Raw genomic sequence first — 72,089 nt, 5'->3', positions numbered from 1 at the left:
CCTTCAGGATGAGAAGGACGCCCTCTAGCTTGAAAAGAGCGTCTGGCAGACTGAGCGTGAATCAATTAGAGAAGAAAAGGCAGAACTCCAGCGCCTTCTGGCTGACGAACAGTCTGCTCGGATGGCTTTCGAGAAAAGAGCTCTGGATGAGCGTACCGCTCTGATCGATGCGATCAGCAGAGTGAGCGGTGGGATGCTGGCTCTTCACGCTCGGTTCTCAAGGGTCGGTGCTCTTAGGTATGCTCAAGGATTCCGGGAAGGTTTCGCCGACCGAGTTCCGGATGAGGGACAAACCAGTTCCACTCCAGATGAGGTCGACAAAGATCTAGGGATCGAACCTCTGGGGGTCTATGTCGACCCAGAGCCCACCGAAGCGGAGCGCATATTCGACGAGTGCCAGGACATTGCTTCCTCCAGGATCATCACAGCTCCTCCTACCGCTCTGCCTCTGACCGCTCCTCAATCGTCAACCGTGGTACCTTCCACAGCCACTGCTGACGCTGAGCCCTAGCCGAACGATTCAGTCATTCATCTTGATTCCCCACCTCGTGAAGGTGAGACGGCTGATGGGGCCGAGGAGGCGGGTCGGCACGACCAGGATGCTGTTGGTACTGAGGCGTCTAGCTAGGGCTCCTTTGGACTCTTCCATTCCATATCTTTTTGTAACGATGGACATCTCACTTTTGTAAACTCAATGCTCAATATCAATGAAATGACAGAACTCTTTTTCCTTATGTGTTGTGCTCTATTCAACTTATTTTCAATACATACATATCTTTTCTCTCTTTTCTTTTATATTAGCTTTGCCGTGTGTTTGTTTATGGCAAGTGCCTGGCGCTCGGCTAGAATGCCACTTGCCATTTGGCTTTAAATTTTTAGCAAGTGTCTAGCGTTCGGCTTATGGTGCCAGCCGCCACTTCTCTTGCTTAAGTGCCTGGCGCTCGGCTAGAATGCCACTTGCCACTTGGCTTCAAATTTTCAGCAAGTGTCTGGCGTTCGGCTTATAGTGCCAGCTGCCACTTATCTTGCTTAAGTGCTTGGCGCTCGGCTAGAATGCCACTTGCCACTTGGCTTTAAATTTTTAGCAAGTGTCTGGCGTTCGGCTTATAGTGCCAGCTGCCACTTATCTTGCTTAAGTGCCTGGCGCTCGGCTAGAATGCCACTTGCCACTTGGCTTTAAATTTTTAGCAAGTGTCTGGCGTTCGGCTTATAGTGCCAGCTGCCACTTATCTTGCTTAAGTGCCTGGTGCTCGGCTAGAATGCCACTTGCCACTTGGCTTTAAATTTTTAGCAAGTGTCTGGCGTTCGGCTTATAGTGCCAGCTGCCACTTATCTTGCTTAAGTGCCTGGCGCTCGGCTAGAATGCCACTTGCCACTTGGCTTTAAATTTTTAGCAAGTGTCTGGCGTTCGGCTTATAGTGCCAGCTGCCACTTATCTTGCTTAAGTGCCTGGCGCTCGGCTAGAATGCCACTTGCCACTTGGCTTTAAATTTTTAGCAAGTGTCTGGCGTTCGGCTTATAGTGCCATCTGCCACTTATCTTGCTTAAGTGCCTGGCGCTCGGCTAGAATGCCACTTGCCACTTGGCTTTAAATTTTTAGCAGGCCGTTGGAAAAAAAGGTTATTATTTATTATTATTATTTTTTTTATAAATTTCAGTAACTTGCTCATTCATACGTATTTGATTGACAACAAACAACATCCAATTAAAGCCGAAACTTAGCTTTTATTGGTAGTACCTCTTCAGAGACGTGGCGTTCCAGGGCTTGCTGACCAACCTTCCCGCCATGGTTTCCAACGTATATGCCCCCTTGCCTATGACTTCTGCAATTCTGTATGGGCCTTCCCAGGGTGGCATCATTTTTTTGACCATCCCCACCTTTCTTTTCAGAACCAGATCGCCAGGGGCAAAATCCCTGTGTTTTACTCTTTTGTTGTGACTATTCGCCAATACTTGCTGATACGAAGCTAACCTTATAGCCGCTGTGTCCCTCCTTTCGTCTATCATATCGAGGTTCAATCTTAACATCTTGTCGTTCTGATCTCGACTCCATGCTAAGCTTCTGATAGTGGGGACCAAATGCTCAACCGGTATAACTGCATCGGTACCATACGCCATTGCAAACGGGCTCTCCCCAGTCGGCCGCCTTGGGGTGGTTCTGTAAGCCCATAGAACGTTCGGGAGTTCATCCAACCACTTCCCTTTATGATCTTCCAGCTTCTTCTTGATGCAGGCGAAAATGGTTCTGTTTGTGATTTCTGCTTGTCCGTTGGCCTGAGGATGACTTACTGCAGCCAACTTCTGGTTGATTCCATACTCCTCCAGCAGCTTTCTTACTTGCCTGCTGTCGAGGTTTATGCCATTGTCCATGACTATTGATCTGGGAACACCGAAACGGCAGATAATATTGTTCCAAATAAATCGTCTCACATGAGTCGAGTCACGCTAGGATATGGTTCTGCTTCCACCCATTTAGTGAAGTAATCCGTGGCCAGTAACACATACTTGTTCTGAGCTCTCGCAGTTGGCAGAGGACCGACCACATCCATCCCCCATTGCGCGAAAGGCCATGGCCAGGCCATTACGTGCAATTCCTCAGGTGGTTGGTGGATCAATGGTCCATATCGTTGGCATTTATCGCACCTTCGAGAGAACTCCTCCGCATCTCTTGACATGTTTGGCCAGAAATACCCTTGTGTCATTGCTTTATGCGCTAACGATCGCCCCCCAGAATGATTTCCACACACACCCTCATGAATAGCTCGCAATACCTGCTGCGCCTCCGCGGGGGTGACACACTTCAAGTATGGGCCAGAGTAGGACCTTCTGTACAGCTGGCTATGCACGATGGCGTACTTTGCAGCATTCTTTTTGAGTCTCCTAGCTTCATCCTTCTGCATAGGCAAAACGCCATCTCGAATATAGGTGATGATGGGGTCAATCCAACTCGGTTCATACGGTATGACGTTGACTTGCCAAGGGTCAGAGTCCAAGGGTCCTTCGAGAATAGATGGCTGGGTCAGTATTCCTACTGGAATCACCCTCGCCAATGTTTCACCGCAACTCGAAGCACTACATGCTAACCGGTCCGCGTCTGCATTCTGTTCCCTCGGCAGCTGTATGAGTTCAATCTTTGCAAAGTCCTTGGCTTTATGCAGAACGGCAGAACGATATGCCCCCATCGTGTCATCCTTGGTCGCGTACTCACCATTTACCTGCCGAACAATCAGCTGCGAGTCACTATACACAGTCAAACTTTTGATCTGTAGCTCTCTGGCCAACTTTAATCCATTTAGCAACGCCTCGTATTCCGCTTCATTATTGGTGGCTCGGAACTCAAGTCTGAGTGCTTGGCTCAAGGAAGTACCCTCTGGGGTTTGCAGTTTGATCCCAATTCCAGCCCCCGTCTGGTTAGAGGAGCCATCCACAAAAAGTTTCCAAGAGCCGGATTTAAGGTCCTCTTCCGTATCTTCGGCATCACATTCTAGCAGGAAATCGGCCACCACTTGCCCTTTAACAGCTGTTCGCGGCTCATACGTTATGTCAAATGAACTCAACTCTATGGCCCACTTTGTCATTCTGCCCGAAAGCTCTGGCTTGTGCATAAGTGTTCTGATTGGGAAAGTTGTTAGAACAGCTATGGGGTGGGATTCGAAATAATGCCTCAACTTTCTTTTTGCATTTACAAGTGCAAGTACCACCCGTTCGGCCTTTGAGTATCTTTTTTCTGCCTCTGTCAGTGTTTTGCTTACATAAAATACCGGGTATTGCACCCCTTCCTTGCAACGAATCAGAACGGTACTCGTCGCGACACCAGATACTCCAAGATATAGAAATAACTTTTCTTCCGGATCTGGGGCTGACAGGACTGGTGGATTCTGCATATATTCCTTCAAATGAGTCAATGCTTGTCGTTGCTCATCCCCCCAGACCTGCCTTCCATGGCTCCGAATCGTGTCAAAGAACGGTTTGCAGTGATCTGACAATTTTGAAATAAATCGACTTAATGCAGCTATTCGTCCTGTGAGGGCTTGCACCTCTTTGATCGTCTTTGGCTCGGCATTCTTAATCAAAGCCTCTGCTTGAGCGGGGCTAACTTCGATGCCTCTGCGGTTGACCACGTGTCCCAGAAACTATCCGGAACTCACACCGAACGAGCACTTGGTTGGATTGAGCCTCATCCCATATCGCTTCAGTACATCAAATACGTCTTGCAGATGCTTCAGATGATCATCCTTCTTCCTACTCTTTACCACCATATCATCAATATAGGCTTCCACAATCTTACCCATTTGATTCTTAAAAATTTTGCTAACAAGTCTTTGATAAGTTGCTCCCGCATTCTTTAGTCCGAAAGGCATAACTTTGTAGCAGTATGTTCCTCGCTCGGTAACAAAAGAAGTTTTTTCTTCATCTGCGGGGTCCATAGGGATCTGATTATAACCTGAATAAGCGTCCAAAAAGGTTAAACGCTCATACCCGGTGGTGGCATCCACCATTTGATCAATCTTAGGCAGCGGGAAGCTGTCCTTCGGACAGGCTTTGTTCAAATTGGTGAAATCAATGCATACTCGCCATTTCCCATTCTTCTTCTGCACGACAACGACGTTGGACTACCAATCAGGGTAGTGCACTTCTCTGATAAATCCCGCATCAAGCAGCCTATCGACCTCTTCCGCTATGATTTGATTACGTTCTGGAGCAAATCTTCGCTGCTTCTGTTTCACCGGTTTGAAATTGGGATTGACATTCAGGGAATGACAGGATACGGAGGGACTAATTCCAGGCATGTCTAGGTGACTCCATGCAAATACGTCGGTATTGTGGGACAAGAAATCCACTAGCTCTTGCTGCTCTTCTCTGGTCAATCTTATACCTACTCTGGTAGTTCGTTCTGGCCTGGACTGATCGATCTGCACATCTAGAAGGGGCTCCTCGGTCAAGTCGACTGACTCCTCCACCCTGTTCTGCTCGGGCGGAGGTTCCTGTAATTGCTATCTGGGGCTTGCCGAACGGACGGGCGCCTTCCCTTTCCCAGCATGCTTTAGTGTGACGGAATAACACTCTTTGGCTGCAACCTGATCCCCCCGAATGTCTATCACTTTATCTCCCTCGGGTCCGAGGCCCCTCATGACCTGATGCAGAGTTGAGGGTACACCTTGGACTCTGTGAATCCATCCTCTTCCCATCAGGAGATTATACGAGGGGTGAATTTCTACAACCACAAAAGTTTCCATAAGAGCTCGTTCTGCAGCTTGAACTTCCACTTCCACCATCCCGACGGGCTCCACCCTCTTCCCATCGAACCCTAACAAGGGATTTCCGGTGGGCTTGAGCCTCTCTGGTTGAATCTCGAGCCTATCAAATGTGTCCCTCGGCATGACATTCGCACTGCTCCCAGGATCGATCAGAACTCTGCGCACCAAGCAGTCTGCCACTGTCAAACTGACTACCAACGGGTCTTCATGCGGCAGTTGAACACGCTGCAGGTCTGTCCAGTCGAATTTTATCTGCATCGACGGGCTCTGCTGGTGTAGAGTATTCACACTGCTGACCCTTTTCTTCATCTGCGCTTGCCGCAGGTGCGCCCGGAGTAGCTCATCCGACTCTTCACTAGGCTCGGGTCGACCATGGATAGCATTGATTATACGAACTGGTTGTGAATTGTGGGAGCTTTGTTTATGACTCCTTTTTATTTGTTCCACCGGTCGATTCTGTTCTATCGCCGAACCTTGAACATAACTCGCGAACTCCCCTCTAGCTATCAACATCTCCACTTGCCTCCTCAGGTTCCTGCATTCGTTAGTCTGATGACCGAAGTCAGAATGGAAAGCACAATGTTTAGTTTGATCCCTCTGTTCGAGGGGTTGCCTAATTGGCAGTGGTGGATGAAACTTATCTTTGTTCTCCTGATACAACCTCGCCAGAGTGACCTTCAGCGGAGTAATCAGCTCTTCCTCCCTGGACCTTTTTTCTGCCTTCCAAGAGGTCTGACGTTGCGGCTGAGCCTGCTTCTACCTAATCTTTGCCTTGGACTTTTCCTCGGTCGACACGAGCGACGCTGTCCGAGCATTAGCTGCCTCCTCTTCTTCTAGGCGCACAAAGCCATCGGCTCTTTCATTGAGTTCATCCATAGTAGTTGGCGTGTTCACTACCAGACTGGTGTGAAACGGAGTTCCACGTGTCATGGCTAACTTGAAGGCTTGAACTGCTGTAGAAGGGTGGCATTCGATCACCATACTCTTAGTGAGATTAAACCTGGTAAGAAAAGCCTGGAGACGTTCATCCTTGTGCTGCCTCATCGTGAATAGGCTCGAGATGTCTTTCGGCGGGCGCTTGTTCCCATAGTACTGGCTTATGAACCGATCGCACAGGTTTCTGAAGCTACCAATGGAGCTCCTAGGCAAATTTTTGAACCAGCTGAGCGCCGGTCCGGCTAGGCTTGTAGGGAAACATTTGCACATTAAAGAGTCGTTTTCCGTATTCAGGGCCATTTTCAACTGGATATGATACACATGATCGATCGGATCGGTCGTTCCGTCGAACAGAATAAAGACTGGCATAGCAAACTTCCTTGGATGCGGGGCATTCAAGATCTCGTCGGTGAATGGTGAATCCACCGTCCAAGCTGCGGATCGGAGAGCTTCATTCTCTCTCTGGAGTCCAGCGGTAGCTCTGTGAGTTACGGTTCTACCCTCCGAACCGCGGTGAATGATAGTAACCATGGAGGGCCGGTAAGACGGATCGAACGACCGTTCCTCTTTGGACTCTCTTTGCCAAGGCGACGCTACTCGACGGCGATCAACCTCTATCACTTCCTCTCGGTCGAACCTTTCCCGATGCGGATCAACGTGAGTCGATCCTTCATGATCTTCAACTCGACGAACATTTGGCGGCAAATTGTCCATCATCCTTTCATCACGGTGGTGAGCTGACTGATTGTTCTCATCCTGTTCGCCTTGACGCGCGATATTAGATTGAACACCTCCTTCTCCGACCGGAAGTGGATGCGAAACCGCAGGTATTTGCCGATGTTGCATTCCAGCTTTCAATTATGCATTCTCTTTTTTGAGAGCTTCAATCAAGTTCATCAACTCCTCAAGCTTTGTTTGCTGGACAGCCTCCATCGGATTGGAGCTTTCACCTATCATTATTCCTGAACGGAGTAAAGACATTAATCTCAAGTTCGCGAGTAGATCCGAGCTTCGTGAGTAGGAATTTTTAGATCTGGCTTCTAATTCTCCGAATTATGCTCACTGTTTACGAGATCTGAATTGTCTGAACTCTAAATCCGTCAGATCCTGCCACAATCGAACAACTCGTTGTTGCGTAGATCTGAAGCCACTCCTGCCAAAGCTTCAAGAATTGTAATTCCTCCAGAGTAGGTCACAATCGCTCAGATCTGGATCCAAATCTCAAAGATCGAGTCTCGATCAACCGAATTGGTTTGAATCCACTCGATATTCCTCATTGATCAACCAAACTTCCATGCGTTTCCCACAGACGGCGCCAATTGAAGATGCAAGAAATTCGTTCCCTCTTTCTCTCTCTAGAATTCTTACACTTCAACCCCAAAAAGATCCCCTCTCCTTTCCATTCCTTATCCTATTTATAGATATTTACAAGATATTTACAAGATATTTACAAGATATTGACTGATTGCTGGATCTGGGCCTATTCCTCCATAAGTCCTGGTCACCTTTGATGGGCTTACTCGCGTTCGGCCCATATGGCAGTGTCTTTATATGGGCCGACCCAGCTGTACGGACCGAATGTAGTGCTTGCAAGTCGGATCCGGCCCATGTCGTCCGGGGCCTCCTCAACCCAAAAAGATCCCCTCTCCTTTCCATTCCTTATCCTATTTATAGATATTTACAAGATATTTACAAGATATTGACTGATTGCTGGATCTGGGCCTATTCCTCCATAAGTCCTGGTCACCTTTGATGGGCTTACTCGCGTTCGGCCCATATGGCAGTGTCTTTATATGGGCCGACCCAGCTGTACGGACCGAATGTAGTGCTTGCAAGTCGGATCCGGCCCATGTCGTCCGGGGCCTTCTCAGTTCTCTACTTGAAAAAACATATATTTTTTTGCGTATGGTTTCTTTTTGTTGTTGGGCTATCCCAAAGCACACAATAAAATGGTTTTTGAAAATGAAATATGGACTCCATTCAGGCAACATTGAAATCTTTTTTTTGGTGCTTGGTGGCTCATGTTCGGCGGACAATAAGGTAGTTTATCTTGCATCCTTGTTGAATGGTGCTTTCGTTACAGATAAGATCATTTCTCCTCTCTCACCTAAGATTTTGCGGCTGATGGAATGGACCTTGACCGAAATGTTTCTTTTGTGCCAGGGAAGGAAAAAAAAAAAAAAAAAAAAAAAAACCGAGCTCAAACATGGAAGATATAATTCGTTGAACTAAGAATAGTGAAGCATTGGTCACCGCGGTGGTCAATCCGCAAGGTGAAAGTAGGGCAGTTTCATTAATGGGTGGTTAAACCGCGTGAAAGGTGAAGAATGACCTTTCAATTAAAGGAGAAACAACCGTTTGAGTCAAATTAATGATTGACCTCAAAGTTGATCAATGTAGAAATTATATTTTAATATTTTCTCTGATTTATAAATTTTATTTTAATATTTTGTTGAAAAGGATGTCACCATGACATAAATAGAGTTAAATTTTAAATTCTTAAACATTTGTGTAGACATGGAAGATTTTAAATTCTTTAACATTTGTGTAGATATAGTAAGAGTCTCTAATATTGAAGAACGGGTAGTAAAATGGTAAAGAATTTTGTGTATTTAAAAATATCTAGATATTTATGCGTAGAGTTTCTTGTATATAAGGTGATGAGTAATGTAGCTGTTATTTACTCATATGAGTAATGCAGTAACGCGTAGCATCGGTCTTGGTAGCCAATAGGAAGTGCTGAGATAAAAATCCAATCTTTGGATCAATTGATAATTGTGTACAAGTAATTGATTAACAACTCTATATATAGATTTATTAATTATATATGAGTTAATACACGTGAAAGTTGACGATTAATTTTGTGATTTCATAATCAATGACTGGAAAAAATACAGAGAAGAAAGATTCTATTCTTTTTAAATACTGATAAAAGTTCTTCTTAAACTCTATCAAAGACTAGAAATGTTCATTTTCGGGGAGAAATTTTCAAACATGAGTATGGTTCTGTTTTGAGATTCCTCATACAATAAATCGCGGCCTCTTAGAATTGCCAATAATTTCAATGAAAATACACACTCTCTCTTCGTCGTCTCAGAGAATGAAAAATATCAAATACTTATTTATTTATGTAAATAAGAAAATATCAATACTAAGTTCATATATGATGGTCGAAAAAGAAAGGAATCCTCCAATTTTATTCATTTCCCTCTATAAGATTCTTGGAGGAGCCATTGCCAAGAACAAATAGCGGGGGATTGAGAATATTTCTCTCTTTGTACTTTCTATTTTCTACTTTACCTTAACAGTCTATTTTATTTAAAGCTTCATTTTTCTCAATTCAGGGTGCAATGGCTAGTTTGCATGCTTGGTTACCTTTTTGCATGGACCATGATGGGAGGCCCAATAAATATTTGGTGTGACACGTAAAATTAGACATTATAAGGCACAAAATTACTCGTATTTAAATGATATGTGTGGTAGGTCCTTGATATATTATTATTTCTCTCTCAACTCTTTGTAATGAGAATTTTTATATGGTGGGCATAGACATTGTTCACCTGCGATTCGGGAGGAAACTAGCTCTACTAATAATCTAAAAGTATTGCTCGAGAATCACTAGGCTTGACTATCCTCTTTGTTTTAAACATTGAATCTTGCATCTTTGGAGAATAACTAGGCTTGACTATCCTCTTTGTTTGATTAGTTGATAGGAATTTCCAAAATCTTATTCCAGTCCTTTTGATAAAAACAGTTTTAATTTTTTGCTTCAGCCTATCTTGCCTCTTACAAATTAATAAGATCACAAACTCTGCAAATAGGAAAGAAGAAGGGTTCCTTTGTAAAAAGCTTTGCAGCACCCTTCACTTTCGGTTCATTTTTACTCGGTGGGTAACGTTTTTTGAGGCTTGCTCTCCATTGAGGGTGGGTGTGTGTTATACCCTTAATCTATTATTTCCTTGTGTTTTGTGAGCATGGGAGTGTGTGAAGCATGCTAGTGCGTGTATGTGTTAACCTAGGGGTATTTTGATGTATAAGTGATGATGTATGAGATTTTATGCTTTTAAATTGTATATTACATGTTTAAGATGTAGACCTAAGCTATTAGCATGAGTATGAGTAATAGGTATAAAGTATATGTATGTCTATGTATACCATTTTCATGCAAAACTTTCATTATATGTGGTTATGTATCGTTGTGGCTATTGTTGAGTTCATTATTGATTTTAAATTATTAGAAGCATGTGTAGACAATGATATTGGAATTGATGCCATTGCATTGAGAAACATGTCATGATAGTAGAGTTGATAATATGTGACATACGTGTGGTTTTGGGATAATATGTCAATGTTAATATATTTGATATATTATGACATACATGTGGTTTTAGGATATACTCGGGTTATAAAAGTAGACAGGGCATGGTCCTCAGGGTTGCTAATCCTCAAACTTGGCCAAGCGGATTGTCACTAGCGAGTTAGTATCCCGAGAAGAACTAATTAGTAGCACGAGACTTAGGCACGTGTTCTGGGCCGGGTGTGGTTGTGTATGAGGTATCCCGGTTCTTGAGTTTGATCATTTTGTTGTGTACGAGGTATTTCGGTTCTATGTAAATGTTGTATTTTGTGCCTTAGAAAACTGAAATTGTGTTCCTCTAAATGTTAATTGTGAGTAGTGTTGTTGGTGTTACAAGCTGAAATTTCCATGCTTAATGTACTTAAATTATAGGACTGTTATGTGCATGCCTTATGTGTTTACAAGTTGAGATTTTAACATCTACTCTAATGTATGTGCATGCCTTATGTGTTTACAAGTTAAGATTTTAACATCTACTTTAATGCTGTGTGCCTTACAAACTGAAATTGTGTTCCTTTAATTGTTGATAGTGTTTATTTGCATGAAATTGAAAATTTAGAAATTTTAATTGTTGTTGTAGTTTACCCGTTTATATAGGCACATTCCACTTGTTGGGAACTTGGGTATGTAATTCTCTTCTAAAACATACATTTAAAATATTCTATAAATTTCTACCACCTTTTCAAATCCTTCACATATGTCACAAGTATGGAACAGGTGTGGAAAGAATGGAATATTTTAGAACATACCACATATGCCAAATAGATGGCTTGTCAGGGAGATCGAGCTAGCCCTCTTCGCAGATTCCTAATATATTATATATATCAATTGTTCACTTATTCTAGGATGCATACAAAATGCATAATCAGATTTGTGAGAGGGCGTAATGCGTGCGCAAAGAACAAGAAAGACATTTGACTACTCAACAAAACCAATTACCTTTTGAAGAGCCAAGATATATAATCAATAGCCAATCTTAAACCTACTTATTTTTTACTCTCTAAAGGACCTCTAATCTAAATATACAAAAATAAATAAATATAATAAACAAAATATGTTTTTTAATAAGTAAAAATAAAATAAAATAAGGGAAAAAAACCATGTGATTCTCATATATTGGGTTCTTTGTTTTAATGAAAATTATATGATTATCCATGATTGTTCTAAAGCTGAATTGTGTGTGGTATAGTATTCCAAATTTGATGGAAAATAATCCCAAATGATACAAGTAGAAAGTGGGGAATGAATTTGGGAACCAAATGATAAAGTAGGAACATGTGCGTTGCAATCTCAGGTTCGATACCACAAACAGGATATAACATGTTATCCATAACCTTTCGTTTAACCTACTGCCATATAAAAGGTTTAAAATTCGGTTTTACTCTTAATTTCCAAACTCCCTTTCGTTGGAAAGACTTTTCTGTTATCTTGCTACATTCTTCTCAGCTTTTTAACATTGAATCTTGCATCTTTGGAGAATAACTAGGCTTGACTATCCTCTTTGTTTGATAAGTTGATAGGAATTTCCAAAATCCTATTCCAGTCCTTTCTTCATCCTACCTAGTCTCTTACGAATTAATAAGATCACAAACTCGATCTACAAATAGGAGAGAAGAATGGTTCCTTTGTAAAAAGCTTTACAGCACCCTTCACTTTTGGTGCATTTTCACTCGGTGAGTTTTTTTGGGGCTTGCTCTCCATTAAGATTGGGTTAATCTATGATTTCCTTGTGTTTTGTGAGCATGGGAGTGTGTAAAGCATGCTAATGTGTGTGTATGTGTTAACCTAGGGGTATTTTGATGTATAAGTGATGATGTATGAGATTTTATGCTTTTAAAGTATATTACATGTTTAAGATGTAGACTTGAGCTATTAGCATGAGTATGTGTAATAGGTATAAAGTATATGTATGTCTCTGTATACCATTTTCATGCAAAGCTTTCATTATATGTGGTTATATATCATTGTGGCTATTGTTGAGTTCATTGTTGATTTTAAATTGTTGGAAGCATGTGTAGACAATGCTAGTTGATTTAATGAATTCCATGTGTAAGCTCATGATATTGGAATTGATGCCATTGCATTGAGAAGCATGCCATGATAGTAGATTGAATAATAGGGCATGGATTGCGTTATATACCATTCAATTATATGTGCTTATGAAATACTTGAAAATGTCAATGTTAATATATTTGATATATTATGACATATGTGTGGTTTTGGGATATACTCGGGTTATGAAAGTAGAGAGGGCATGGCCCTCGGGGTTGCTAATCCTCAAACTTGGCCAAACAGGTTGTCACTAGCGAGTTAGTATCCCGAGAAGAACTAATTAGTAGCACGGGGCTTAGGCACATGTTCAGGGGTGTGGTTGCGTACAAGGTATCCTAGTTCTTGATTTTGATCATTTGGTTGTTAAATTGATTATTTAGTTTATAATTGCAACTTATGGCATTTTAGTATTTCATCATTTTATATACGTCTATATGTGATGAAACGAGTTATTCTCGTTGAAGCATGTTATTGCACGGATGTTGTTTATAGGAATTGTGGGGACTGGGGTTCCTTTTCATTTTTTCCCATTTTTTTATTTTCATTTTTCATGGTTCGGGTCATGTGGGCCCTGGTTTGGTCGGTGTTCGGGAATAATTCCCCGACACTTGACATTTATTTCATTTGGGGCACATTCATCATTATTAGGAGTGTCATTTATTTTACATTGGGGGCCTTAATGCATTTTACCTAATGTTGTGGATTCTGGTTTAACTTAATGGGTTGATATGGGTGGTGGAGAGTGAGTGTATGAGATATTTGTGTATATGTTTTGTGTGTGTAGTTGGTAGACAAGCCAAAACCCTCCTCATTCTCTCCTCCCGCCCCTCTTCTCTCTCTCCCATTCTCACCATTTTTCTTTTGCTTTAAGCCTTCCTCTTCATTTTACGCCTAGTTCCTTTGGGTATTTGAGGTTGCCATAGGAGAGAAAAACAACGGGGACAACGAGGGCTACGAAACCTTAGGTTTTCTTGTGGATTTGGAGCACATTTCACTTTGGAGATTCTCGGGTTTGGCTCCTAGATTGAGGTAGGGGCTGTATTATACCTATATACTATGGTTTCTTCGTGTTTTGTGAGCTTGGGAGGGTGTGTTGTGCATGCATAGTGTGAGTTGTGTGTGATACCCCCGGATTCCCGAATGCGGGTTGGCCAGGCCCACGCCCGAATACCCGAGGACATCAAAAACAAATCGGCAATAAACGAACACAGAGTACAAAAGAATAAAGAAGAATAAATAAAATACTAACAAAAAACTAAAATGATAATCTAATAATAAACCTCAGAATATATTTCCATTAATTACTAAACTCTTCTGATACAACTGATCCTTCAAAATACAACTCGGGAATCCATATTGTGTGGACCCCTAGAAAATCCAAACTAAACAAATGACAACAATAACTGTCTAAATCAGGAAACTGAATCATAAAGGAACTCCTATGTAGCATCGGAAGAATGAAGTAGATTGATCATCGCTCAGCACGAACAACCTCTACTCCTGACGAACACCTGAAAAAAATAATGGTAGGTCAGGCCCACAAACAAGTTCTACTCTACTACAGTCCAAGCAGAGATCCGATACACGTATACATCCTAGTTAATCCAACAGTAACTAGTAGTCCGTATATATATATACACACACTAAATGTAATACCCTTAATTTTCAAAAGGATAGTCTCGGTATTTTGTTTAATTATTTTTTGTTCATTAATTGTTTTATTAATGTTTTAATTGACTTATTTGTATTATTTGAATTAATTATTTGGTTTATTTGTTTTCTTTTATTTAATTAATTATTTGAATTATTTACATTAATTGTGATAATTGTGATTATTTAAGTTAATTATTTTAATTATTTATTTGGCTTTAATTTTTCTGTAAATTGTATTTTTATTTGCTGTTTTACGTTAACTTGGAATTTTATTGTTTCTTTAATTGAATTAATAATTAAATGTTTTAATTAATGACTAGGTATAAAATTGTGGTTAGGGTTTTAGTTCTGTTTAGGTTTAATTTAATGAGCCGACAGGTTTTATAAACTAGGTTGTGTTTATGGGCCGAGTTTCAGACTTTGGATATAATTGGACTTAGGTTTTGGTTGCCTATAAATATATAAGATAAGTCTGCTTAGGGTTTTAAAAAAAAAAAGTAAAACCAAAACACGTCTGTGGAAATAGAGACGAGGAACAGAGGAAGTTGTAGTAGGAATCGTCGGAGATCGTAGAAGACAACGTGAAGATTTTTAACAAAAATCTCAAAAGGCAAGTTCTATCCTTACTCTCTCCCTTAGGCTTCGTGTTCTTTGCATTCCTAAACTGTTCCAGGATTAATTGTATCTTAAAACGTTTCTCTGTTCGTGCTTAAGTTTGATACACACCAGTATGTGTTGCATGGTTATTAAACTGTTAAAACTTGATAGTTGTGTGCATAATTCTTGATTTAAGTTCATGATTAATAATGGTATAAGGACTTAAACATGGACTGGGAACACACTAGGGTTAGGTTACAGGTTTTGGAAGTCAGAACAGTGAGGCGTAGAGGCTGCAGAGTCCATCGGAAGAGGGAACGACGAAGCAGAGAGGGATGGAGCCGGCTCTCCTTTGGAGGGAGCCGGCTCCCCTTAGTGTGGAGGCGGCTCCAAGAAACTGGAGCCGGCTCCAATGTTTAAAGGAGGCGGCTCCAATGTTTAAAGAAGGCGACTCCAATTTTTGGAGACGTCTCCTTGCTCAGTTTTTCAGTTTTTCTTCGTTTCTAGTTGGTTTTTCATGCAGTGGATGATTCTGGAACTTTTCAGATGAGGTTAGAACTGAATATGTAATATTTATAAGAGCCTCATGTCTGGGTTAAGGTTCCAGAAAGAGTGTTAATTAATTTGTCCACTTGGAATAGCTTGGACAGTAAAGAACTTGAACAAATAATTATACTATGATTGGAGTTGATAGACTTGCAGTGGTTAGTTCTCTGTATTAGTTTTTTTCTGAGATGAACAATGGTTTTAGAACATGTTTCACCATATACCATGATCTTGTATTTGAATTATATATGGGTAGGATGCATTAGTGGTGAATGGAACTAAGTTTTAAATTTAGCATCAATTGGATTTTGTGAAACAACCAAACTAAGCATGTATATATACATACTGTAATTCTATCTTGATGCTTGCACTATTACTGCTAGTATCAACTGTTGGAGGAAATGAACTTGTTGATGGTTATATTAAATGTTTGTAATATCAACTGCTGAGTATTGAATGATAATTTGAAATAATCTCATCATTATATCTGTTTGAATGAAACAATCTAAACTGAGAAAGTTTGTATTTATACAGTAACTATAATTCTTGATACTTACATTATGTCTGTTAGTATCAGTGTTGGATATAAAAACTGAATCCGTTTATGTATATATCTGATTCTTTTTGTTGATGCTTACACCATGCCTGTTAGTATCAGTAATGGAAATATGGATTTAGCTGATGTTTACTTTAATGGTTGATGTTATCAACTGTTGGATGATTGGATAGTATACACCGGTATGGGACGGTGGTATGCTAGGGATGGTTTGGTTTCAAAATACCAAAACCTACCTACTCTGGATTAAGAATTGGATTAACTAAAAGTTAAGTCCTATTAATTGTAGTGTCATGGCAACGACTAGTTGAGCGGCACTACTAGGATTCGGGATGGATTTTAAATATATTGTTATGGTACCTCGATATGAGCTTGAGTCTCAGGATCGACGGTTAGGAAGCGTATATGCATTGGGATGCATAGCTGGATACGATGGTTAGAGGTGTACCCTGTTTAGGGATAGGTACATATGCCCACTTCATGTGCGTTTTAGCATGTTACCTCTATTCAGGTTGAGACCGGCCTGTAGTCCAGTGAGAGTCCTTTAGTGTGACTATATATATATTTACGGACTATTAGCTATTGTTGAATTGTTTAGGATGTACATGCGTATCGGGCCTCTGTTTGGACTGTAGTAGTATAGAACTTGCGTGTGGGCCTGACCCACTTCTATTTTTCAGGTACACGACATTTCCAGGCTTAGACGTGTTCGTGCTGAGCAGAGGTCTCTATTCACTCTTCCGACGATGTAGGGCTCTCTCTATAGTTTTATTTCTGGATGTTTATTACAGTTGTTTTATCTTCCGTTTGGATGTTTAATAGGGGTCCACTAGAGATGGATTCCCGAGTTGCAAATTGATGGAGTTTTGGAGTTTGGGGTTTGATGGATTTTAATAATTATAATATTTTGCGGATTCTATTTTTAGTTCCTTTCAGCTTTAATTTCATTTCTTAATTCATTTTGTATTCTGTGTTCATTATAAAATATTAATTGTTTGATATCCCTCGGGATTGGGACTGGGCCTGATCAACCCGTGTCTCGGATCCGAGGGGCATCACACTAAAGGAACCTCACTAGATTATAGGGTTGTCTCAACCTGAATAGTAGGCAACATGCAAAACGCACATATAGTGGGCATGAGTACCTAGACCTATCAGGGTACACAACTACACTATATATAGTTACACATCCCTGGCGATATACGCACCCTGACCACTGATCCTGAGACTCAAGCTCATATCATGGCGCCATACTTATATATATAAAATCTAGTAACCATCCTATCCAATATAAATTAATCCTCCATAAGTCATTCAACTTGTTCAGCTGACCTGACTTGAATATAAGTACGACTTAACATTTTAGTTAATCCATTCCCTTATATAATAAATTAATCCTCTATAAGTCATTCAACTTGTTCAGTTGACCTGACTTGAATATAAGTAGGACTTAACATTTTAGTTAATCCATTCCCTTATATAATAAATTAATCCTCCATAAATCATTCAACTTGTTCAGCTGACCTAACTTGAATATAAGTAGGACTTAACATTTTAGTTAATCCATTCCCTTATATAAAATAGGTAGGACTTAACTGATAAGTTAATCCGTCCCTAGAAGGCCACCATCCCATACCGGTGCATTAAACCACACAATCCAACAATTGATGTAACAATTAAAGAAATACATCAAACATTCCAGAAATAACTATGATAATATGATATCAAGTTATCACATAATATGAATGACTTATTATTTCTTTAAGCTTCTTATATCATATGTCCTACACAAACTGAATCTTATACATGATGATATTTTATTATATCGTCAAATAAGCATTCTCCATATCCAATTCATCTTACACATTTAATCTCAATTGCTAAAGCATTTTAAAAGATTAAATCCATTCGTTTGTTTAAAACATTCAAATAGCAAGCATCGTTTATGATTGAGTGTATTTAAATTTATTTAAACCCAAACCTAGTCCCTATTTAATGGTCAGGAATCCTAGGCATGTTTCTACGTTCCATCATTCCACAGATATGAAAAATACATAATTCAAACATGTAAAAATTCACACCAGAAATCAAATCAAAATCATGCATTTATCAATTCATAACACAAGAACAGATATGAACTAATTTTATAAAAACCTATGTTTTAATCCAATTAAACATGCATAATTATTTAATTTTATGTGTTTAATAAATCCTGAAATTTCCCAGGCATGTATAGAAACACGAATCAAAGGGAAAGAGATAGAAGAAGAACTTGCCTTAAACTTTCGGATCGAAAGTTCAACTTCTTCTTCCTAGATCCTCTTCTCTAAAAAGTTTTCTCCTCCTTTTTTCCTCTTCCTCCTTCCCTCTCTAACTCTCTCTCTAATATAAAATCACGTACTATATTTTTGAATCCTCCTACAGACTTATACTTATGTATATATAGGTTAAAGAAAATTAACCCTAATCCTAATTTCATTCCAAATCAACTTAATAAAGAAAAATTAAAATTAAAATATAAAAAAGGTAACGTAAAATATGTTACGTATATAATTTATATATATCCTTATTAAATAAATAAATTATATATATCCCATTATTTATTAACAGATTATCTAATAATATTTAAGTTACCATAATATTATAAGGTAACCTAAAACATGATACGAATATAATTTATGTATATCCTTATTAAATAAATAAATTATATACATCCCATTATTTATTAGTTATTATCTAATAATACTTAAGTTACTATAATATTATAAGGTAATCAAAAACATAACACGTGTCAAATCTATGTATATTTTTATTATTTAAATATAAAACATATACATCAGATTAAATATAACTGCCCAAGTTACCATAAAAGTAATTAATAAATTACTTTTCGTTTTATATATATTAAAAAGGTAAGTAAAATATGTTACGTATTTAATTTATGTGTATGTTTATTAAATAAATAAATTATACACATTTCCATTATTTATTAATGGATTATCCAATAATACTTAAGTTACCATAATATTATAAAGTAACTTAAAACATAACACGTATCAAATCTATGTATATTTTTATTATTTAAATATAAAACATATACATCAGATTAAATATTACTATCCAAGTTAACATAAAAGTAATTAATAAATTACTTTCCATTTTATATATGTATATAATATATATCTATATATATACATACACTATCCATGGGTAATAATCCATATACATCCAACCTCCTATCCAAGTAGTCCATGGGACCCAATTGGTTGGCCCATTACTACTAACCATAACCATAAAAGAAAAATAAAATAAAATAATAAAAGAAACGAAAACATTTAATTTACAATTAATCAAAACACAATTTAAGTACATAATCTAATTAAACAATTAATACATAGATAAATACAAATAATACATAGACGCATAATCAAATAATCAAGTAATATCTAATTCAATTAAACACATAAGCAATTAGTCAAATAATTAATTAAATAATTAAAAATACAATTAAAACAAATAAATAAATACCGAGACTATCCTTTTAAAATTAGGGGTATTATATTCTTCCCCCCTAACAAAAGGAATTCCGTCCTCGGAATTCGCCCTTACTTCTTCCATTATGCTTGAAAACTGTGAGTGAAAAACATCTTCCTATTCCCAAGTAGACGCAACCTCACTATAAAGGCTCCACTTAACTCCAATATACCAAATGGTATACAGGGTTCCTATATTTTAAGAAACACAATAATCATACGATGCGTAGGTTGTATCAAATAACAACGTAATCCTTCCATGTCAACAAGGGAATGATTTACATACCTCCAAGTGCCATAGAATATACGCACAAACTCCTATACACCCAGCGCTAATAATTTGGTAACGCTAATCCAGAGGCGACTGCCTCAATTGTGAAACACAATCCTCTAAAAGTCAATATAATAAGTAAAATTGACCTTTCTCCAAAATTCGTCTTTCTTCCTGCATGGAAGACATAACGAGTAAACTACTCCCTGATAGAAAAACTAGTATACGAGGTCGACTATTTACAACATCCCACTGCTGCCTCCAAATTGTGCGCAGTCCATTACAAAGGGAAATATCTCTTTCCGACATATTTTTAAATGAAGTCGAGGTCTGATTGTACAACCCTTACTTCCATTTCCAACCAACAAATGAGAGGTATGCATTGTGAAAGATACAAAACCTCCAAAGTTGTCACACTAACCTCCTTGTGCCAACAATATCACAAACAAAATTCCGACAAGTGAAGTAAACACTTCCAACTGTCCATGAAAATCTAGGATATACGCCTCAAACATATCCTTTATGGTCTAATTTAATCTCTCGATTAATTCCTCCGTCTATAGATATGAAGTAGAGCTGTTGCTCTAAAATCTTCATAAAGCTCCTTCGAAATAGCACTTTACATCCACTAATATGGACATCCACATGCTATAACACCACTATCACTGAACTATAAAACTACTATGGAGTTCTAAAATATGCATCACTCAAATTTATGTCCTCAAGCGATCTTTCTCAATCCACCACTCGGATTCCATATGGAAAATTGAAATTCCAAATCAATGTCGATCCTTCCCACCGACCGTCACTCCTGTTTAGTTCAACTTCCATATTTGGTATAGGAAGTGGCTAAAGATTCTTAAGATATCCGATAATCAACTTTCCACATTTGTAGCCAGTTTTACACTTAAGGCAATTATATATGCATCATTATCCGTATCTGTTCACCAAAATCGACATTTGATGTCATGATGTATCTTCTAACCGTCTGAGCACACCGAGAAAAATTATAGACTTTCCATTTCGGTCGCCCGACTATCATAACACTATTTACAGAAACTATTAAATCCTTCTCCAGTACCTTAAACTCCATCTGAGTAAGGTAACACCTTCTCCAGGGTCAGCTCCGATATTCAAAGTTAACCTCCTAAATTATCTTGGTAATAACAAGTGTTATTATTACACATGCTATAAATTCAACTGATAACTCATCAACTAACCGAAAGATTTAAATATCTTATCGGTTGTTGAGAGCATCCACTTCTATAATTGTTTTCACTAGACGGAACTTGATATAAAGTATGAATCACCACTTCTATCCATCTAAACTATCTCGTGATCCATTATATTCATATGAACTGAAGTCTTACCAGTTCGAAATATACAAAACTAAGCTGACCTAACTTATCAGTCAACCAATATCCCATCATGACCTTGTGCGAAGTCAGTAATCCCTCAACTAAATCCGTAGAAAATGCTCTCTCATTTCCACTTCAATATAGGGAATTGCTGCAAATAATCTAGTGATCTCTGATGGTCCATCTCGACTATCTAATAAATATTACATTGGGAAACAAAATAACTATGTCCCCTCTCCTGCCTGTCCTCCAAACGTCTGCTTCATAACATGAAGTATCATGTTTCCACTAGGATAAATAAAGAACTAAGAGTTGTGAAACTCAGTCCTTGCATCCTCTATCCAATTTACCTGCAGAAAATACCGTTAATCCGGTACCACCAGCTTTCGTCTGTACTCATTGTTTATATTGGAGCATCTTCAAAAACGAATTCTGCAACTAAATCTATCCACCACTGATCTGTGATAAACTTACTGATATTGAAAGTTAATCAGTAATTCCATTTATCAATAGTCAACTATGACTTTAACTCAACAAAAGTCAACAAACTACAACATTTCCATACATACCATGCACTTCATCTTTATATAGGTGTTTAGTCTCACCATCTCGTCTTTAACACACCCTGCTTCTTTAAGACAAGTTAGTGTCAATCCAATTTCTTTGTTTAACTTCAAAAGAATATGAAATCTTTCCATCCTCCACATAAGTCATCAATTTTCTAGCAAGAGCTAATTGTTGCAAATTGTGACTAAAAAAATAATTCCATATTATTTATGGAAATGAAGAGACTTAGTTTCCTCTTCCATGTACAACACCGGCAAATTCCTCCTAATGACACACCCTCGTGAATAAATTCTTGATTAAGAATTTACTGATGAATATTTATTCAGTCTCCTATCCTCACTCGGTGTCATTCCAATAAGTTATTAATCCAGTACTAAATCCTCTTTCCGACTTGATAACAACTTCTGAAATTTTCAAGAAGATGTTCAGCAAATCCAGCACATCTGATAAATCATCATGGTGTTACAGTGATATTTATTTACCACTGCCTCAAGCATACCAAAACATTAACAATCACCAATATCATGGCGTTGTAATATGATACGAATCCATACCTAACGTAAAGTATATCAAACTAATCGTTTTAGATTGTTTGACTCGTAGTGATGGTTTAATTATCCCATCCCAAAACACACCATAATGACACATGTCCAAGTCTAATAGATTGGCTAGATTTATGTGTATCTACCAAATCCTACGACCGCATGCTCACAACTCTAGCGTAAATAGCGTTAGTACTCCATGTTATTAAAACAATAGTTGGCTGATCACATACTTGTGTCTCCAACTAAACCATATACCAAATCCCGAGAAATTAACAAAAAAAAATAATAATAATAAAGCATGTATGATAAACACAATAAAACAAAATATACTCCTACTTAGGATATCGTTCTTTCTAGAAAAGAAAGTCTCCTTTGAAATCACCTTACTACATTGTTTCAAAATTTCCTTTTATAGTTTCATAAATAATCATCCAACCTTGAAACATATCCTTTAAAACATAGCTTAAAAACACAAATATTTGCCTAAGCAAATACCAAGGGCTTAACCCTCATCCTTCTTATATGCGGAATGTAAACTGTCTAACTTGGCTTTTTAAGGCGAATTAGAATATCACAACATAATACCAATGCTCTTTTAAAATCATGTACTTCGTTCTGATAAGAACTCATCCGATCCCCAAACTTCTGAAGACTACTTCTTATATATCTTTTTTAGAGATGAAAAGAAAGCTTAACTATTTATAGATTGATCAACCCCAATTCCACTAATATCATTCGCAATACTACTAGCAAATAACATCACCCTCGCACAATCACCCATCTTCAAGATTTAATACCCTTTCTCTTGGATACGGTAAAATCTCCTACATTAGGATCCTCTTCAGGCTCCTACTCCTCGCTTGTCTCCTTTTTAAGATTAACTGAAGTCGTGTTGGCCCCGATATACGATGACCTATCACGTACACTTAAATCCTTCCTTGGCTTATACTTTTAAAGTAACTCCAAACGAGCCTAAACCATCGATCCCTAACTCTGCCTTTGGCAACGAAATTGATAACGTACTCCTTTACTCCTTTGGGTCTTTATCGCTTTCACCTTGAACCCATCATTTTCCTAGTGCCAACCATTCTATGACTACAGAATATAATTGACATTAGCTCCTCCTAACAAACCGTAAATAGAGTACAACGAATCCTAATACTGGCTCTAAGTTTTAAGAGACGTAACGCGGAAGTCACATAACGAAAGACACTCCTAAAGACACTTGAACCTGGAGTGCTCTGATACCATTTGTGACGGCCCACTCCATCACATGGTATAATATTGTCCGCTTTGGGCCTGAGCCCGCACGATTTTGCTCTTGGGCTTCACCCCAAAAGGCCTCATACCAATTGGAGGTGACACACTTACATATAAGAACTTCACATTTCCTTTTCCTCTACCCAGGCGATGTGGGATTGTGCACCCGTAACTCGCCAGTGTGGTAGCCTGATAGTGTCTCTTGCACCCACTCACGGCACACCCGCCCACAAGGTCATCACAATCCACCCCTGTCACTTCCATAGCCTTTCCCGTCCTTATGGCCGAAGACATCTAGGCGAGTGGTGGACCTTGCAGCTTATAGTAGACGGCACCAAAAGAAAGAATAGTGGGCCTCCAACAGTTCAAGTACGGAAAGGAGTCAATCCAATGATCTTACAACGGACCCCCGAAGATCCTCCTGAAGAGAACCTTCTGCAGAAAGAAGTTAAGAATAAGAACATCGGCTTAGGAACTTGGTTCCCATTGTAATAAACATACTTCCAAGCTTCCTAAATATAAGAGCATTAAATATATGAAGATTCATAGTCACGTCGTCTGGTTGTGAGCCCTTACTCTTGTCTTCGTGGTGCCTGCTTCCTCTAATGAATATAATACCCCTAATTTTAAAAGGATAGTCTCGGTATTTATTTATTTGTTTTAATTGTATTTTTAATTATTTAATTAATTATTTGACTAATTGCTTATGTGTTTAATTGAATTAGGTATTACTTGATTATTTGATTATGTGTCTATGTATTATTTATATTTGTCTATGTATTAATTGTTTAATTAGATTATGTGCTTAAATGGTGTTTTGATTAATTGTAAATTAAATGTTTTCGTTTCTTTTATTATTTTATTTTATTTTATTTTTTTATGGTTATGGTTAGTAGTAATGAGCCAACCAATTGGGTCCCATGGACTACTTGGATAGGAGGTTGGATGTGTATGGATTATTACCCATGGATAGTGTATGTATATATATAGATATATATTATATACATATATAAAATGGAAAGTAATTTATTAATTACTTTTATGGTAACTTGGATAGTAATATTTAATCGGATGTATATGTTTTATATTTAAATAATAAAAATATACATAGATTTGATACGTGTTATGTTTTAAGTTACTTTATAATACTATGGTAACTTAAGTATTATTGGATAATCCATTAATAAATAATGGAAATGTGTATGATTTATTTATTTAATAAACATATACATAAATTAGATACGTAACATATTTTACTTACCTTTTTAATATATATAAAAGGGAAAGTAATTTATTAATTACTTTTATGGTAACTTGGGCAGTAATATTTAATCTGATGTATATGTTTTATATTTAAATAATAAAAATATACATAGATTTGATACGTGTTATGTTTTTTATTACCTTATAATATTATGGTAACTTAAGTATTATTAGATAATAACTAATAAATAATGGGATGTATATAATTTATTTATTTAATAAGGATATACATAAATTATATTCATATCATGTTTTAGGTTACCTTATAATAGTATGGTAACTTAAATATTATTAGATAATCTGTTAATAAATAATGGGATATATATAATTTATTTATTTAATAAGGATATATATAAATTATATAAGTAACATATTTTACGTTACCTTTTTTATATTTTAATTTTAATTTTTCTTTATTAAGTTGATTTGGAATGAAATTAGGATTAGGGTTAATTTTCTTTAGCCTATATATACATAAGTATAAATCTGTAGGAGGATTCAAAAATATAGTACGTGATTTTATATTAGAGAGAGAGTTAGAGAGAGAAGGAGGAAGAGGAAAAAAGGAGGAGAAAACTTTTTAGAGAAGAGGATCTAGGAAGAAGAAGTTGAACTTTCGATCCAAAAGTTTAAGGCAAGTTCTTCTTCTATCTCTTTTCCTTTGATTCGTGTTTCTATACATGCCTAGGAAATTCCAGGATTTATTAAACACATAAAATTAAATAATTATGCATGTTTAATTGGATTAAAATATAGGTTTTTATGAAATTAGTTCATATTTGTTCTTGTGTTATGAATTGATAAATGCATGATTTTGATTTGATTTCTGGTGTGAATTTTTACATGTTTGAATTATGTATTTTTCATATCTGTGGAATGATGGAACGTAGAAACATGCCTATGATTCCTGAACATTAAATAGGGACTAAGTTTGGGTTTAAATAAATTTAAATACACTCAATCATAACGATGCTTGCTATTTGAATGTTTTAAACAAACGAATGGATTTAATCTTTTAAAATGCTTTAGCAATTGAGATTAAATGTGTAGGATGAATTGGATATGGAGAATGCTTATTTAACGATATAATAATATATCATTATGTATAAGATTCAGTTTGTGTAGGACATATGATATAGCAAGCTTAAATAAATAATAAGTCATTCATATTATGTGATAACTTGATATCATATTATCATAGTTATTTTTGGAATGTTTGATGTATTTCTTTAATTGTTACATCAATTATTGGATTGTGTGGTTTAATGCACCGGTATGGGACGGTGGCCTTCTAGGGACGGATTAACTTATCAGTTAAGTCCTACCTATTTTATATAAGGGAATGGATTAACTAAAATGTTAAGTCCTACTTATATTCAAGTTAGGTCAGCTGAACAAATTGAATGATTTATGGAGGATTAATTTATTATATAAGGGAATGGATTAACTAAAATGTTAAGTCCTACTTATATTCAAGTCAGGTCAGTTGAACAAGTTGAATGACTTATAGAGGATTAATTTATTATATAAGGGAATGGATTAACTAAAATGTTAAGTCCTACTTATATTCAAGTCAGGTCAGCTGAACAAGTTGAATGACTTATGGAGGATTAATTTATATTGGATAGGATGGTTACTAGATTTTATATATATAAGTATGGCGCCATAATATGAGCTTGAGTCTCAGGATCAGTGGTTAGGGTGCGTATATCGACAGGGATGTGTAACTAGATATAATGTAGTTGTGTACCCTAGTAGGTCTAGGTACTCATGCCCACTATATGTGCGTTTTGCATGTTGCATACTACTCAGGTTGAGACAACCCTATAGTCTAGTGAGGTTCCTTTAGTGTGTGTATATATATATACGGACTACTAGTTACTGTTGGATTGACTAGGATGTATACGTGTATCGGATCTCTGCTTGGACTGTAGTAGAGTAGAACTTGTTTGTGGGCCTGATCCACCATTATTTTTTTCAGGTGTTCGTCAGGAGTAGAGGTTGTTCGTGCTGAGCGATGATCAGTCTACTTCATTCTTCCGATGCTACATAGGAGTTCCTTTATGATTTAGTTTCCTGATTTAGACAGTTATTGTTGTCATTTGTTTAGTTTGGATTTTCTAGGGGTCCACACAGTATGGATTCCCGAGTTGTATTTTGAAGGATCAGTTGTATCAGAAGAGTTTAGTAATTCATGGAAATATATTCTGAGGTTTATTATTAGATTATCATTTTAGTTTCTTGTCAGCATTTTATTTATTCTTCTTTATTCTTTTGTACTCTGTGTTCGTTTATTGCCGATTTATTTTTGATATCCTCGGGTATTCGGGCGTGGGCCTGGCCAACCCGCATTCGGGAATTCGGGGGTATTACAAATGGTATCAGAGCCTGACCTAGCCGGAAGTGTGCCGATGGGGATGTCGGGCCTCCAAAGGGGGTGGATTGTGATGGCCTTGTGGGCGGGTGTGCCGTGAGTGGGTGCAAGAGACACTATCAGGCTACCACACTGGCGAGTTACGGGTGCACAATCCCACATCGCCTGGGTAGAGGAAAAGGAAAGGTGAAGTTCTTATATGTAAGTGTGTCACCTCCAATTAGTATGAGGCCTTTGGGGTGAAGCCCAAGAGCAAAACCGTGTGGGCTCAGGCCCAAAGTGGACAATATTATACCATGTGGTGGAGTGGGCCATTACATTGTGTGTGATCTAATTCATGTATAATGAGGGGTACTCATGAGTAATGATGCTTATATGATTTATTTTGATGATATTCTTGGTTATTACGTTAAATAGTTTTCTTAATGCAAGTATGTGTAATTGTTACAATGTGTACTTATGAGCTAATTACTTTCCTTCATACAAGTATGTGTAATTGTTACAATGTGTACTTATGAGCTAATTACTTTTCTTCATGTTAAGCTTGTTTTTAACTCATGTGTAGCTCCTTGTATCTTTTGATTGAGTTCTTGATGACTTGCTATCATTGAAACCATAACTATTTGAGGCCAATTATAGTAATCCGCTCATGGTGGTTGTTATAATGCTTACATGATTCAAATTGATCAAACCATGCTTATCTTGATATTGCATTACTTAGCATGCCATCGTAGCATTTGAGACTATAGGGCATTGTTTGCATGATATCACTCAATTATGTGTGCTTGTGAAGTGGCAAGTGTGGCATTCATGGTTTGTGTATTACCTTGTGGAATTTGTTGTTGATTTTTGATAGATACTTAGGTGATTTGTTACTTTGATCGCAAGGGTTTGGCGCTTGCTGGTGAAACTTGGATTTTCCTAATTTTTAGTGGCCACTCGATTATTTTCCGGCTGGGTTAATAGCTCGAGAACGATTACTTTTTTTTTTAGCCGCATAGCTTAGCTATATGTGACCGAGAGTGTGGGTGTGTCCGAGTTATCTCATTTGATGATTTCGACTTTTATTTACAAGTTGGCTTTCATGTATTATTGCAACTTAGGATTTTATTTCTGATGAGCGTTGAAAAGTGTGCATTTAAACTCCTTAAGCGAGGGTATTTTAGTCCATTCATCTATTTTAATTTACCCGTTTTAGTACTTATTTGTGTTTTTGTCTATTTCAGGTCAATAATGTTAAAACGAGCTAAAAATGGTTTCTTAAGGCCTTTTTGGAGTCAAACTAAGTCTTAGTGAGAATTTGGAACAAAAGGAGACTGATTTGGAGCAAAAAGAGGTTGATGCTGAAAGCTAAAAAGTTCGATCGATCGAAGAAAAGTGAGATCAATCAAACTCTGATCGATCGAACTTTTCTCTGATCGATCGAACTTTCTCTGATCGATCGAACTTTTCTCAGATCGACCGAACTGTTTGCGAAAGTTATTAAAAAGCAAATCTAAATCTCATTTCGAACCAACTCGGGTAGAGTTTCAAAGGGACGATTCTAAGGCCAAGTTCTCACATATTTGGGCTCCCAAAGCCTTGTATATAAGAGGGAGTCAACCATTTTTGTTTGGAGATTCATATATTTTAGATTGTAATTTCTATATTCTCTTTAGTTTTTTCTCTCTAGAAAGTTAAAGATTAGGGTTGGAAGAAAAAAGAGAAGTGGAGGCACATCTCAAGATCCATCTCTAGATTCACTCTTTCTCTCTCTCTAGAGCTTCAAAGAAGAAGAAGAAGAAGATGGAGCCATATTTGGAGCTTACCCTTGAGGGCTTCATGACCACATTTACCTCCTCCATGATTGACTAGATATACACTTAGGGCTTGGATGAACCCCAAGTCTTGTGTAATCTAAACCCTTATATTTCTATTTTTGGGGATTTATATATATTGTTGTGATTAGTGTTCTAGCCTTGTGAATTTAATGAATCTTGGTATATTTCTGTGATTTCTATGGTTTAATTCTTCCTATTAATTCTCTAGTTTATTTACATGTCTATGTGTGATTAAATTAGGAATTATTTCTTACATGATTCATATAGATTACTTCTTTCTATTGATTATCTATTTGATTACATGTTGTATTATGTGTGATTATTTGGGGAATTGATATCTACACTAGATTCTCTATGTTAGTTGCATGTCTATGTGTGATTAATTAAGGATTTAGTGATGGCTAAGCATGTGTTTTCATTGAATGGGTTTGTAGATTAATTTGATGGATTATTCTTATGCTTGATGGGTTATTTTACAATTTAATTCATGCTTGTAGGTAGGTAGACAATCTATACTTAGTTTGATATTCCACGGCTTATTATTGCAAGTTCCATGATTCTCTAGATTGATGTGTGCTACAGTTGTGACTAGTTTGATGGGTCATGCTTAGATTTGATGGGTTGTTCTACACTTAGTTTATTTGTCAGTTAGGTAGACAATTCATACATGAATTTGATGGTCCATGCTTAATATTGCAATTGGTAGTCGCATTTTGTTCACAACAATGTATTCTTTATTAATGGAAAACAAGTGGTTAATTACACGAGCTTAGTGGTGATTCCAACACCCTAAGACCTCTCTTCATATCTTTTAAATCCCCATCTCTTACTAGTTTACTTTAATTGAATTTTAATTTAATTATTTTCCAGAGTAATTAACCAACAAACCCTTTTTTGCAATCTTGTGATACGCTAAAGTCGAAGTTAAATTCCAACACGTATAATCCCTTGGGACGACCCCTACTCATTCTGGCTACGTTAGTAGTAGTGGTGGTAGTGGTTTTTATAAATTTAAACTTGACCTAAAATACTTTTCTTGAACCGCACATTCACTACATTATTTTGGCTTATAGGAGCGGCCTCATTAATTTCCATCGTATATGTTTACTTGAAAAAATGGTAGTATATTGCTGTTTTGCTAGTTGTAGGATGATGCTTCCAGGCTTTCCCATTAACTAGACGGTAGGGAGCATGTCCCATATGGCATACGCTAGGTTCTTAAGGCCCAAGGGAACGTAGATTATTTGTATAATACGTACATCATTCTACGGAATATTATTTGCTCACCCCATTGAATTCATACCTTTTTCAGGTGAGGACATTACCCATGAGGAGCTTCCTCTTCCCTAGCTTTGGACAGGGCTTCCTTCTTGTTTTTGTACGCTATTAGAGTGCTTACGGGATCTGTAATGTGACTTAACATACACTTTTGTGCATGTATGAGGACATTGCAGATGAGGAGCTTCTTCTTCCCTAGCTTGGACAAGGCCGACTTCTTGTTTTTGTATGCTGTTAGGGTGTTTACGGGATCTGTAATGTGACTTGACATACACTTTTGTGCTTGTATGTTTTGAATGATGCAACTTTGATGGGTTGTAACTTCAATCTGAATAGGAATTGTAACTTTTTCTGGTCATGATGCAACATGCACATGTTTTAAACATTGCTTGTGAACTGAAACATGAATTGCTTGGGCTTGAATATAATAAGCAAAAATGGAGAAAAATCCTAAATTTAGGAAAGGCATAATCAAGGTATGGTAGCATTCAAATGCTAATTCAGATCAAATGCAAGTTGGTTTGTAGAGGAAAACGAAGCATGACAGTCAATAGGAAATTTACCTAAGTTGGTACGCTGTAGGTCTATCTAGACCAGTAGCTGACGAGTCCCCACAAAAAAGTTACGACCTCCAACTACAATTGCCACCTACATTTCATAAGCATCTTGCAATCATTAAAAAAAAAGAAAGGAAAATCAATGTTTTGGAAGGTAACGAAATGGGTAGCAAAGTGAGAAACAAAAGGGAATCTAGGAAATACCTCAACACCAACGTAGCAAGCTTGCGATATGTTAGTTGCTATTGATGTTTTTCTCCTCTTAGATCTTTTTTCTTTGGGCAAATTACATCTAACACCCACGTGGTTTACATATTATGCAGTTAAATAGAAGAATGGAAAATATAGCAGTAATGTCCAAATTGAATACTTGACTTTTGGATATGAAAATTAATTTACATATATAACTTTAAGGCACTTAACCATTATTCAAAAGAAAAATCTGGAAGGAAATTGATGAGGGTAACTTACGTTGTTACCCCTTCTTAATGGGCTCACCTTTATTTTTGATTATGTGGACAATACTTGCTAATTTAAACATGTTCTTTTTTGGCCTCACTAGTTTATGTGTATAGGCAGTAAACTTGTGTGTAAGTTATGTGGGTACCTTGTTTTGTAAATCAGTATGTATGGAACATGAATATGCTTGTTGGCATTGGTATTTGAGAACTTATATGATGTAATATTTATGACTTGTTGGTTTGTATATGTTGGTAAATTAGTAAGGATAATATAATATATTGTACCACACTTTCAAAAAATACCACACCACATGACCAATGTCCCTGTCACTAGGATACACAAGCATATAACATGATCATAACTGAAACACAAAAAATAAAGATGCTTCCAAAGACCATTGTCTTGGCTATTCCTAACATAGCGTAAGTTGTGCAGTTACATGCAAAACATGGGTTAGTGTAAGACATTGGTTTGATGAACCATTAATGTTCCATGCAAAACTTAATTCAAATGGTGGAGGAAAAAGTTTTGCATGGCTGACGTAGAGATAAACAGAGAGGGCACTTTTGTCTTTTTTGAATGATATAATTTTAATTCAATTAATGGACAATTTAGTCTTCTCACAATATCAAGGTTATTTATGTCCAAAAGTATAATTACCCTACATTGATTTGATGTATCACTCAAGAGTGAAACCACAAGGATGGTTGATGAATATATCGCGCATATTTTTATTTAGGTGTACAAAATGAAAATCTAGTAAGTGTTAAATGTAATTTGCCCTTTTTCTTTTTTCTTTTTCTTTTTCTTTTATAAGTTTTCTCTTCTTAGATATATGGTAAGGCCTATTTCTTGGCAAAGATGGTGCAACCTTACTTGGAATTGAGGTTGTTTGTTTCCACTTCAGAGTTAGATGTCATGCTCAACTTTATACATGGTCAATTATTTGAATAAAATCTTCTTGTTTCCTGTCGCATAAAGAAAAAAAATAAATTCCGAACTAAAAGAGAGTTTTCTATTAATATAGGAGCACAATCTGTCTGGATTTATGGCTAGTACTACTGAACTTTTCCTTCCAGATTTGAAGAGGGTTATTATATAGAACGTCCTTTTTATGTTGTCGTACATGAGCTGTCATATTGGTAACTATCTTTTTCAAAAAAAATAAATGAAAATAAAAAAAGTAAAAGTAAACACTATGAAGTTGTGTATTGTTTATAGTAAGTTCATGTAATACTAAGCAAAAATGAAGCTGACAAATATCACTACTGATATATTTTAGAAAAACCAGCTTCATGAGATCCTCAAATTCTTATATATCACGAGTTGGTAAAGTCACCAACCTAGCCTGGGTAGGGCCTTAAAAGATCCTTGAAATTTCAAGATCGCAACAGTTCGCTTCGATAATATTAACTGCCATGAATAAAAGAGCTAGGGATACAAGAACATATTTACATAGTCATGGAAGAACCGGAGTATTTCAGACAAATCTAGAAGCACATTTTTTCAAAGTAAATTTTCATTAGAGAACACCTCAAAGAGGAGTGCACCCAAGGAACGACTGTACAAAATACACCAATATATCCTAACACTGTCCAAAAAATAAGCAAATCCTCTTCAGTTTATACTTCTTATTTATTAACATTTTACCTTTCGAAAATAAAAATAAAAATAAAAATAGAGCTTTCATACCTCAAAGGATCTTCTATTTCATATATCTCAAAGCAAATTAACAACAACCTGATGAGGCTAAAAGGCTAGACGATAGAAGAAGCACCAACAAGTTAAATCATCGTCATGCACTGTCACATACCCTCTCATTACATTAAGGTTATGCCTAAAGGCCACACACAATTTTCACCTTCTACTTCCTTACATACTCATTGTTAGATTGTTCGCATACTATGGAAGCAATTCATTTTTTTTTTTTTTTTTTTTAAATAAAATTTAAATTGAAGCCAACAATACAGCTATACATGGGAGTATAAAACCAATTTCCCATAAAAAAAGGAAAAAAAAAAAAAAAACTCTACTTTTTATTTTTATTTTTATTTTTTATGAATGATAAAAAAAAAAAACTGAACTTACATTAAAATGGAACAGTTATTTTCTTGGCCATGGATCGACATCCCAGAGCCTCAGAAAATCATTCTGAATCTCCTAACAATAACATTGTTTAAAATTTAAAATATTAAGGCACCATCAATTTTCCCTAAAATGCCAATTAGACAATAGATTCAACCAGAGAAAGCAATGAATTATAGTTCAACCAGTCCCGGTTTCTCAATGTTGTGCCTCTTCTTCAAATTATCAATCTTGTTCTTACACTGTTACACACTCTTACCAGACTTCTGCGTATCGCACCTATCATTCACGATCTTAATTGGCCACCTCCTCCCAATCTCTCCCCCATAAAATACTCCAATTCAACTGCATATACTTCTCTGTATGTCAAGAAGACACGCTATCGTTGAGTAGCGATCCTTCCGGTGATCGACTCGCAACTCGGGGGAATCGGCTACACCGCCGTGCTTGAACTTCTTGTGGTAGTAGGAACCTCTCTTCACGTTCAGAATGGTTCTTTAAAGTCGATTCTGGTCGGAGGATTCGTCGTCGGAGTCGGCGAAGGAGTTAGCGTCGGCATTCTGAGAGTAGAACCCGGGAGAGTTACCGGCGCCGGTGAATTTATCGGCGGCGTCTTCGGCGATGACAGGGAAGTCCTGGTTGCATGAGGCCATGGGAGTGTCTTCGTAACGCTTCCGTCAAAATTGGATTTTACGTTAATTCTCCCAACACTTGTTCTCACCGTCGAAACTGGACACAGTCACAAGTTAGGAAAAAAATTTAAACAAAAAAAGAAAAAGAAAAAGTTTGATTATTGTTTTATTGGTTTTTCATGACTTTAAAAATTTAGTCATTATTATTTATTTATTTGAAAAAGAATCATAGATTTTAAATCTTTGCTTTCTTATAAGAAAAGGAAAGCCTTTTATTTCATACTAAAATCAAATTTTCATATTTTTAAAAACCTAAATTCATTTAATTACTTTATAATTGAGTTTATGATGTATCATGTGTTTTCCACCAATGCATATATATATTTTCTCATTATTTAAATATGTTTTGTTAATTGTTTAAATGTTGCCATGAATTATAATTGAGTATGTGTATATTTTTATTTTGTCCCAAAATAATATTTGTCTAATTTACTATAAATGTTATATTTTAATTATTTTGTATTATATTTATTTTATTTTAAATTTTGAATTGTGTGAAAAATTGAAAATGCATTATGTTAAAAATTTAATTAATCAAAGACTTACCTTGCGTTTTACTTGAAAAAAAAAAAACAAAAAAAACTTTTGTTTTATTATACTAGAATTCTTATTATTTTTTGGTTAGAGATAATTATTTTATTTTTACCTATTTATTTATCTTTCGTTTTTAATGAAGGTGCAAGAAACCGCCATTACATAAACCCTGTAAAATAACACTCCCCCTTCGAAGAAGTCATTTGCCCCTCTGCTGGCAAAGCCCTCTCTCTTCACACACACACATCTCTATAAACAATTCATTTCGTCCCCGTCACTGTATAGTGAGTAAAGACGCATCAAAGGCATCCGTACGGAGAAATCGAACATGGTTGCAGTTCCATTCAGGTTTTTCTTTTGTTTCTTTCTCTCAATTTCTTTTTTCATTTTTTTCAGATTGTTTGATTTTTTAAGAATTTGTAATGCTCTGTTTGGTTGGAAACAGAAAGAAATGTATATAAGATTTTGTGATTTCCGGGTTCTTGGTTAATTTTTTGGATCTTCTGTTCTTCGTATTGCCAACTGTGAGATACAGGTAAGGAGAAGGAATAACCCAGTTATAGAGACATACACATGAAAGATTATAATAGGAGTTGTTCTTGAAGACCACATACTTGGAAGAACCCATTTATACACACAGTCACATAAAAGATTACAATAGGAGTTGTTCTTGAATTTCGAACCAAACCCACATATTAGGAAGAACCCTGCTATACACAGACACGTAAAAGTTTATAATTGGAAAAGTTCTTGAAATTGAACCAAAACCACATACTAGGAAGTACCCAGTTATACACAGAGTCACTTGAAAGATTGTAATTAGAGAAGTTCTTGAAATTGAACCAAAACCACATACTTGGAAGAACCCAGTTATACACACAGTCCCAAAAGATTATAATAGGAGGAGTTATTGAGATTGAACCAAAACCACGTACTATAATCTATAAATAAACATAAACTTTTTCAAGTACTAAGAAAGGTAGAAAATAATGTTTGTTCAACTCCAGCTAATATAATCTGATTGATCCCTAAAATAGACTCTGGTAACTTGTTACTATTTATGCTATATGTTTATTCAAGAAATATTTGCCAATATACACACACACTTGCCCGGGCCACACACACAAGCACATCCTTATAATATATGTAATACAAGGACAAAGACTATTTCATTTCAGCATTTATTTTAGAGTTGTTGAATCACTTCCAATATTTTATTATTATATTTAATTAATTACATAACATTTTAAATCAGTGACTGGGTTTTATTGCATGGCTTTTAGTATCAGTGAGTGAATTACATTCTCCGTTGGCTTTCCAATTGAAAATGGGATTACATGCTAAGATAAACTATGCACAGATACACAGCCACTAGATAAATGAAAATGGGATTACTCATATTGGTTTCTCTTTTAAATTTTGCTTCAATTTAAATTTCCTTTCGTTTTATTCATCACAGCCACTAGATAAATGAAATAGCAAATGTTTAAGCAGAATAACGGGAGCTAGCAATGTGCGGGACACAAGTTTTTACTTTGAAAAACACTGGACTTAGACTAGAGCCAAACAGTTACTAAGAAGTCAAACTAATATGACAATACCATGCTAGTCTTTGCCTTATAATCATTATTCGGCTTACTTTACCTCCAAACCAGACTTTTGCCAAAGACTCCACTAAGCTTTGTTGCTGTCCTCTCTCTCTCTCCTCTCTTTTTTCCTTTGTGTTTGCTGTTTTTTCACTAATCTTTATTGGATAACTAAAGTCTCATTAGAAATAGCACGATCAACTGGGGAACGCAATCTGCAACAGGCTACAGTCTACACAATAGCCCCTAATCTCTCAATAGATCAAAAAAAAAATCCATATCTCCCCCTTGAATTTACAATTTCTCCCAAATGCCCAACAAAAAAGAGAACTAATAATGGAGAACTTAAGCATCCCAACAAGAGTCTCCTCTCCGTCAAAGGGTCTCCTATTCTGTTCCGTCCGCAAACCCCACCAAACACACAAGGGCACCATCCATCAAACATCTTGGATTCTCAGCCTTGGAAACCCACTGTACAACCTCTCCAAGCCTCAAATCATGCTCCTTGATGTGTGTCTATCAAATTGATTTCTCTTGCACGTTGTCCAATCCTTCAAATACAATATGTGTCTCTGCAGTTTGAAACTTGCCTTCTCAATCCACTAGAGAAGTCTTGATCATCACACAAGTAAAACACCCAGTATCTCAGTGAAAGTGTGTAATTTCAATCCAAGAGTAGCTTGTTCTAGAGAAGTTTTTTGAAACTTAAGAAGACTTAGTAGCATGCTCTATTAGTTTTTTAAAGATGTGTCTATTTGTATGCGCTTCTCTCTCTTTTATAAAAACATGGTTTTATATAGGTGGGAAACCCTAATCCTTAACCTTGAACAATTTTGAAACTGATTGACAGACTGAGTTTTGTCCAAAAAGTCATCCTTTTAAGTTCGGAAACCAAATTTTTTGAACCTAGCGATTTGAGTCCTTGTGCTTACATTTTGAGTTACCACTTAATCAGCTCATTGTGCCTCTGAGTACTAGTGCTCAAATTTTAAGTAACCGGCAACTTACCTCACTTGAGGATTGAGTATTTGTGCTCAAAATATATATATATTTTTTATAAGTAAAAATTCATAAAAAGGGTTCAAAAGGGGAACGCGTCCCATGTACACAAACAAAACAGGAAATCTATTTGTGCTCAAAAAATTGACTACCACCTAGCAGTGATCAGATGCTCAGATTGTTAAAATCTATTTAAACCACTTCAAAATGTTTTCAAAGTAATTCCAAAACAAGTTTAAACATTCCAAAACTAAAATATGAAAGGACTAACACATCCAGACAATTTTATCTCGATTCTAATATGTGAATCACTAGTACTTCCTTGAATTTCCATTGTCCTAGTCTCCTATGTGACAACTCAGTCACTCAGTACATGTCTCTCATTGGGAACAATACCCAACTGACTTAAGACTCAAGAAAGTTAAGTCGGAATTTTTGACACTAAATTTGTCAACACACAACGAGACTAAGTCCTAACAGTTGTGCTCAAACAAGATACTAAATGGCATGGCTTTGTCATGATCCTGTTACATCCCACAATCTATGTGAATTTTTTTTTTACATGCACTAAAAGTCCACCCTATCATCATTATCAATTAAATGTGCAATATATATCATCTGAAGAAATCCCAAATCGGTTACTGGAATTACAACAAAACCGTACTATGTTTAAAGCCAAGAGTGGCAAAACTTCCTGAAAACCCTAGTTAAAAATGAGATTCTTTTTTTAGTGGATTGCAAATTCTTAAACTGATAACAGAATTTTTACATTAGGAATCGTAAGTAATGAAGTTCAATCCAATGAGAATTATTATTAATTTTTTTTTTATGCTTCCCTTGTACAAAATTAGATCTAGGAGAAAAATGATATAATGATGTTCAGTTGCTCTGTACATTGGAAGCATTGTTTCAGTTGTTTGTTTATTGTTGTTGTCGTCACCCCTATCCTCATGGTTACCTGCGCAAATTGTGCTTCGCGATTTAAGCCTGTTAATTGCTATCTTATAATTTGAAAGTATCTGAAAATAAGTTTTTCTTTTGAGGTGAATCAGTGTGTGATGCTTTTAGTCTCTTCTTAATTTCTTATTTATAGAACTTGCATTGTTATAACGTATGTTACCTGGACTTGTGTGCATGCGTCGGATGCTGGTTTGTGTTCGAGCATTTAATGTATCAACTTCCTAAATAAGACAGAAAGAAATTGCTAAATATTTATTCATTTTTTTTTTTTTTTTTCCCTGAAGTAAAATCAGTATCGTAGTGTTCAAAATAGGCATTTAACTTTCTCTAAAGCAATAATCTAATAAAAAATTTTTTTTTGGATATACTTTATGGACATGTCCAACCAAAATTTTCGGACACGTATCTGTACAGTAACCCCTGTCCAAGTGCATATGTCCAACATGTCTTTTTGAAGAGTCCATGTAACATAGGTTGTAACTAGATTGATACCAGGGATTTGAAAATAGAGAACATAGTACTATTTCAAGTAGGAAGCCTTGCTGTTTGATACTATAGATTTGAGTTCTTCCAATCAAGCATGAGAAGCAGCAATGCCAAGAAATACACTATTAATTTTGGATGTGTATATACGCATACGTCCACTTGAGTTTACCATATCAAGCTCCTAATCAAGCACTTTTTTAATTATTAAATCAAAATTTCCAATTTCATTATAGTACTTAAACTAGTCTCATGATTCGAGAAGATAATAACTTAAAAAATAATCACAAACTAAAATACATGAGCAACAATTTTAAACCCTAACTAAAGAGTATAATATATAATTTCCTTTGATGTTCTAAATTACCTGGTAGTCTTCTAATCTTCCTTGATCCTCTCTCTCACATAAGACAACTGGGGTTTATCTTGAACCCTAGAGAAAAATTTATTGTTTGGTTTAGGAAGACATATGACGCTAAATAATATTTCATTTTGATTATTTATTTTGTTTTATTTGAGATTGAGATCCAGTATGGTGCAAGTGCATGGTATGGCATGTGCATGCCAGTAAAAGTTTTAAATTAGTTATGTTCACTTTTAGTCATAACAATCTGCTCTCCTGAAAAGGAATTTTGTCCTCAAAATTGACAGTTACAAGCATTGCCTCTTATAGATTTTAAGAGGTCCTAAATATTATTGCCAACTTAAGTTTTAAAGGATAAAAGAATATTAATATTTGGTAGCTATATTGTCATACCATGAATAATTATAAAGGCAAGTGAAAATTGTGAAATCTAATGGGCGCTTTTCTGCGAGTGGTTGGCACTAAGCTCCTCCTTTTTCTGTTTTGATACATAGATGAGGTTCTGTGGTGCATTCTTTTCACTAATGACATTACCGTTTGTTAGTGAACAGGATATGGTGCTGTGGTTGGCTCTTCCTTATGAAGCAGTAGCCAGTAGAGTTGATTTATTTGCTTTATCTATGATCAGAGAGATCTAGGATATTCCACAGATCAGGATTTATGTGAACGAATTTGCATGCATGCATGTAAGTATATTTCTGTGCATCTAACCATATGTGATGATCTAAATGTGTGAATATTCCCGAACCTTCCAGAAACTCAGAATCACTGTAAGGTTGTTGTTTGTTCTATTAGGTTTTGTAATGTACTTTTTGTTAATTTGATTGAATTGATTTCGTATTTAAAAGGAAATGAACCACACAAACCTATAGCTAATTTTTGAGTGTATGAAGGTGGTAGTTAAAAGATCAGTGATCACACAATGAGATTTGTTATCTTTTCATACTAACTATGCTTTAATTTAACCAGAGAATTCTCAGCTAGCAAATGCAAGGTTTCAGGCTGCTGCAGCAATCTGAGATGCAGCTATCAGAGAACGGGTGTTCCTTACAGCTGATGACAAGAGAAGCTTGATTAGGTAACCTTACCAGTTGGAAGTCCGTATCTGTATTATTCAAAGTGGCAGAATATTGCTATTATTATCAACATTAGTGCATGAGTGCATTTCCTTTTTATGTATGTTGGAATATCCTCTTCTAGTATGAACTATTATTCATGATACATGGGATTCTTCATTGTTATTCTACATAAGCATGTAATTGTTCACTGTATAAATGAATGTATTTTCGCAGCTTTTGTTTGTGCTATGTTATGCAACATGCTAGTTCACTGAGCACTATGTTCAAGCAAAAGCTTCTTAAGGGGATTGTATATTGCGCATAATTTTGAACTTAATCAACTTAACATGCAAGAAATGCATGTGCAATACTCTTGCTAACTGCTGTGTTATATGTGATGTTGCTGCTATATATGACCTTGGCATGCTATTTCTTTAAGTGAATATATAGAGAATAGGCATATGATGCACGGGTGATTTTCCAAACACCTTTTGCATGTCAAGAATCTCCGACACCGACTCTAGCATTGTCACTTCACATCAAACAAAGAAAACAAGGGACACCATATAGCCCATGCTGCTGAACAATTCAACATAAGATTACAGTATCCGTAGCCTTCTTACACATGCAGCACCCATCGACCATTGGTAATTCCTTCTCTTAGGTTATAGATGTCCAAGATGGCATTATATATTGTTGTTTAAACAAAAAAATCCATTTCTAAAGGGGCTCTTGTTTGCCAAACTGCTTTCCAGGGGAAATTCGGCATAGCTCCCCTAAAAAGTACGGTATAGAACAATCTCAATTCTCACATGAAGGACCTATCCTTTGAAACACTCGCTTCCAACCTTTAAAAGCATGCATACTCTGCCCTATCTCCAGCCCCCACCAGGTGATATTTCATTGAGGCAACCCCTTAACAAATTCATATGAAGCCTCTCTAGTTCTTGTCTACTGATGTCAGAATGGTAAAGAGATATGTTAGGTCAAAGACTCAAAAACATAATCTTAGTATGACTATCAGGGATCTGTAAGAACCTTTATGCATGTTGCATCAGAAAGCCGTTGTATAGGGCCTCTGGGAGCTGTCAAAGAACAATCACAATGATTGCAGTTTCTGTCTAACCTGGCCTGAAAGCGGATGAGGATGAATCTCCTGTCTCTTCACATAAAACGTAAGACATTACCAAATGATTTTCCCCGACAGCTCTTCTCTGGAAAGCTCTCAGCATACCACTCATTGACCTTCTCATTATATGGCTTAAGGCCTCCAAGTTAACAAAGGGATGGCACGGGTCCCTTTTCGGGCTGCTGAAATGACTTGCCGGTGTTCCGATGAGTGAACAGAGAACTTCAATGTGTAAATGGAAAACTCAATGCTTTCTGATAATTTCTTCCAGAAGCCCATAATCTTCATGATGTACAGAACAAATCCCTCTTTTTTTGAGAGACACTGGCATTTTATTCAGATTTGACATAAAAGTCTTTGTTTTGAGGAAGGTGCTGAACTAAGACTGTTAACGTTCTTTTCACTTTTTCTTTCTGATAACTGCAGTGTTAGCTGTTATCAGGCACTAATACATTCCATTTTCCGGTGTGCATGGAATTAAAAGATTACTGCTCTCTTGAGAAACTAGATCATTAATGAGTCATGTGTAAGCAACTGTTGAAATCAGAATCAACAAAATTGGACACTGATTGTTTTCTTCTTCCTCTGTGTGTGTGTATGTGTGTTTTATTTTTTAGAAGAAAACCTTCGGTTTCTTTGCATAGTTCATATCAGTCTTTGAATCAATTTGCGTGCTTTACTTTTTATTTCAGTGGCAGCATAAGTGACCCATGCATCAGCTGTTTATGATTCCCAAATATGTAGTCTAATGCAGCATGTATAAGGGCATCAATACTTATACGAACTCACAACTAACACGTCAGATCACCAAACTTATTTTAATTGAAATTGCATAGCCTCATCACCAGGAGAGTTTATAATTTTAAAGATGAGAAATGGTTCAAACTTGCCTAATGATTTTTTTTTTTTGATAAGTAAAAAAAACTTGCCTAATGAATTGTTACTCTGAATGAAGAAAGAAATACCCAAATTAAATCAAAGCTAGCTTATGGAGTAGTTAAATAAGGAATCCAGCTAGAAGAGTTGTGTCATGTCATATAGCAGCTTAACTATGTTAGAACTTTAACATAAAGTTAATTAATACATGCTTCGATTTAATTACCAGATAGTTTGGTCTTTGTTTCAGTATGTACAATATTTTCGGACATGGCAGAATCCTGTGTAATTTTTTTTTTTTCCTGGGCAGAAACCTATGTAAATTGTGACTAGGTTTGAGGAATTCCTTGTGTGGTTTCTTTTGTTATTTCAACGCATATGAGAGGACTTCTAATGGTCCGTGTTGCATTCTCTGTCTTTTATTTCGTTTACTTATAGTAACAAGTAACATATCAACTCATTGCTTGCATGAAATCGTAGTTAGCAACCAATGGGTCAGTGGCCTAGCGGTATCAGCCTCTTACTTCCCAAAGGGAGGTTAGGGGTTCAAGTCTCAGAAGAGACGTGTGTGTGAGTACCAACTAGGAAAAAAAAGAAAAAGAAATCCTAGTTAGCAGCTCAAACAAAATTGGAAAACCTTGTAGTTATTTCTGCTTGAATGTCCTTTTTGTAGGCTAGAGTTTACTACTGCTGAGAAGGAGGCATTTTTCTATGAGGTTTCTACATTATCAATCAAAATATACTTGAGCTTCCTTTTTTTTTTTTTTTAACTTTATAGTACTGTTATCTTTTTTTCAGGATATTTATAGTATGCGTGCTTACAGACATAAGCATAAATGCCTAACCCTCCTACCCCCACTTTTTCCATTTCATCTCAGTTAGTTTCATGAATCACGTTCAACATCTACATATCTTTTCTTATGATTCCTTTTTTATTTTGTTTTGGACCTATGAATTTGCATTTATAGCATATGAGTAGTCTCTAGTTAGATAGTGTGATACCCCCGGATTTCCGGATGCGGGTTGGCCAGGCCCACGCCCGATTACCCGAGGATATCAAAACAATTAGCAATTTAATGAACACAGAATTCAATATAGAAAACAAGAATGAATAAAATTTTGCTGAAAAGAACCTAGAATGATAATCCAATAATTGAAAACCTCAGAATAAATAATTTCATTGATAATTAAAACTATTTTGATACAACTGATCCACCACGAATGGAAATCGTTCTCCAATTTATACAACTCGGGAATCCATCTAGTGGACCCCTAAAATATCCAATGGTACTCAAAAGACTGGAACAAAACCCAAGTCTTAACATGAAATAAAATCCTACGCCATCAGTAGAGTGAATAACTGTATCTGCTCAGCACGATCACGCTCTACAGTTCAGAACTGACGAACACCTGAAAAAAAATAATAAAAAGGTGGGTCAGGCCCACTAGCAAGTTCTAATCTAACTGCAATCCATACAGTGACCCGATACGCAGATACACCATAGATACCTCACAATATCTATCTAGTCCATACATATATATATTCACACTATGGGACATTCACTGAACTACAGTAGGGATCTCAACCTGAATAGAAGGCAACATGCGAATACGCACCCAAAGGTGGGCATGAGTACCTAGACCTAACAGGGTACACCCAACCTACTATAACCAGCTACACGTCCACTGCATATACGCACCCTAACCAACAAGTTTGAGACTCAAGCTCAACTCGTGGTACCATAAACATATATATCTAAACTCCGTTCCTAACCATTCACAAGAAATCCAATAAGTCATTCGGCGTATTCAACCGTACCGACTTATATATATATAAGGAGGATTTATTTAACAACCCGTTCCCTTATTCCAAAACAGGTAGGACTGAGTATTTTAAATCAGTCTGTCCCTAGTATGCCACCGTCCCATACCGGTGCATACAATCCACAAAGTCCATATAATTGATAGAACCAGTCATACTGTTCACCAATTAAAATCCATAAGGTAGGAATTAGCATTTTGAGCTAAACCATACCTAGTATGCCACCGCCCCATACCGGTGCATACCATCCTCCATATCCATGTAAATTACAACATTCAAATGATAAGCAAGTAATTTACAATGCAAAACCAAAACCCAGATAATTGACAGAATTTTGATGTGAGAATTCAGCACTTAAAATCCAATACATAATTCCAAATAATTGGTCAAGTTTAATATAAGAATTAAGCAATTATAATCCAATATATGATTCCAAATAATTGACCGAATTAAGTATAAGAATTCAGCAATTATGTTCCAATACATAATTCCAGGTAAATTACAAGGCATAAATAATAAGCATGTAATTTATAGTCCAAAATCAACCATCCACATTATTGTAGAATAGTATTTAGTATTTCAACAACTTAAAACCAAAACCATGTAAATTACAGACTACGAATGATAGTACAGTAATTTAAAATCCAAAACCAATATCCAATTAATTACCGAAGATTTTTAAATGTTTCAGCAATATAAATCCAACCAATTAACCATATAGTTGCAGGGAATGAATTAATAAATCAACAACTAACTTCCAGAGCCTGCATAGATTACATCTAACACATCAATGACCCCATAATATATTTAAGACCATTTTATAAATATATTACATCCCACTGGAATGCCTAAAAATAAGCTTAAGCATTTAAAACTTCATTCATCCACCAACCGTATATAATTGTACATAAGTGTTATACAGTTTGATCCGTTAATTTAGAATTAACCTTAAATTAATTTAGGGTCTTAATAACACCCAAAAATTAACTATTTAATCCCTCCGTGAAGTCTCATTAAATTTCTAAAATTTAATCAAGCCATTCAGTTCCTTTCTCTGTTAGTAGCATACACCGTTGTATAATTTTTACACTGCTTCATCCTTTGTCTTAAAGGCTTAAACCATGCAACATTAATTTTAATAACACTTAAAATTAACTACTTAGATCCTCTGTTAAGTCCCTACAATTCATTAGAATCACTCAGAAGCCCAAACAGTGCTCAAAACACCAAACAGAGCCCTAAAACCACTTTCTGGACGTAAAAATAAATTGGAGCCGGCTCTTGGAATGGAGGAGCCGGCTCTTCCCCTATTGGAGCCGGCTCCAATCCCCTAGGAGCCGGCTCTTGCTGAAGGGGAGCCGGCTCTTGACTTCCTAGAGCCGGCTCTCTCCCTCTTGAGAGCCTCCAGTTCAGTCTCTGCTCCGTTTTTACCTATCTGCTCGTTCTCTGGTCAGTCCCTACCCTTCTGTTTATTTCTTAAACTGATCTTAAGGGTTTATTATCACTCTATTATCATCTCCAAGGTTTGATTACAGTAATTTAAAACAATTACAAAGCTTAAGGTTGCTATTGAACTTACCAAGCTTTTAGTATCAAAACTGAAACTATATGCAGAAACAGAAACGGAACAGATTGCACACGTATTTATAACAGAATAATAACATCCCTATGAGTTTTGTATAACCCCAATAGAGTTCCTGTATTGTCTCTACAAGAGTTGCAGTCAAATACAGAAACTAAGGCTACGATGGAAACCATATGCTTAAAGTACAGAAAACTGAAAACCACTTGCATACACTGTAACAGATATTGATTTCCACACATACAGACTAACAATATAACACGTAATAAACATATCAATTCCAGTTTCTGCTTGATTAAACCCTAGAGATTATCTAGGTGCACAGAACACGGCCCAAAGGGAAAGAGGAAGATAGAACTTGCCTTTGTAATAGTTGGTCTGCTTTCCTCTGTTCTGGCCACACTGAAAATACTGCTTAGCCTCCTATTACTTCTGTGTTTCCCTTCTCCTTGGTTTGGCTTTGAAACCTCAGTCGAGAACTCACAATTTGCTCTGTTATCTTACCCTTACTCTGCATCTCTCTGTGTTTTGCAGAACTCTCTACGTGTATATGCTATGTGATATATCGTAAAACCCTAACTTAACGCATAATGGAGTATTTATAAACTAAATACTAAAACCCTAATCCTTGTCACATTGAGATAAAGCCCTAAACTTAATCCGAGTTTAGTTAGATATCAGATGCTTATGAGACGGCTCCAAAAACCCTAACTAAAACGTATCTAAAACCCTAGTTAATGGAAATTACATAATTACCCTGTTCCAAAAATTAAATCCTTAATTTAATTAAATCAAATCAAGCAAGCAACGAATCACTTAAAATACATAAAATAAATAAAATAAGTAATTAAAATAAACCAACAAATAAAGAATTACACCCTTAATTAAAATAAACAATAATAAATCAATTAAATCAAATTATCCAATTAAGTCAATTAATGCAAATAATGTTAAATAATTCAACTAAGACAATTTAAACAAAGATAATAAACGAAAATAAATAATTAACAAATAAATCAATTAATACACACAAATAAACATTTATTCATAAAATTAATAAATAAAATAAAATGCACATAAAATAACATTTAAATTCCAATTTTATCCCTTTTTAAAGTAGGGGTATTACAGATAGATTAACAGGAATGCAGGGAACATCATCTGATACAATTGGTTGTCTAATTGTTTCTTCTACTTTCCTTCTTGTATTATGGAAACAATATGATGTGCATATTCGGAAAGTATGACAAGAGAATGCAAATCCAGATTCAAGGATCAATGTAGTCATATGGCAGGATTCTAATTTTGAACTTGCAGTTCAGTTTCTGTTTTCTTTCTCTCCTCTCTCTCTCTCTCTCTTCAACAACCAAACAACACCCCCCCCCCCCCCCCCCCCCCCCCCCCACCCCACAACCAACCCCCAAAAACACAAGTTAGATGTATTTGGCAATTTAATTCTGGGATATAGAAAGCGGTGCCATGGTGGACTTTTTATAATGGACTTCTTTTGATCCGTATCGTTCTCCCTCAGTTGGAGAATCTGAAAAATATGCTCAGTTTTGAAAATGAAGTGTTTGAAGTGTTTCAAATCCAGAATTGTATATGTAGCTGGAGATAAAAACTTTGGAGTTGCAGGTCTGGCTTCCCTTCTCAGTGGTAGCAATACTAATTTCCATTCCCTTCTCGATTATTTTGGTGAGTTTGTCAGGAATAATGAAATCAGTGGTAGGAGAACTTTCTGTAACATCATGTTCTTCCATAAATCTGGAGCAGGACTTCGAAGTTCTCTCTCTCTCAAGTAGGATCACAGATACTCAACTCAACAAACACGTACTATGGCCCGATGTAGACTTGAACGCCTAACCTCCCATATGGAAGGATGAGGAGCTACCACTTGATCTAAAGGCTATGTGATCTTGCCTTGATCACATCTTGCATTGTTCCACCTCTTTCTTGTAATGTTTTTGGCTACAACAAATCATGGGTTTTTTATTCTTAACTCTTTATTTGGTGACATATCTTATTTCTCTTCAGCTTTGAGCTGTTCAAGAATAGTTTCACAGCTTGTTGAGGTGCATATGATACAACAACTGAATCTCACTTTTCCTTGATAGTCTGATCATCTACCACTTCATAGTCCAATGGTTTTAACTTTTAAGTTGTGGACGCTGCGGAAGATAAGGATGCAGGTGTAATGGGCGTTACCTAGCGGTATCAGAAATCGTGGTCTTGAAATTTTCTCGGCCTTGCGCACCTTAGATGTGCTGCTTCTGACTCGATGGAGTCCCTTGGGACTTGTATTAGACGGCCAATTCTCATGGAACTTGAATGAGATTGATGTGATTCCAATTCCCGCTAATATATCAATGAGTATAGGGCTCAGACTTTTCCGATGCAGAGACTCGGTTGAGTCTGTCTCATAACATGGTTTCAATCCTTACCTATCGACACAGCCTTGAAACTCCTTCCTACCTCTTTGAACCCTGAACCTACATGTTTTTTCACAATCTTAGACCATCATCAACCTAATTTTAGGCAGCTAATTGCATGTTTTTTAAAGCTGTCCTTCTTTACTAACCCTTACCCTACCCTTTGGGACTCTAATTTAGGACTCCAAAGCTAAGTCACATAATTTGCTCAAACCACTGGCGCTCCATCGCTCCGTGCGCGAATCGGCGTTTTAAGAGCAAATTCGCCAAAAATTCACGCTCTCATGTTTTTGAATTTGCGAATTCATAATTAGGAATTCACGAATTCAATTTAAGAATTTGGCGGTTTTTAAAATTCAATTCGACGATTTGTGCAAGGTAAAATCGCATATTTTGTTCAAGAATTCGATAACTTTGGACAATAAATTCACGGATTTTGTGTGAATCTTGAGAAGTTTCTATTTTACCCCCAACTTAAACAGACCAAATAAGGTTAATTATGTCAAAAAGTAACCAATTTAATTTAATTATGTAAACTCTGTCCTTTATAGGTCAAATAATATAATAATAGAGTTAATAACTTAATATTTAATAATACTTACCTTCAATAGACAATATTTATTAGTAAAGAAATAAATGAATGAATAACTTTTCATATTCTGAATTTCTAAATCTCTGATTTCTCTCTGCTATTAAGTGTAGGGTTCTTGACTTCTTTCTTTGAATGGAGAGAACAAAGTCTTGACTCTTGAGTAATTGACTCTTGATTCACTCTTATTCTCATTCCAACATTTCATATTCTCTCTGCTATTACGTTTAGGGCTCTTTGAACTGAAAGAAGGATTTGAACAAAGTCTTTGATATCTTGAAGAGCAATAACAGTTAAGGAGTAAGGAATAAGGATGGCCGAGTAACTCATTATCTTTCCTTTTCTATGTATAGTTTTTTTTTTCGTTGTTATTTGGTTTGATTTTCACTCTGTATTTTTTACTCTCTCTCCATATATTTTGGGTTTTTCTTTCTATCAGACTACTTGTTTTCATTTAGTTCTAACTTCTAATTTCTAGCAGTTTTTATTTTTTATTTTTTATTAAGCGTTTAATGTACTATTTTGCACTCTCTAATTTTTTATTTACTTTGTAGGATTACAATGAATGAAGTTGATGGAGCAGAGGGCTTGGATTCTATTTCCATGGACAATTCAGTTGGTGAAGAGCACCAATCATTGGATGACATAACTTCTACCCCATTAAGAAGGTATGTAACAATGGTTGGAACTAAAAAGGATAATAAATGGATATGCAATTTTGGTTGTAAATCTGAACCTTATACTGGCACTTATTCTCGTGTTCGAGCCCATTTAATTGGATTGTTTCCTGGACAAAAAAAACAAGGAGTTGCAATTTGTTCTAAAGTGAAAAAAGATGAGAGGGAAAAAATGAAAAAGGAAGAACTTGCAGCTAAAAGTCTTTATGGAAGTAATTCACGCAAGCCTCCTCTTTCTAGTTTACCAATTGTTCCACCTTCTTCCACTGCCAATTCAGTAGGGGAACTTGGCACACAAAATATTGGTAACTTGTTCAAATTATCCTCTAGAGATGAAACAGATAGTATAGTTGCAAGGTATTATTATAGTTGTGGAATTTCTTTTAATGTAGCAAGATCCCCTCTTTGGACGGATGCAGTGAGAGCCATTAATAATGCTCCAAGAGGATACAGAGCACCAAGTTCTGAGAAAATAAGAACCATATTGCTTGATAAAGAGAGGACTAAAATTGATAATGCATTGATGCCCATCAAACAAAACTGGCCTAAGTATGGGGTTTCAATTGTATCTGATGGTTGGTCTAATTGTAAAAATCAACCGCTTATTAATGTGTTGGCTGTCTCAAGAGGTAGGCCTGTATTTGTTACTGCAGTTGATTGCTCTGGGGATGAAAAAACTGCACAATATATTTCTGAGATTTTGCTCAAGGTTATTGAAACAGTGGGAACATATAGTGTTGTGCAAATCTTAACTGATAATGCATCTACTTGCAAGGTTGCTGGAGATATAATTCAAGCAAGGCATTCTCATATTCTTTGGTCTGGTTGTATGGCTCACACATTAAGTCTTCTCATGAAAGATATTGCAAACTCAACAAACCCGTTATTAACTTTGGTTGGTACTTGTTATGCCAAGGCAAAAGGGGTGGTGAATTATATAAAAAATCATAGTTTTGCTCTGTACATTTTCAGGACTTTTTCTGCTTTAGAAGTAATTCAAGTGAAGAAAACAAGATTTGGTCATCATTTTGTTGTGCTAGATCGTCTTTTTCGGGTGAAAAATGCTTTGATAAGTGCAGTTTTATCTGAAGAGTGGGAAGCACTTAAGAAAGGAACCTCAAGGTCAAAGCTAGAACATGATCAGATTAAAAAAATTGTGCTAGATGATGAGTTTTGGAAAGATCTAAAATTTGTTTTGTCATTCACAAAACCAATTTGGAACATGATTCGTTTTTGTGACTCTGATAGAGCAGTTGTTGGAGAGGTTTACCAAAGAATGGAGGATATGCTGGGACATATTGAAGCGGCATTATCTAACAAATTTGAGATGTGTACAGAAGTGAAAGCTCTAGTTATCGCACGATGGGCAAGGATGAATCTTCCTTTACATACACTTGCTTATGTGCTTACTCCTTTTTATTATTCTAACTCTTGGTTGACAAGTGTAGGTCCAAATGGAAAGGAAAGGATGAAGCCTCATGCTAATTTATTTGTGCAAGGTTCCTATTTGAATGTTGTTGATAGACTTGTGAGAGATCCTCGAGATGCACCTTTAATTCGGCAACAACTTAGTGATTTCACAAGTGATGAAGGTGTTTTTGCTCGACCTCAATCAATTGAAGATAGAAAAATGATGAGTGCAGTAGCTTGGTGGAACTTATATGGTGTTGCAGCTCCCGAACTTTATGCTTTAGCAATTAAGGTGTTATCTCAAACTGTAAACACATCTTGTGCAGAGAGAGTATGGAGTACTTATGGGTATATCCATAGTGTCAAAAGAAATAAATTGAATGCTGATCGTGCTGAGTCATTAGTTTATGTTCATTACAACAACAGATTGTTGACAAGGTATAGAGAAGACTATGAGAAATCTTACACGAACTGGGATGATTTTGCTTATGAAGATGATTTGGATAATGATTTAGAAAGTATCGATAAAAGGGAGCAGGCTACACTTTATGCTGATGAGATTGAGGCTTCAAGTTCTTCTTTAGATAATGCAACATCTAGTACTTCTTTGCCATCCACTCAAGGGGCTAACATGTCTCAAACAAGCCGTAGAGAGGAAATTTCCTGAGGCAAGAGGCCACGGATCAACTAGATTGCAGTAAAATAGTCTCTAACATTTTGTTTTTGTAGTCTCATTTTGGTTTTGGGTTTGGAAGTTTGAATATTTCATGTCTGTTTTAAAGTTTAGCAATAGAATTTGCAAACTGAAGTATTGTTGTCTTTTTCTTTTGCTTTTGATCATTGCTATTTCCGAGACAATGATTGTCATCTTGAGAGCTTAAAGCAGGTTAAATGTATAAAAGACAATGCTTTTGAACATTGCTTTTTCTGTTATGCCCTATTCACTGTTATGTTTTTGTTTTTATAAAGCAGCTCGTTTGTTTGTCATGTTTGTTAATTTATGCATTTTTATAAAGCAGGTTATATTGGTTGTAATGGACTCATATTTGATTCACTATTCTATTTTTTTATTTGCATGAAATTTTTTAAAAACATATATTTACTATCGGCACTCTCGCGGCGCTCCCGCTCTAAGATTTTTTGGGATATGCCGCTCTTGCGCTTTCATTCCCGTTCTATGTGACTTAGCTCCAAAGCCCATAATTTTTTTGGTAAGTCCAAAACCCATAATTAACTATTGTCAGGAATTTCTAGCAACCAATTGTCCGTAGTTTCCAGTAATGATCAATTTGAGAAGTGTGTCAATTCCAATGCTCTTGCATCCATAGTCCAATATATCCCCCTTTCTTCTACCTTTTCAAACACTAAAGGTACAAGTTTTCTATAATCACAGTCTCCCATAAACCAGGGCAGGCTACATTGAGTTTTCTAGTGCGATCATACATCCATAAATGTAACAGAACACCTGTTACTCATGGAAAATAGTGGTGTCATTAATTCTTTTGGGAAAGGTTAAAGTTAACTTTAATGTTCATGTCCTAGTGAATTTTCAACATCTTTCTCATTTTTACAATGTATGTAAACCTTTCAATTTACTTGTTTTGACTCTACATTTTGTCTAAGCTTCTTGTGATCTTCTCTTTAGTATTTTCTTTAAGTTTCTAATAGTTCTACACCCACAGGTAAATGAGCTGTTTCTAGAAGCCATGGACTAGATGTGCAGTACAGTGGAATCAATTTCCTGTAATCATTGATAGTATCACACAAATTGATTATTACTTCATATGAATACCAAATCTTGGCTGTTTTCTTCTTTAGCTTTCACATCTGGGCAACCAAAATTTGTGACTAAGAATTGTCCTTTCAGGTTTCCGAATTTGCACCCTCTACTTCACTGCTATGGGCATCCCTAGAGAGTTTCACAAGCAGTGCCAGAAATCATTGGAGTTGGACTATTTTAAGGTCTTCTAATTTCCATTGGCATTTTGTCTGCCTTTTTTTTTTTTTTTTTCAATAGTTGCTTTTCCCTTCTAGTATTTCTTGTAGTATGGGCCAATCTTTTGACAAATTTTTTTTATTCGTGTTATAAACACAGTTATTGCTTCTTTCTCTCATTTCAAGGTTCTAATATTTTTGAATTCAGACATTCTACTGTTGGGCACAAGATGCTGCTGTAAGTGTCACAAATAGAATAATTGAATCTAATTCTGCTGTACCTGAGGTTAATGTGTGTTCGGTAGCACTACGTTCATGCTTCAAATCCTGAACAGGGACTTTCGGTATAATACAAATGCAATTGAGGGTGCGAAAAATGGGATGAATGTATTTTCTGCTGCAAGTAGACATAACAGTGCCTCAGCCAAGAGGTCTGATTGTGTCCTAGTGCAGGTAGTAAACATCTCTTTTTGAATCTGTTTCGTGCACATATATGTAATACATAAAATGACATACCGGTAATAGAACATTTTAGAGTAGATCAAAGTCTGTACATTTGGTTACTTCATTCTCCCAGCTGATGACACTTTCAGTTTTCCTGACATTTGTTTTCCAAAAATTAAAGGTACTTTCTGGGGAAAAAAAAAAAAATTTTCAATTCTAGTATGGGAATAATCTCATTTATGTTCCTACTATTGCAGAAGTTGATTTATCTTCAAAAATCCTTCTTTCACGTAACATTCATATATCATTTTAGATGTCACTAATATAGTTTTACCTCCTTATCTTTTACTGGCTGGCCTTGATAAATTTCTTAACAGTCTATAATTCTCTCTTTATGCTGCTTGTAGACTGGTTTTTCTTCGCATGATGTTCTGATTTTGAGTGGTCACATTGGCCAGCTTTTGAGCTTATACGCTGCGTTGAGACAGAAGTTTTCATGTGAAGGTTACTGGCTTGACTGCCCCATTGCAGTCTCTGCTCGAAAACTTATCGTACAGTTCTGCCTTGACAGGAACAATATTTCCATCTGGTATATGTTTCTCTTCTACCTGCTTCTTGGTAGTCTTATTTGTTTAATCTCATGCCTTGTTTGTTGGCACTTATTTCTTGCTATATTTGTATTATTATTGCTCTCATATGAACAAGATATTATGTTAAAATGGAAATAATCAAATGGTGGCTGTGTTTATTGAATAGTGTATTGTATTATATATTTTTTGAACCATTTCTCCATCTGGTACCACAAGACGAATTAGGAAGCGGCTTGACTTCTCCAAGCAGTTCACCTGCGATTCACGTTCTCTCATTTGAATGCTCCGAGCCAAGGATATAGCCATTTCGTCGAATATAAATAATAGCGCTAGTGCTAATGCTAATGATGTTTCTCGGCAAGCAAAGCCCTATCGAAGCTTCAATCTACGTTTCTCCTCCCTAAATAAGCAACCAACCAAACCCCACACATCCAATTCCATTCCGTCGCTAACCTGGGATCAGATCTCCTTTCAAGGTGAGGCAAAATTGTGCACTCTATTTGAAGAAAGATTACGCGCGCTTTGCGGATTCCTATCGGCACTATCTCTTAAGGGAGTTGGTCCTGAGACATCGCACTAGCATGAAGATCGATCACTCATGAGGGTATGGTGAAATGCCTAGAAAAAATCATGGTCAGGAAGCAACAAGAAGGCAGTTACATAATCAGTCCCAGATCACCACTCGAATTCTCTTTCTTTTTTGAGTTTCATCGGTCCATCAAAGAGATGCCGTGGACCTGGGTGTCAAAGGAAAGCCACTTCTTTAATGATCGAAATATTGGAAATAATCAAATGGTGGCTGTGTTTGATTGAATATATTTTTACATTTTTTTTTTTTTTTTTTTTGCACTTATAATTTAGCAAGATCACCAAAATGTGCAATATGTGTACAATATGGCAAATGAATTAGATAGTGTTCCAGTCATGGCTCTTGATGCTTCTTTTCAGTTCTTTTTTTCTCTTTCCAGGTCAATCACTTGCCATATGACCTTTTTGTTACAATTCCAACATTTTATTTCATTTGTTTGATCACCGTCGTTCTTCTTTTTCTCTGATGATGTTTTCTTATATTTTGAAGAATTTCTTTTTGGGTAAAGTGCAAAAAGCCCCGCCTTTTATATACAAAATGTGCACAAACCACCCCTCCTGTTTTGTATGAGCATATAATCTCTTAACATTTGAAAAATATGTGCAAATTGCCCCCTAATACCCGTTGACTGTCAATTTTGACCAAAATAATTCATAAAAACCCCAAAATACCCCTAATAAACTCTCTCCTTGCTCTATCTCTCTCAAATTTCTGTGTGTTCTCTCTCTCTGTTTTTATGCCTGAAGTATAGAATGTCTCTATATTAACAGTGAAAATGATTTTCTTCAAGATTAATCAGTGTAAACCATATCAAACTGCAGGCATAACTGCTTTCTTCATTCAGCATTAGTCTTCTCCAGAAAAATTCCTCAAACCTATGATGGCATTAAGGTCAGTACTTATCCTCTGTTGATTACCCACCTCTGTAATGACAATAAAGATTCAATAACTCTCTCTCTATATATATGTGTGTGTGAGTGTGTGACAGGGTGCCTGCAAGTATTACTAATACCTAGTCAAAACTGATTTTTGGTTTTCCAAAGCAAACTCAGATCACAAAAAAGGAGGAGGTGGGTTTGGGGGGGGGGGGGGGGGGGGGAGAAAGAGACAAACTGAATCAAATTCGACATTGCCTATTAATTATATTGACAAATATATTAATCATATTTCTGTTTTCCAAAGCAAACATAGATCGATAACAGAGAATACGAACAAATTTAGTCAAATTCAACATTGACAAATTAATCATTTGTGTGTGTGTGTTTGTATGTATGTATGTATAGTTATATACTAACATGGAATATCATAACTTGAAATTATCAATTTCCAGTTCTTTGTGGTGGGTTTTGGGAGATCAATTCTCAGGTTTTTTAATTCAATTTTATGAACAAAGAGTGGTGTCTCTGCTTTCAATTGTTTATGTGATTTTATTGTAGAGAAATTATAAGAGAGTGTAAGAGATGGTTTATAAGAGAGAGAGAAAAAAGAGGGATGCTGTAGAGAGAGAAAGAGACTGTTAAGAGAGAGGAGAGGTGAGAGTTGTCATGGGTTTTTTTTTTTTTTTTTTTTTTTTTTTTTTTTTTTTTTTTTTTTTGCCTTAAGGGCATTTTAGGTCTTTATTTGCTCAGTTTGAAAAATGTAGGGGGGGAGGGGGTTCGCACATTTTGCATATGATATGGTTTTTTGTTTTGCACTTTCTCCTTTTTTTGAAATTTTTGTAATTCAGATTCATTTTTTAGAAGTTTTGCAACTTTCTTGTAAAAGCTATTTCTTCATCTTCAATGTCGCTTCTCTAACTTACAACCTTACATTCAGGAATTTTTTCCCTATTTTATTATGGCTGCTATTTAGTATATCGTTAGTTTTTCCATAGAACTCATCAAAAGTTTCCTTTTCTTCCTTACTTTGGTAAGTTTTCATTATTCCTTTCTTCATATTAGATTTTGTTGTTAACATTTGTAAATTTGAGACTTTAGTAGCTGATTTTCATTATGTCTTTCTGATATCTTCCAGCTCTTATAGATGTAATGCACATAAAAATCTGAGGAAATTGGTTTCACTGCACTAAAGATTGCGTTCAAGCCTTTAGAAATCACACTACAACCTTCATCGTCACTTTTACCTCATTTAGTTCTTGGTTTTGTTCATTTTCCCCATCAACGGTTTTAGTTGGTTGCATCCATCCCATTTCAATAACATACCATTTTTTTGTCATTCAGAGAAAACTACCGTCATTCTTGGTTTTGGTAATATAATAAGTTCCATCAAATAGAATAAGTAATGATCCGTCTTCTTTAAGCGCTCTATGATCTAACTCAATATGTCGAGCAAAAAGCTATGAATTCTACTTTGATCAAATGTCCTTTATGTGTTTTGGTTAGTGCATCTTATTGAGCATTCGATTGGTTTGATCAAAGCAACTCCATCAGCCATCAATTGGTAGTCACAGCAAGTTCGTACAATTGTTTCTGGACCCTGTTTGACGTCTGATCGAACATCGATCTCTGCCTTCTGGTTTTCATATAAAATCCTGTTTAAAGTTCTATTGATCCATAAAGAGTTCGATTTTATTTTCAAAATATCTTTGTAACTTCAATACGAGCGTTTTAACACTCCAATCTAGGTCATCGGAGGTCCAAATATTTGATAGATTAATTCAACCTAGATTCCTATGTCTTCTAAGGTCTTATCTTACCTTAACCTAGATATATTATTGAACTTTGTTACAACAAACACTGCGAAACACCCTTATATACTGGGCTACAAGAGAGTCCTAAACAGGGTCCACAACCCGCAACGTGACTTGGGTCGAAACAAAATTCGGGCCACAACATCACAAACTTGATAAATTTTTATGTTCTTTGTCTTCATCATATTCAATATCTTCTTCAGTTATTTATTTATTTATTTTATTTGAAAATGTTAATTGTGAAAAACTGGAATCCATCAAAATTTGGAGAAGCGGGGTATCGATCCCCGTACCTCTCGCATGCTAAGCGAGCGCTCTACCATCTGAGCTACATCCCCAACAACTAATATCTTCTTCAGTTATAGAGCAACTAAGTCAAGACATTTTGTCTTACAACCCTAATTTTGTGTAGGAATATCCTAATACTGTTGTTCTTTTATGTGCGTAAATTTGAAGCTCCCATCCACAGGCAGATTGAACATAATTTTGATGGTTGTTCTTGTTACCTAATATATAAATATAAATATATATATATATATATATATATATTTCAACAGTTCTCTAGGGAATCCAGGGGAAATTGGTATCGGAGATATTTTCAGAGATGCTATGGGGAGCTCTATTATACTCTGTTGGACCAGCTGGATGCCGGTTTCACCATCTTAGTTCTCTTGTAAGGTCTCATGCCTTTATGGGTTTGACGCACTGCCTAATAGAGCTTAATACCGAGGTGGTTATTGATTATATGTGATTTTTGTCTCTGGTTTTGTGTCATTATGGTTGATCCATGAGAGGTTCTGGACATTTTTCACAGCTCTTTAGGCCAGAAGATAATTTCCTAGATCTGCCAATGATCAGGCTGATTACTTGGCCAAGAAGGGAGAGGTCAGTTTTACCTCCTTAAGTTTGACTTTAGGGAGCTTTGCTATGTGGTGTTCGCTTTGGTGAATAGGGGTCATGGGGATATTATTTTGTTTTACCTATTCTGGTCTTTTATTTTTTACCTAACCTGAAGGATTCCTAATCCTTCCAAGCCTTTTTATCTTTCTTTCTCCCTACTAATATCTATTGTCTCTTATAATTACTAATTTGTTTTAAATCTAGATAGTGGGCATATGCAAGAACAGCACCTTAGGCAACTGCTATGTGGAATTATTCAGTGGATTGATCCTCCTGATGCCATTTCAAAAGCAATCGATTGTGGAAAAAGTGAAAGGTTATATTCCTGTAGTACCAACCCTCTTTCTATGTTTACTTGTCCTTTGATGTCTTACCTGTTATTTTGTTCTGTTCAGTAAGATGCTTGATGGTTGCCGTGCACTTCTGTCAATAGCAACCGTAACTAATCCCCTTGTGTTTGACCAACTCTTGAAATCTATACGGTCAGCTTTGTAATATTCTCTTGTGGCCCTTCAATATATATCTTTAATTTAATGTTTTTTGTTAATTAGAGTTGCATTCACACTACAATGTCCTTTTATGACATACTTTATTTTGTTCACAATTTTACACAAGTTGATTCTTTACCTTGATGTTCAGGCCTTTTGGCACTCTTAGCCTGTTGTCTGGCTTGATGTGTGAAGTTATAAAAGTTCTTATGGTAAATTACACTGAAGAGGAGACATGGAGTTGGGTGGCACGTGATATTTTATTAGATACCTGGATGGCACTTCTTGTGTTATATGTTCCATTATTTACTTTTTCAGTATCTTGTCACTTGTGCATGCAATTCTGAAAACACTCTCATTCCTTCATTTATCTGTATATTTGGAAAGAATCGTAGGGTAGCTTGATGGTTATTTTTTTCCAAATCCTCATTCTGCGTTAGAAGCATTGTTATTATGGGTAAAGGTTATCAAGTATTATTGATGTAAGATGAGGTTTGAACAATATGACAGTTGCTTTATTAAGTACATTTTTCTTCCTCTACTTGTCCAATAGCAGCTCATAAACTCAAAAGTTTTTGCCATTCATCCGCAGCCATTGTGTACTACTGGTCAAAATATATTACTCCCACCAGAAGGGATAAATGCGGCAGCCAATCTCTTTGCCTTGATTGTAGAGTTTGAATTAAAGGGTAACTCTGATGTTTACACTCTATTTTGCTTTTCTATTACTTGTTTAAGGATTATTATTCTTTATTAATTTTTAACATTACTTTATAATATAGCCTCTTCTGCCTCAGTGTCCAGTGATGATAATGACTGAAACTTTCAGACTTCTGTAGCTGGTAGGCAATTTAACCTATCTTCTCTGTTTTACCAGTTTCCTTTCTTGTTATACTGAAATCGTCATAATCGTTGTCATAGTTTAAAATATTGATTGGCTTTGATGTTTCATCTTCTCTATGCATGGATGAAAGGTTAAGCTCTTATGCTCTTATTGCAAGAGCAGCTATTGATATTGCAATTCCGTTACTCATGAGATTGTTTTCTGAGTGTTTTGTCCTCAGGTGTTCTATTATCATTATTTTTTGAAAAAAATTGCATTTTTTTTTTCAAACCTTAAGCTGGGATTTTTAGACAAGGTTCACCCTTTCTTGCAACTCATAGGGTTTTTATCAAATCTCATTTCTGCATAAACTTTGGTCTTTTTTTTTTTTTTGTTGGAAAGTATAAACTTTGGTCCTTGTTTATTTGTACATATTTTATTTTGGGAAAAAAAAATATAATTTGTGGAATTCCAAAAATGTAAATGTAATGAGTACTAATATCAAATAGCTAAGGTTGTATTGTAATTAATAGCCTTTTAACTTTCTGATATATAGATTAGGACCATTCTTGAATAAACACAGAGTTTATCTTTCAGTCTTTGTTGATAATTGTGTGGAGCTCAATTATGGAATTAGCATGGTCCCTCTCATGTTTGTATAGGTTTATATTTTATTTAACGATGTTTTGTGGACAAATTTTGTAGGGATTAACTCAATAAATAAATCTTGTTTACATTGGTGAATTGCATAAAAAAAGACATCCACAAAGTGACATTGGGGAACAGATCATCTTCCTATTGTATACTGTAAGATAGGCATACTTCTAGAAATAAACTTTAAGAATGAAAGGTAGAAAATAAATTCAGAACAATTCTTGTTCCCTTATTATGCTTTTATCTTCCTTAATCAGGTCTTTAGAACCTTTTATTTGAGCCCTAATTGAAAGAGCAAACGTGAATGGATAACTCAACTCAACAAAGTCTTGTCCCAACCGCGCATTAGTGGCTACTTGAATCTTGTTTACCATTCAGCGCCATTTTGAGGCCATAACTTAAGTTAAATCTCATATTACCATGTCTTTCCTTGTCATCTTATCTCACGTTATTGTGGTTTTCCCATTTCTTAAGCATTACCCTCAATTGACACTATTTAACTCTTTCTCATGGATGCAGTTACTTATATTTATTGGTTATGTGGCCATACAATTCTCTCTTATATTATCTTCAAAATATGCATGTTCTAATTTTTTTTATTTTCTTTGTGTTAACTTCTCTCTCTCTCGTACATATAACTGTGAACAGTCTTACTACACAATTTTCTTAGTATTTATTTTTTTGTTGCGCTCCTTGTATTAGCATGTGTTTTGCTGCCTCATATTTGGTCCAACAAAGTGTAGTTAATGTTGTAGTCAACTCAACTTCACTCTATAACTCCTGCTCCCACCTTTTAAAGTCAACTATATGACTCTCCAGAATTTCTCTCCAGACTTTTGATTCAACATTTATTCCTAATCAATACAATATAATTAGCAAATAGCATACAACAGGCAACCCTACTTTGCCTCTGCCCTACAAGTAAGCAACTGGTATTAACGATTTGCATATTTACTAATTATACACACACTTCCCACCAAAATATACGACTAAAAAAAAAAAAAGTCTGTTTTAGTGGCTACACCATTATGACAAGAGAGTTCGATAGTCAAACAAATCCGACTAATTTTATATAGGTAGAGGTTGATGTCATCATGATGCCATGATGATATCAGCATCTTCTCACATAAATCGATAGGAGTTTGTCCGACTTTCAAATTCTAAATCATTATTCATCTAAAAAATGATTTATGAACAAGTAAATTGTTTTGCCCCTTGTATTAATGGAACAATAGTTGTAATTTTGCTATAAATTTCAAATATGAGAAACTGGTTTGATCTTTATTGAGTTTGTTTACATTTTTAGTTGTTAATTATAATTTAAAATCATGTTCTTCTGTTACCTTTATTTGACTATTTCTCATGTGTATAATCCCATTTCCAGATATTTTCCAATGCTTATCCATTGGTAGATGAATTTAGGAAACGGTAGCTAGTATTGGGTGGTCACCACAATTCTAAATCCATAATGCAATTGACAATAATTTGCACAAATTATAGTTCTCAAATCAAACTTGTTTTTTCAAGTTTGTCACTCAGAATATTTTACAATGTACTCGGTAATGATTCTTTGATTTTCAGACTTAAACTTTGATTATAATAGGGTAAACTTTTTAGCATGTATATGATAATCTTTAACGCTTTAAGTGCCCGGCTCTCCATTCGGTGTGTTGGCTCTTCATTCGTTGCCATTTTTTTTCGGGCTACTGCACAAGTAGGTAAAGTTAGACTGTTAGATATATTAATTTGTACTGTAGTACTTTATATCTCAGTTAAATCTTGAATTTACATCTATTTTCAGTTTCAGTTTAGAATTACTTTAATTGAACTCAGGAGTGAAAACTTCAATTAATACGACAAACATTAATAACCAAGGAAATGCAAACTTTGAAGTAACACCCACTGCTCTCAATTCATCATCCGGTGATGAGGAGGATGAGAAGAGGGATTCCAAGGGAAAGAACAAGGAGGAAGAAGAAAAAGGGAAAGGAGGGGGAAAGGGCAAGGAGCAAACTTGTTGATAATCATGTCAATTTTTCTTCTCTCTTTATAAGCATAGTGTAACCTTTTCTTCTTCTTTTTTTTCTTTTTTTTAATTAAAGATTCATTTTTTATTTCAGTCATTGTTCTGGTGATCGTCATCACAATCAGATGGTTGTATTGACAATTTGGAAATGGAAAGGCAAGAAGCAAGAAATACCTGTACCTGCTCCAATTACAGGTTCAACTACTATAAAGATGCCTGAAAACACCACCAAAAAGGTGGACCTACTCAACATTAAGACAACCTCCCTGGGGAAGGAGAAGGTTCTAAGCCGTGGTTCGAAAATATGAGCCAGGTATACTTGTTACTTATTTTAAATTTTAAAAAAATAGAGAAATGGACAACATGAAAAATTGTAGAATACCTCAGGAGTACCGTTCCTCGGGGTCTCCAAGCCATTGGATGTGGTTGTGGGGCCTACATGATGGATGATCCAATGACACAGGGTATTCATTCGCAAGGATGTGACTTGGGCCCGGGTTTGATCTAGAGATGCTAGGGTTTGATGGAGGAGGGATCAAAGTCTCTGTTGGAACCTTATCTGCTATATAACCTATGCGATTATCCCGCTAACGCACAAAGGGAAAGGTCTTCAACTGCTTCGTCGTACGCCCGCTATAGAGGAAGAGCTACTGGCACAACTGCAGAGGTAAACCCCATACTCCTGCTAACTTGTAAAAAAAGAGCTGAAGTATTGGCTGTTATGGTTGCGGAATCACTTGTTTGCTTTAGGTGCTTTGAGGAGCTTTAGTGGTGGACTCGTGTAAGCGCGTACTAGAAGTCCATTTTATATTATTCCTTTGTTTATTGTTAATTGACAGAGCCTTCCTTACGTAGCATATTTTATGATTGGAGCTCTTAATTTAGTTTTTGGATAGAAGTTGGGTTTTATTATATGGACATATGTTTTGACGGTTACCACCATTTATATGTATGTATGTATATATATATGTATGTATGTATAGATGCTATTTAAACCAAAAAAAAAGAAAAATAAAAATAAGGGTTTGGTGTGATGATCATGATGGTGACGGTCTACACACAAATTTATAGTACTTGAGTCTATAATTGAAGCATTGCCTTTTGATCAATTTCACTGAAAGCTAATACAATCAGATCCATTTGCCACTATTTATTGGCCTCCTGGAAGTGGTTTATTTATTTATTTATTTATTTTTTTCAAAATGTAGATTATGTGGGAGGGGACCGCAGCAAAATAAATTATGTAAAGAGTAAATGAATTCGGACTAATTTAAATTAAATTTTAAATAAGCAATACTATGAAATTGTATTTTCACAACAAAATTGCATTTTTATATATTCAATTGAGCATAGGATATCTTGCAACATTCCATGGAATGAGTGAAGGTGCAGTTTCGTAATTGTATTTTATTTATATATATTTGATAAAAGGAGGATGATGATAGTGATAATACTTATAAAAAGAAGATTATTACTTGAACCCATGTGACTAGTGGTACCCTCTTTGTGGACACTAAACACCATACCATTACCATCATCACATGTGCATCAACCAAATTAAAGCTATGCCCTTGTTCACATAGATGCAATACCAAAAATATATATACAAACTGTTGTTGGATGGTAATTCAGTCTAGCTTTGAAGTCACCCCAATCTCAGTTGGCAGTTGCATGACATGACCCTATAAATATTCAACTATTCTGGCATACCAAAGGAGGAAGTAGATCTCCCACAAATTCACTACCCAAAGCATTAAGCAGCAACTTTGCTTTCTTTCTTCGTACTTCTCATACAATAACAATTCTCACCCGAAAAACATGAAAACGACACTGATGCAAGCATCAATTGGCCATACATACAACACACTGCAAGGCCAACAAAATATAAAACTTCTACCTAACATCAGTGAACCCAATAGAGATCACAGAAACTTATTTAGCATCTCCAAAACTGACTCATCCAATCCACTATTATTTGATAAATTCAATAACAGGGTCATAGTACCTGCATTAGTAGAGAATCCCTTCTCAACCATTTCTTGAATAAGTTGCATTGCCCTTAGCATCTCATTGTTTCGAAGAAATCCCTGGACAATTATATTGTAAGTTAAAGCATCCGGTGAGCAACCACTCTCTTCCATTTTCTTGAGCAACATGTTTGCTTCGCTTAACAAACCTTCCTTGCAGAACCCATTGATCATAATGTTGTATGTGCAAACAACAGGTCGCAACCTTTTGGAAGAAAGACTACAAAAGAGTTCTCTTGCATCTTTAATGTTTCCAGCTCTGCACATACCATCAATGAGGATGCTGTAAGCCACAATATTAAGATGCAGTCCACTTTCTTCCATCTCTCGAAACAAGGCCATTGCCTCGGCAAGACATTGGTTCTTACACAGTCCATCTAATAAAGTACAGTAGGTCACAATATCAGGATGTTGGCCACAGGCTCGCATCTCCTTTAAAAGTTGTTTTGCAACAAGAGGTTTTCCCACATTGCAGAAACCACCTATAAGAGTGGTGTAAGTAACAATATTAGGAACCAATCCCATCTGAGAAATTTCATGAAAAAGACTTAGAGCCTCAAGCCATTCTTTGCTTCTTACAATATCCATTAGTCAAGATGTTATAGCTCCAAACATCAAGTGCACGACCTCTACGAACCATCAAATCAGGTATCTTTTTTGCCTCATCAAATTTGCTTTGCAAAAAATCCGTCCATCAGCGCATTGTAAGTGACTGTATTAGGCTCCTCGCCCCTTTGAATCATCACTTCAACTATTTCTACTGCTTCTGCAAGTTTCCCTTCCTTACAAAGTGCATCCACCGATAGTGAAGGTTCTTACATTCGGTTTGATATTTCGGCTCACCATTTCATTCAACAACCTTGTAGCCTCTTTCCATTGGTTTGAATTTCATAGGCCACGGATTAAGGAGGTGTAAGTGACTACATTCGGCGAAAAGCCTTATACGTCTGCGTATATATATAAAAAGGAAAACAAAGTCTACCTGAAACTGGTTGGCTATTTTTATTCTTTGGACATCTTTCAGCATCTAGGATTTCATTTCCAATTATTAATAGTATTAGCTTAGCTCACAAGTGAGGCTTGGGACCACTCTTTTAGTGGGGTTCACACTGATTGTGGGAGTGAGTGATCTCATCTCACTTCTTATTCCAATTAATTGTGGTAGGTTGCAGTGGAATAACATGAAATACTTGGGTTAAACCAACATTTGGTTGTATTTGTAATTTTTCTTTTTCTTTTTTCAAGATGACTTTTCCTTCGAGTGAGATGGGGGTCTAAAAAATTATTTCAAGGAAGGCAGCCTTCAACAATAATAGGTGTTAAATATAAATAAAATAAATTCAATGGGGAAAGACGCACCCATGGAGCCCCATGTCCATGGTTTCATGTCAATATCATTGGGTCTATATATATATATATATATATATATATATATTTTCGCGTGAAGATATGACTTAAAGTGCCATGCCTATTTTTTTAGTCCATAATTTAATAAAGGTAGCTCTTATTCAAAGTAGTTTCCTGTAAACTACTTTGAATACTCATCTTTAGGGGTTGCCAAGTTTATGTTTCGAAAATCAACACATACTCGTAATTTGTCATTTTTCTTAATAACAAGAATTACATTCGATAGCCACTCGACATACCTTGTAGTTCGAATGAAGCCAGCATCCAACAATCGTTCGATTTCCATCTTGACTTTATCTACCACCTCTTGAGACATTCGGTGAGGTGGCTATTTATATGGCTTGTAACCATCTTTAATGGGCAACCGATGTTTCACCAGATCTCTGGATAGACCCGACATTTCCTCATAATTCCAAGCAAAACAATCACTGTATTCTTTAAACATGCCGATTACCTCAGCTTGTACTTCTGGTTCTAACAGTGCACTAATATAGGTTGGTCTAGGCTCTGAATCAGTGCCTAAATTCACCTCCTTTAGTGGATCCTGAGTTTCTACTTTAAGATCATCAAGCTTAGCTGGTGCCAATTCCAAGTCTTCCAACTGAATAACATCCAACCTTTCATTATCGATTTGATCGACTTCAACAAGATTAGCTGATGATCCTGGCTCTATTTTTGCTTCTTTTTCCAGCCATTTTTTTGGCTATGTATGCTTGTAACCTAATGCAAGTGGCCCTAAAGGCCTGCTGCTGAGCTGCTTCTCTTTCAAGTTTTGCTTCCATTGACAACTTCTTCAATTATAGTCAGCCAAGGGAATTTTACCTTTGGCCAGGAATTTTCCTGTTGCAACTAACCAATTTCACGATCGGCAAGATTTCTTCTTATTATTGCCGATGTAGGTCTTCCATCGGCTCATGTTCCCATAAATCGAATAGGAGCACATTCTTCATCATATAAAACAGCATCTGCCGAGTACACTTTTGCCACAAATGGCTTATCATCGGCATTCACTATTTTCACCTTATTTCCATCCCAAAAAATCAGCATTTGGTGTAGTGATAATGGGATGCACATATTTGGATGAATCCAGTCACGGCCTAATAACAAATTATAGGAAGCCGTGGATTCAATAATAAAGAATGCCATAAAAGATGTCCTTCCTCCAACTTCGACTTCTAAGGGAAGAATCCCTTTAGTGCTAGTAGAACCTCCGTTGAACCCACAAATTGCTATATCAGTAGGAATAACATCTTCCATACTCTTGTCGAGTTTCTTCAACATGTTAGTTGGAATAATATTCAGAACCGAGCCATTGTCTACCAAGACTCGATTAATAGGTTGACCTTTTACCCATACCTTAACATATAAAGGCCTGAGTTGTTGAGTCATTGCTAACAAAGATTTTTCAAAGACTACCTTCTTTGCCGATTCTGAAGAGAGAATTGATAAATTTTGAATCGGCTGAGTTTCTTTCTCATTTGCTTTACTTTTATCTTCTGTTTCTCCCTTATTTCCAGTACTTGCATTTGATGCCGATGGGGCCTAGAACATTGTTGGTAATACAAATGCCATGTTACATGACATCTCATCTGGGAAACTGCCAAACTGAATTTTAAACTCATTTTTTCGTCTGGGCCATGTGGGCTGATGCTCCTTATCCGGTTGGTTTTTATCTACCGTACTGACTTACTCAGTGAACTCTTCTTTGCCTACCTCTTCAGCTTTCCTTTTTTCCTCAGCCCTTCTCCTCTGTTCCCTGCGTTTTTGAGATCGAGTAAGGCCTCCATTCTGATATTGTTGAACTTTAGAGAATTTTGGGTGATTGACTCGAGTCCATCTATCTTCAGTTGAGCCTGTCCTTGGTTTCACAGTTCGCCTTTTATATGAATCGGCTCCCTTTTGTACCTAAATTTCTGATTGAACTGGCGGCCGCCTTTTAAAACTGGGATGCCGATTTTGGGGATGGAATCGGCTAGATACATATACTTGCCAATTTTGCTTTCCCACTTTTTAAAGACTGCTACTGAGCTCATTCTGCCGAGACTTTTCCCCAGGCTTAATTAGGAAAGTAAGCTTCTCAAGAATTCCTTTTTTCTTTGGTTGAACCTCAACTGGTTCTTCTTCCTTTGATTTTTGCCTTCTTTTGCAATTTGGACAACAACCATGGTTGATCAAGGCCAATTGAGCCTCCCTTAATTGTTTCTGCAATTTTGCCATTTTTTTAGGTGTCGCATTTGATGACAGGAACTCACCCTTCTCAGCCTCATGCCGATTTTCTCGTTTGGCCAAGCTTATCACATTAGTGGATGTGATTGTAGGAAATGGATTGGTATCCACTTGCATAGTGTCTGAAGTTTTCTCCTGAAATTTTAGAGTACCTTCATCAATAGCTTTCTGTAATACACCTCGCAGAACAGTACAATCATTAGTAGTATGGTTCCAAGAGTTATGATACTTACAATACTATTTTCCTTTCAAGCCACTTGCCGATGGAATCTTATGCCACTTAGGCAAATATATCATTTTTTCGGCCATCAAGTGATCAAAGATTTGATCAGTTTTTGAAAAATCAAAAGAATAGCTTTTTACGGTATCGACAACTCCTTTCCTTGCTGCTGATGTCAATGCTAAAGTTGCGTTGCCCCCCGTGGTCAGCTTAGGCTTAACCAATGCCTTACAAATGTATGACTTCTTGATATTGTCATCTGCAACGTCAACTTCCACTTCATCTCCAACTTCTGCCGAGAATACCTTATAATTAGGGTCCTTATAATAGGTACCCTTAGAAGAATTCATCCTCTTCTTCTCTTCTTTAAGTATCTCCTCATACTGAGAAGCCCTGTCTGCTAAACCGAAGAGATCTTGAAACTCTACCTCGTCAAACCTCTTACGATGTTCAATGTCTAAACCATTTAATGCCAATTTGATATATTCTGGTTCTGGCAAACTTACTCAGCATTTGAGTTTAGCTTTTCCGAACTTGGCAACAAAAGTTTTAATCGATTCGCTAGGCAACTAAGATAATTGAGATATGTCTGCCAGTGTGGCTTCTGTCATTGTTCGGTAGAATTGAGTATGAAAAGCTTCTTCCATTTCATCCCATGTCTGGATAGAGTTTGCTGGTAAATTACTATACCATTCAAATGCCGCCCCAGCAAGAGAGCTAGAGAACAACCTCATCCTCAACCAAGGATTAGGACCTGCTTCACCATATTGTGCTGTGAGCATCGCAATATGCTGTACCGTAGAAAAATTCTCTTCCTCACAGTACATAGAAAAACCAGGATACCGATAATTTCTAGGCAACTTATGGGCATCAACATGATCAGGATAAGGCTTTTTATATACCGGCTGAGCACATCTATGACCCTATGCCACTTCAGCATGTATTAAAGCTAGAATCTGAGCCCTATCGATCCTTGCATTTCTTCCTGGAGGATCATTTGGGTGCCGCGGAATGAATGGATTAACCCACTCTCTTTGTGGATCGGCATTTACTTACCCCTTAGCAGTCGCCGGAGGTATCAATAGATTAGCCCTATCTTGGTTTAGGTTTCCCACCACTTCTTGCTGATCTCTCACTGGAATCGGCTGTACATGTGGACGCTGCACATTTTGATTATGCTGATTATTCACTGGTGGCTAAAACGCCGGCAAAACAATTACTGCCAGCGGATTTGAAAAGATTGGTGATTCCCAATCGGCATGCCGAGTGTATGATTTGGCACATTGCCGATTGTAATACCAAGTCCTGTATTTGGCGATATGATGTCTGTTGATGCTGTTCGAGGCCCTTAGGATATATGTATCAATGGTGCCGACATACGCTGAAATATGGATTCATTGGCATGAGATGCTTCGGCTTGGTCATGTCGATTTTGGTTAGCCGATATACTGGTCTCAAGCTTCTGACACATCTTCTCCATTTGAGTATACATCATTTGATTTAACTCTCCAGTCATTAATCTCATCTCATGTATTTGAGAAACCAAAATTTGATTGGATTCTCCCATCTGGGACCTTACTTCACCGATGGAACTGATGAATCAGCATTATCTCCTACGCCGAATAGCTGGTTCTCTTAGTCTGTATTGTCACCTGTAGTCCCACTTTTTGAACCTCTTAGCTTGGGAGGCATATTTATTATAATTACTCACCTGATGTGTCCCACCGGGCGTGCCAAAAATGTTGACCCTGAAATCGGCCGCTAGAGCCGATCTTAAATTTAGATGTTGCGGACGTGCCAGAACCAACTATATGGTTTAATTGTGAATAGTCAACTTGCAGTCTATTTGATAAATTTGACTATCAGACGATTATAGGAGAAAGAGAACAAAAATACTCCTTCATGAGTTCTAACTGCCTTAGTTCAAAAAAACTTTTCAATGAATAACTTATAGTAACGTTTTGAGAGAATAGAAAGGGGGAGAAGTAGATATAGAAATAAATAAAGAGAGAGAGATTTAGAGGGAGAAAGATAGAACCAGATTTTGAGAGAGATAGGGATAGGGAGAGAAAGAAATAGCAAAGATGTTATTTTGGGAAAGAGCTTGAGAAAGCAAACAAAATAATATAAAGATTCTGAGGGTGCTGGACCTCGTCCTCAGCCTGCCCCTTTGTTTATTTATATAATAAAGTATAATTTTTTTTTCCTAAATACAAGCATTCCAATTGTATTGTAACTCTATAATACAACTGAAAAATTATTTAAATTAAACTGAACTAATCCTAACTAAATACTAATTCTTAACTAAAATACAAATAAAGGATAAATGCTACGTATAATCTTTATCTATCATATTTAAATTCAAAACTATTCCATCTGATCAGCAATGCCCTTGTGTGATCCAATCAGTAACGCCCTTGTGTAAAATCTGCCACGCCTTTGCTTCTTCTCTGGGAGTCTACTTCCATGTTCTTGGCCCGCGAACCCAATCTCTTTTAGCCCAATCTCTTGCCATATCATTGCATTATAGTTATCCTTTAGCCCAATATCTTTTCAGCCCAAACTTCTACTGTATCACTGTTCATCAGGCTTTATGTTCTTGGCCCATACCACTATGTCGCTGTTCATCAAGCCCAATTGGAGCCCAGACCCAGTTACCAAAATAGGTGTCAACAGAGATTGAGCATGGAATTTTGTTAACTCACTTTAAATTGAGTATCCATTTCCTTCCTTTTCTTGCTGGGATTGGACATATCCATACGATTGAGTCATTGGGTTTCCGAAGTAGTGTCAAAAGAAGTGTTTCAAATCATTGCTATTTGAAATAAACATGTTCTAAAAAGGTTGAAGGGTTTCGAATTGTTTGTTGACGTGGACAAAGTTCAGAAAAACCTCTTAAATTATTTCAATATTAGACCTTGGACACATAATAATCCTGAATCAAGTATCTCTAGAAACAGGAGATCTTTTGTCTCATGATAACCTGCTACAATCCCCTTACGAAACCCTAGTTATCGAGTTAGCCATATGTTTCACATGTTTCTAGCGATTCACATGGCATCATTAAATGATACAAGTTTTGGATAAGAATCTGCAACGTACTAAAACGCAATTGTTGACAATCTGTACTCTATGATTTTCTAGTTTTTTTTTTTTTTTTTTAAGCGAATCTTTTTGCTGTTCTTCAGCTTCATTTGAATACTTTTTAATTTCACTTTGAGGTGAGTCTACTGACATTTGATGATTCTCCAATGCAGACTATAAATTAAAGATTTGGCAATAGTTGTTTGAAGTGCCTGTTCTCAAATTTGGCCATGTATTAGTATGTATTAGAGCAAGTGCTAAAACATACCTGATATCTCCAATAATTTGAACTTCAGCACCCTGACCTAGTAATAACCGTGTACCACCAAGTGTTCTCTTTTCTAGTTTCTAGCAAAAAAAATAAAATAAAATAAAATTCTGCTCTACGTACAATAAAAAATGATAGAAATCATCTCAACCGAGAGTATCTATACAATGAAAATACCATGAAACAAGTAAATAAAAGCAAAATTTTATGAGACCGCCGTTGTTGTTTACATGGAATATGAATGGCTGCAGAAAAATACAACAATAATTGATTGATTCAGAGAACATGTACACCAGCTAATCTAACTAAAGATATGTTTGGCAATGTGCAAGAATTTATGTCGTCACAGCATCCACCATTGAACGTGTAATTTCAATCCTTCCTGTTTCATTCCTCAGCAAAAATGCATAAACCCTGTGGATTGTACACAACTCTGTATTTTATCTGTACCAAGCCCCATCTCATAAGTCGGTCTATTTGGATTCTCCGTCCCTTTACATTCTACTGGGCTAACTCAAGTTATTACACTTGACAGTGGCAAAAGCTCAGCCGTCAAGTGTAAGAGCGTGAGTTGGATCCCCTAGATCGAGCAGCCATTTCATGCAGTTAATGCCCAAGATTAGGCCAGTATCTAGTTTACCCTTGTTAGCACCGTTGATTAGCGGGATCAAAATTGGGCAGTGACTTTTAGCCCCACTTGGGACATGATTCAAACTTTTTAATGAACTACATTACCAGCAGGGGGACAGGAGATTGCCATCTAGAGGCACATCCACGACCTACCTACAGGCAACACCCGTGAGACCTGGGAAGGCAACCCGAGGATTTGGTTCATCCGACACGTACACGATAAAAGCTCTTTTCCTTAATTCAAATCAAGGGTGGATCCAAAAATTGTCAATGGGGTGGATTAAAATTAAACATAAATTTAGTAACGCAATTTCTTAAGCAAATTTTTTTATTAGGGCTTGTTTGGCTTGGGTTTTTATTTTAGTATTGTAGCTTAACTGACTTGGGCTTGTTTGGGTGGACTAATACTAATAATATATATATATATATATATATATATATATATATATATATATATATATATATATATATATTTGGGCTGGATTAAAATTACACATAGTAATAAAAAATAATAATAATAAAAATAAAAAAAATTTGGGGTGGGCTAGAGCCCAGCCCAACCCTACCCTAG

The 72,089-nt window shown here is 36.3% G+C and overlaps 3 protein-coding genes and 1 non-coding gene across 7 annotated transcripts; 2 read left to right on the top strand and 2 right to left on the bottom strand.

The window, feature by feature from the left end:
* The first annotated feature begins 34,581 nt into the window (after nucleotides 1–34,581).
* On the top strand, nucleotides 34,582–51,489 carry LOC132271233 (uncharacterized). Of its 3 annotated transcripts, none has more exons than XM_059772556.1 (4): nucleotides 34,582–34,902; nucleotides 39,498–39,632; nucleotides 39,916–40,024; nucleotides 48,986–51,489. In XM_059772556.1, exon 4 carries the CDS (start codon nucleotides 48,993–48,995, stop codon nucleotides 51,183–51,185), a length of 2,193 nt encoding a protein of 730 aa, XP_059628539.1. In that variant the 5' UTR covers nucleotides 34,582–34,902; nucleotides 39,498–39,632; nucleotides 39,916–40,024; nucleotides 48,986–48,992; the 3' UTR covers nucleotides 51,186–51,489. The 3 variants fall into 3 exon arrangements, with proteins under 3 accessions (XP_059628539.1, XP_059628538.1, XP_059628540.1); XM_059772555.1 differs by having other exon boundaries at nucleotides 39,491–39,632; XM_059772557.1 differs by lacking the exon at nucleotides 39,498–39,632.
* On the top strand, nucleotides 48,999–62,598 carry LOC132271234 (uncharacterized). 2 transcript variants are annotated; one of them, XM_059772558.1, is made up of 7 exons: nucleotides 48,999–49,099; nucleotides 52,201–52,261; nucleotides 52,386–52,480; nucleotides 52,614–52,691; nucleotides 52,789–52,906; nucleotides 53,305–53,486; nucleotides 54,898–55,137. In XM_059772558.1, the coding sequence occupies exons 4-7, from the start codon at nucleotides 52,684–52,686 to the stop codon at nucleotides 55,100–55,102; spliced, it is 513 nt and encodes a 170-aa protein (XP_059628541.1). In that variant the 5' UTR covers nucleotides 48,999–49,099; nucleotides 52,201–52,261; nucleotides 52,386–52,480; nucleotides 52,614–52,683; the 3' UTR covers nucleotides 55,103–55,137. The 2 variants fall into 2 exon arrangements, 1 of the variants encoding a protein (XP_059628541.1); XR_009469670.1 differs by lacking the exons at nucleotides 48,999–49,099; nucleotides 52,201–52,261; nucleotides 52,386–52,480; ... (2 more) ...; nucleotides 53,305–53,486; nucleotides 54,898–55,137 and adding exons at nucleotides 61,330–61,658; nucleotides 61,751–61,969; nucleotides 62,044–62,598.
* Nucleotides 57,031–57,103, bottom strand: TRNAA-AGC (transfer RNA alanine (anticodon AGC)). The gene has a single exon. It is a non-coding gene; the product is annotated as a tRNA-Ala (tRNA).
* Nucleotides 62,599–63,213: 615 nt separating the features above from the next.
* On the bottom strand, nucleotides 63,214–64,271 carry LOC132270022 (pentatricopeptide repeat-containing protein At3g22470, mitochondrial-like). The gene has a single exon (XM_059771244.1). It carries the CDS (start codon nucleotides 64,269–64,271, stop codon nucleotides 63,579–63,581), a length of 693 nt encoding a protein of 230 aa, XP_059627227.1. The 3' UTR covers nucleotides 63,214–63,578.
* Nucleotides 64,272–72,089: the final 7,818 nt, after the last annotated feature.

The sequence above is a fragment of the Cornus florida genome, unplaced genomic scaffold (genome assembly GCF_030987335.1).
Source record: "Cornus florida cultivar Cherokee Brave unplaced genomic scaffold, ASM3098733v1 CherokeeBrave_3.0.0_Hap2_Chr08, whole genome shotgun sequence".
Taxonomy (NCBI): Eukaryota; Viridiplantae; Streptophyta; class Magnoliopsida; order Cornales; family Cornaceae; genus Cornus; species Cornus florida.
Note: the sequence above shows the minus strand (reverse complement) of the source record. Positions and strands in the feature narration are given on the sequence as shown.

Excerpts from the sequence above, each read along its gene's own strand:
- LOC132271233 (XM_059772557.1), top strand. The coding sequence starts at position 48,993 with ATGAATGAAGTTGATGGAGCAGAGGGCTTGGATTCTATTTCCATGGAC.
- LOC132271234 (XM_059772558.1), top strand. Across the intron at positions 52,907-53,304 it reads CTGATTGTGTCCTAGTGCAG|ACTGGTTTTTCTTCGCATGA; the intron begins GTAGTAAACATC and ends TGCTGCTTGTAG. Across the intron at positions 53,487-54,897 it reads AGGAACAATATTTCCATCTG|GCATAACTGCTTTCTTCATT; the intron begins GTATATGTTTCT and ends ATCAAACTGCAG.
- LOC132270022 (XM_059771244.1), bottom strand. The coding sequence starts at position 64,271 with ATGGATATTGTAAGAAGCAAAGAATGGCTTGAGGCTCTAAGTCTTTTT.